This window comes from Mobula birostris, chromosome 13, assembly GCF_030028105.1.
Source record: "Mobula birostris isolate sMobBir1 chromosome 13, sMobBir1.hap1, whole genome shotgun sequence".
NCBI classification, from domain to species: domain Eukaryota; kingdom Metazoa; phylum Chordata; class Chondrichthyes; order Myliobatiformes; family Myliobatidae; genus Mobula; species Mobula birostris.
In genome coordinates, this window is record NC_092382.1 from 61893904 (window position 1) to 61965992 (window position 72089).

At 45.4% G+C, this 72089-nt stretch overlaps 1 protein-coding gene across 1 annotated transcript; it reads right to left on the reverse strand.

Annotated features, from left to right (window-relative positions):
• Window positions 1-9860: 9860 nt before the first annotated feature.
• On the reverse strand, window positions 9861-53376 carry LOC140206891 (NACHT, LRR and PYD domains-containing protein 3-like). Its single transcript, XM_072275161.1, has 12 exons — window positions 53275-53376; window positions 39286-39454; window positions 34128-34224; window positions 29984-30271; window positions 29258-29430; window positions 22048-22219; window positions 21884-21949; window positions 13015-14782; window positions 11747-11833; window positions 11427-11597; window positions 11100-11267; window positions 9861-10938 (listed from the first exon to the last, which is right to left on the reverse strand). The coding sequence occupies exons 3-12, from the start codon at window positions 34135-34137 to the stop codon at window positions 10851-10853; spliced, it is 2991 nt and encodes a 996-aa protein (XP_072131262.1). The 5' UTR covers window positions 34138-34224; window positions 39286-39454; window positions 53275-53376; the 3' UTR covers window positions 9861-10850.
• Between the last annotated feature and the right edge of the window lie 18713 nt (window positions 53377-72089).

Consider the following 72089-nt stretch of genomic DNA (forward strand, 5'->3'; position numbering starts at 1 on the left):
GCATCGAACAGAACATCCCGCCTTCCCACTTCTCCCAGAACCGACTGTCTATTCTAAAACTCTCGGGCTGTCCAGGTAATCCGTTGTCATTTCCTCACGGTTCACCACTGGCATTCGTCCTGTTGCAGCTCCATCTCCGCATTATCGGAATCGGTGAGCAAATATCTAAATTGTTTCACCTCTGTCCTTTCCTGTTGTAATTCACGTGCTTTAAAACAATCCTTCATTCGCTTTTCAAATGTCACTCTGAGGCTTTCGCAGAATTGGGTTATAATAATGATAAAGAGAAACTGCTCATTACCTGTCTTCTTCTGAGGGAAGTTACATTATGGTGAATATTCTCGACTCGCTTATTCTCTGGTAATTTCAAACAATATTCATCTGAATAACATTGTGCAGCAGAAAATGTAGTTGTCTATATGGATTGAATTCTGCAATACCGTTCGAAGTTTAGAATTCTTCCTTGAATTACATTGGCATTTTATTCAAAAAAAAGGAGAGATCTCAATTTCTACTATACTATTGTTAAAATATTCTTGCGAGTATTCGCTGTCCTCTGACTATCCTCCAAACGATGTCTCTATCAGATGTCCATACTGTTGTTGTTTTGAAATTTTCGGCCTGCTCATTTGACTGTGACCTCAGTGATTTAGAGAACTCCTTGTACAACAGATTCCATTCAAAAACGTTCTCCACTAATGCTTTTATTACCGTCGGCGTTTACATTTGGCTGTGAACGCTGTCGGTGTTCTGAAGCGAAAAAAAAATCCACAAACTGGAAAATTACGAACAGGCCATAAAATTCTGACAGCGATGCATTGCTTTGGGGATAAAAGAGGGACATTACTGCGGATAAGTAACATTTCAGCAGGAATGGAATAAATGCAAAGGAATAGAGGAAAATCTCTTTTATAAGGGCAGGAATCTGCCGCAGCAAAATCACATCTCCCGCTCAAAGTGTCCCAGAGAGTCGACCAGCTTATCCGAGTTTTATGTCAGCAGCTTCGAATCGGTTACAGGGTTGTGCGAAACTTGGACAGATTCCGCTGCTCTGAATCACTCGCACGTTGAGAGAATTCACCGGAGCTACTGCAGACAGGATGATCATTGACAGTACTTTATGTATAGCGAGGATGCCTGAGACCTTTGCACAGTACCGTAGTAATTGTGTGCATTCCACTGTACTGCTGTCGCAAGAATAACTAATTTCCTGTCATAAGATGTTGATGATAAACCTGTTTCTCATATGGGTCTCTGTTGTGGACTGAGAAATGGAAGAGGTCAGGCAGAGGGGATCATAGTTGGGAAAAGTGGGAGGGAGCGTGAAACACCGAGGAGACATTCTGTAATTGTCAATAATTCGCAAAATAGTTTTCTCCTGCCAGATTTGCAAGCTGGTTCTCCGCTCCACGTTGACAATACGATACTGTATAATATTCTTAGGCTCCCTAACTCTCTTTCTCTCTCTCTCTCTCTCTCTCTGTCTCTCTCTCTCTCTCTCTCTCTCTCTCTCTCTCTCTCTCTCTCTATATATATATATATATGTGTGTGTGTGTGTGTGTGTGTGTGTGTGTGTGTGCAAAAGTCTTTTGCATGGTAGGGTATAATGATCAGGAGAGGGAGCCTGCTGTTGATCTAAAGAGTCATTGTTGCGGAAAGTTATTTAAGTTTCTGTAGAGTTTGTGTTTGATGTTCCATTTGCATCTTCTCCCCAAAAACGCCCGAAGTTGCCAATTATCAGTGATCGTTATCTGTGCTTTTCGCTGTTGCTTTTGGGTAATATCAGTTCGGAAATATTGCGTTAGATTTTTTTTCTCTGATTTCACTTACGATTTGAATGTAATAATTGATTCCCTCGATGCTGAGGATGTTCAACGAGTCTGCGGTGGCCAGTGCTATCATGTTTGCTGTTGTGTGCTGGGGCAGCAGGCTGAGGGTAGCAGACACCAACAGAATCAACAAACTCATTCGTAAGGCCTGTGATGTTGTGGGGATGGAACTGGACTCTCTGACGGTGGTGTCTCTGAAAAGAGGATGCTATCCAAGTTGCATGCCATCTTGGACAATGTCTCCCATCCACTACATAATGTACTGGTTGGGCACAGGAGTACATTCAGCCAGAGACTCATTCCTCCGAGATGCAGCACAGAGCGTCATAGGAAGTCATTCCTGCCTGTGGCCATCAAACTTTACAACTCCTCACTTGGAGGGTAGACACCCTGAGCCAATAGGCTGGTCCTGGACTTATTTCCTGACATAATTTACACATTACTATTTAACTATTTATGGTTTTATTACTATTCATTATTTTTGGAACAACTGTAACGAAAATCTAATTTCCCCCGGGATCAGTAAAGTATGACTATGACTATGACTAGACTTACAGATGACCAATGATTTACTAACATGACAGACAACAAATCCGATAAATTGTATGTCCACTTCACAGAGAACGCTCCCTGATGTGTGTCCACTGATTTTTTTTTATGCTTCTCGCAGTGAACCTGGTGTCGATTTTAATCTTGTCCAGAGGAACGTGCGGTCTCTCCAGAGTTGTCACTCGCTACCTGGTTGCCATGGCAGCTGCAGATCTTATGGTCGTTGTCCTGGACCTGATATTGAACAAGATTCCGTTTAATTATGTGCGTGTGGAGCTTTTTCTCGGGGCCAGGGATACACCAGTGTGTAGAATCCATAGCTTCCTGCTTTACGCCGCCACCGATTGTTCGGTCTGGTTCACCGTCATTTTCACATTTGACCGGTTTGTGGCCATTTGTTGCCAGAAGTTGAAAACAAAATATTGTACTGGGAAAACTGCGGCTGTGATTCTGGGGACAGTGAATGTAATCAGCTGTTTAATAAAGACTTACTGGTATTTTCGGCTGTCAGGGCGTTATGCACTAATAATTGCTCCATTTATTTGTAGGGACACCGCATATTATGTGCCTTCATCTGTCGCAATACCAATGGATGTATTTAATTACCTTCTCACTCCTGTAATCCCATTCCTGCTGGTCCTGCTGACGAATGGATTAACTGTCCGGCATGTTATAGTCACCAGCAGAGGGCGCAGGAGACTCCGGTGTGCTGACAAGGGACAGAGTGCCAGAGACCCGCAGATGGAGAGTCGCAGGAAATCCCTCGTTTTACTGCGATCATCTCTGGCAATTTTGTCCTGCTGTGGGCACCGTTCACTGTTTATACTGCTTGGAACCGACTGTCTGCTTTGTCTGCCGTGACGCTTCCTGCTGATTCTCTGCGAGGACTGGGCTCGATGTTGCAGCTTCTGAGCTGCTGCACAAACACGGCTCTTTACACCGTCACCCAGACCAAGTTCAGGGAGCAACTGAAGGACGCGATAAAACATCCCCTGGCTCTCATTACTGAAAGGATGTCATGAATTAGTGATGTTTCCCTGCCTGGCCCAATTAATTCACCACCCATTGCAGGCAAACTCTGCACCAACTGAGCCCGGCGTTGTCCTTGTTTGTCTCATTACTCACCGCTTTATTATCGCGAATGATTTCTCACTCCGGCTCATTGACGATTATTTTAATCTTTTTTTCCTGCATTCGCAGGTTGCTATCCCCCTCCCTTCCCAGTGAAAAGACCTACATTTGTTAGTGTAGACCAGCGCCCTCCTTGTGACCCACAGCTCTGCCGTCAAAGTCCCACTGTTCGCCCGTTCCAGCCGCACTGCTCCGCTCCAGCGTGAAACCTCTCCTGTGTTCCCGAAACCTCTCCCGTTTAACAGTGACTGCGGACGGTCCGGTTCACCCAGCTCGCAGGTCGATACTGGAAATTAGCTCTTGTCCCGGGTATCGCTCTGATAAATTATAGGATTCCAGAAACATCTTGCAGTCACAATGTTAAGGACAGTTTGAAAAATCGATGTTAGTGTTGAGGAAATTCGAATGCCAATCCGCACTGTGGGCGGGGGGGGGGGGGGGGTGGCGGAATTGCTCTAGTTTTTTTTTTGCCTTATCTTCGCCGATGGGACTTAGGAGAATAGTTTAGCACGACTACACGGGCCGAACGGCCTGTTTCCGTGCTGTATTTGTCCGTGTCTTTAGAAATTTCCACCCAACTTATCAGACAACGCCGTGGGATAAGATCGTTCTTACTCCGAGAACGATTCCGGGACTAGTTCTTAGTAAACAGAGCGATCACATCGCTGATGACGCATCACTGGTGTTTTCATTGCGTAGTCAGACCGGTCATTGGCCACACAGACAAGGTCACTCCCTCAATATCGGCAATCATGTGAGAAATGTTTTTTTATCGGGTCCATGAATATCCGCATAGATCATCTCATTGCTTATTCAGAACTTCCCTCACTAAACTAACACTGTTATTACATTTTCTGTCCCAACTCGGAGACAGCAGTGACGTTCATATCTAAACTCGTCAATTAACTCAAGTTTGCTGTCAGTAATAATACCCGTCATCATTGACCATGGGCTGTGACTGAATATCCGAACACGATTAGCACGTTAATATTAGATTTAGTTCTAAATGCCCGGCCCCTAGTCTGCATATTAAATTATTAATTTTCCATCAAGAGGGAAAGGGTACAATCACGGGATTAACTTGTTACAAGAATCACCCCTTGTAAAAATGATCAGTGAGGCATAGAGAATATGTATATACCGTGAAGTAACCTTTATTATTTTAACTAAAAAAAACAGGTGGATTGACACTCTTATCTACAGGTCTGCACCCTATTTGAACCCCTGACACTCCATGAACAGTCAGTGAAGAGAAAAGGTATTACCCGGAAAAGGAGTCCACAATCTACGTGATTCCGGTCTCCACATGTCCGTGAGGTCCTCCCGAGTCGCGATGGTTGGTCTCTGGCTGCTCGAGCGTTATCGCCCCTGTCTATTTGGACTCCCGAGTCTCATACTGACCCTCACAACTTGAACTGTTGGATTCCCATCCCGTTGGCTCAAGGTCATCTGCCGTACCTGGGTCGCCCTCTTACTGCTCATTGTACAGGGCTACAGCCGACATTGCTTCATGGCTCTGCCCACCCCAGCCTTGTGCATGTGTGTTCTCACACTCTGACTGGTCCAAACCAGTTAAATGAGGCAACCCAGACAGAGTCTAATGAGGTTACCGATTGAAGGTCTGGCATTTTACATAACAAGTATCAACTCCTCTGAGAATGGTCTCAGGTCCATTGCTCTGATTAGATTCTCCCTGAGTCAGGCGTCAGTTCTGAGTCCAGGCCCTTTACATAACAAATGGCTACTTGTTTGAGAATGGTCTCAGGTCCATTGCTCTGATTAGATTCTCCCTGAGTCAGGCGTCAGTTCTGAGTCCAGGCCCTTTACATAACAAATGACTACTTGTTTGAGAATGGTCTCAGGTCCATTGCTCTGATTAGATTCTCCCTGAGTCAGGCGTCAGTTCTGAGTCCAGGCCCTTTACATAACAAATGGCTACTTGTTTGAGAATGGTCTCAGGTTTATTGCTCTGATTAGATTCTCCCTGAGTCAGGCGTCAGTTCTGAGTCCACGGCCTTTACATAACAAATGGCTACTTGTTTGAGAATGGTCTCAGGTTTAGCAGATCATTACCTGAAGCTTCCAATGTCCACATTCAGTTGCTCTGATTGGATTATCCAAGAGCAAGAAACTGTTCAGTCCACAAAATGGGGGATGGGGTGAACAAAGGCAACTGACTTGCCTGCTTCCCCTGTCCTTGATCAGACTGCAGTTTCCTCTGGCCAACATTTCCCTCCTCTTGATCCAAATATATTTATCTTCGGATCATTATCCCCTCTCATTTCAGTTGACTGGCCATAAGACTGCTATGGATCCCCAGTCGGTGTGCAACACTTATATTCTATAAAAGTATTGACATTTACCAACTAAGTTCACACACTGTATAGTGACAATGGCCCCTGCTGTTTCAAAAAAGCGTTGCCCTCGATTTTTCGCATTATTTCAGCCTTCCGGCTTTTCAGTTGACATACATTGAGCAATACAATTATTAAGGTACATAAAATTAGTATTACAGCAACATGTGATACTATTCTTACCCATGGATGTATTTAAACATTTGTCCCCCAATTCCAAAAGCCTGGGTAACTCAATAGTTCATTTGCCTTACCAGCGTGTGTTTAATAAGCTTGGTGTGTTTAGTCCATTGATGCATTATCTCCCTTGCCTCCTCAGCAACATTTATCCAGTCTGCAGTCAAGTGAGGAATTGGTGGCAATTCAGTAGCAACATAGCCCCGCAGATATTCATCTGTATCAGTGTGTTGGATCTTGAAGTTCTCCTTTATTACTCTGCCTCCTGCTGACCAATGCAAGGTTCATCCTCCAATGGTCTTATCTAAAGCCACAGTCCCAATGGCGACGTTGTGACATTCCAAAGGGCATTGTTTCCATCCCTTGGTATAACTTGTGGCTCCTGTTGCGATATAATATGTCTGTTCCACCAATGTATATTGTCAGAAGGACTGATCATTCACAGGGAAAATAGAAAAAGAACAATTGTGATAAGTAGTGAAACCACAATTTCTAAGCTTCTGCCTTGTCATTTCTTCTGGACAAGACCAGTGGTCTCCCCCTTGACAGAATCTTGATAAATCTATTCCCTTTCTCAGTACAATTCATAACAATAGCATGTACTGGTGAGTTACTTAAAGATATCTATGTATTCTCATGACATTTCCCAACATTGTGAACCCTTTTCAAAAGGTAGGTTGACTTATTTCAATGTTGGGGGATGTGGATTACTGCTCCAGCATAAAACCTTCCTTTTCCATCATCGATGCTCAGGATGTTCTACGAGACTGTGGTGGCCAGTGCGATTGTGTTTGCTGTTGTGTGCTGGGGCAGCAGGCTGACGGTAGCAGACACCAACAGAATCAACAAACTCATTCGTAAGGCCAGTGATATTGTGGGGATGGAACTGGACTCTCTGACGGTGGTGTCTGAAAAGAGGATGCTGCCCAAGTTGCATGCCATCTTGCACAATGTCTCCCATCCACTACATAATGTACTGGGTGGGCACAGGAGTGCATTCAGCCAGAGACTCATTCTACCGAGATGCAACACAGAGCGTCATAGGAAGTCATTCCTGCCTGTGGCCATCAAACTTTACAACTCCTCCCTTGGAGGGTCAGACACCCTGAGCCAATAGGCTGATCCTGGACTTATGTCCTGGCATAATTTACATATTACTATTTAACTATTTATGGTGCAACTGTAACGAAAACCAATTTCCCCCAGGATCAATAAAGTGTGACTTTGACTACTATGACTATCACAGGTACCCCGTACTCTGTCGGTTATTATAAGGCTTCTAATATGACACAATGGCACCCTTTCTCTGACCCATTCATTTAGTTGCTCATCTGAGACCAAATTTGGCAATTCATGTGCACCAAGTTGTAATAAATTAGTGCCGATCATGGTAAGCAACCAACTAGCATATGTAGCACATATCTCAGTTTTAAGCATTTCCTTAGACATGAGGTCTATGTGGCCAATAATCAGATCTGTTGTACCTTGAAGGGGCTTCAGAAATTTAACAGTATCCAGAGTTACCTGAGATGCATCTCGACCAATCAGTTTGTACCTGCTCTTGGTAATTCTCTCCAGTAATATTCTTTATTTTCTGATGGAGGGACTGTACCTGGTTTTCTCGTTCTGCTATATTTAGGGTATTGATCGTTGCTACCCCGATGCATAACCTGCTCCCACTCACTCCAATAGTTCTCTTTACGTTCTATCTTTGACTGGCTTAAACTTACTCCTGCTTTATTGTCTTCCAAGAAGGTGAGTACTTCATGGTTTTGTTGTATGTGAGCACCATTCGGCCGCCGTTATTTCAGTTCGATTAAAGATTACCTGCACCTGCTGGTACGCTGGTACCAAAGTGACAAATTCCCCTGTATCCTCTAACACTAACCCTAACCCGTTTGTATTACGCTGGGTCTCACTACATTTAGGCTCCAGTGTAGCTTCCGTTTCTTGTGGGTATGGGGTACTGATTTGTCTAACAGTATTGAAATCCTAGAAAGGGTTTGGCCCCTGACAAAGAAACTCTTCTCCGGGTCCTTTAGAACCTGTCCCATTCTACTCTCACCGTGTACTACATTCCACTGTCGACAGTTTATAATGATAAAAGCAACCTTTGAGAAACCACCCCAGTCGATATACCTCTTGTGTAGATGACTGCCCCACTCGATATACACAAGAGTGCGATCTCACATAACTGTGATCTTACCATGGCCATCATTACCTGAAGGCTGCTGAATAATTGGACCTAGATACTGACTCATATATATATCATCTGGGATACTGAATAATCTCACATCTAGAGTTTTATAGCATAGGGACTATACCTTTTGTCCAGGTATGTCTAATACAAGTTTGGGTCCTCAGTTTATTCTTTATTAGACCGTATTACCCGTGCCCGTTGAAATGATTCGTTTCTGTTCACTGTGTGTTTACCAAGCAACGAGATCACTGTTAACACATTTGTCCGCTCTACTGTCTCTGGAACAAGACGGAACTTGGCCCCAGTCATGGTTGATGCCATCGCAGTACAATACATTATTCCCTTCATGTTGAATTAAACCTGTAACGCACAAGTGTAATATCTGCTCTTAATTCCGGTTTAAATATTAAATTATTTCATGTCCATATTTTGTATCTATTCTTCGAATCCATCCAATCTAGGCTCCCAATTGTCGTTGGACTCAAGCCGCCCGTCTTTACTTACCCATTTTCGATTCAGGATATTTTACTTTTGACAAAACTGTCCTGATTCTCAGGATGAGAGGACTGAAAATTATCCCCTTGATAGTGCCTGTTCCATAGAAGCACAGAAACATAGAAAATAGGTGCAGGAGTAGGCTATTCGGCCCTTCGAGCCTGTACAGCCATTCAGTATGATCATGGCTGATCATCCAACTCAGACCCCTGTACCTGCCTTCTCTCCATATCCCCGATCCCTTTAGCCACAAGGGCCATATCTAACTCCTTCTTAAATATAGCCAATGAACTGGCCTCAACTGTTTCCTGTGGCAGAGAGTTCCACAGATTCACCACTTTCTGTGTGAAGAAGTTTTTCCTAATCTCGGTCCTAACAGGCTTCCCCTTTATCCTCATCTTCCCATCTTCTTGGAACAGTTGTTCCATTCTGAGGTCTCCCAAGTCAGGTCTGCCATGTACATCAATTGTTATGTGCCGATGGTGATAACATTCCTGTTTCTGCCCCACCGATTTCAGCTGGTTGATATGCTATCACCCACTTTTATCCGGAGAAGTCACTGACGGATTTGTTTTGTCGGAGGGAGCTTCTTTCTGAATTTGACTGTGGTAGTCTGTGATGAAACGGTGACCCTGGTTTTGTGTGTAAGGACGGTGCGTAGGGAGCTGCACTTTGTGTCTGACCACAAAGTTTTGTGATGGGACGGTGCCGAGGGAGGTTCGCTCTGTGTCTGATAACTGGTGAATTGATTCGGATTGTGTACTAACACTGTGTCTGACCCGAGATTTTTTTTTTTTTTTTTGATTGGACGGTGTGTAGGGGATTCGCTGTGTCTGACCCTGGTAATGTGTGATAGGACGGTACGGAGGGAGCTTCAGTCCGTATCTGACGCTGGGAGTGTGCGACGTGATAGTGCCTCACCACGTGTTTAATGTCGGTGTTCCACTCGCATTCCTCCCTCTTCGGGACATCTGTGGACTCGCGCCAGATATTTTATCGGTGCTTCTCATCTCTTCATTCGATTTTGTCTGCGTGGACGAGGCGTTACAGCGGTCTATACAGTTCATCATGACAAATGTAAATTAAACAGTGCGTGGCATTCGGGAATTAGTAAACTGCTCACCGTTTTATTTACAAAACCATAAAAGTTTATTTGCACAACAAATACACACGGTACAACCACTCATATTTTACAATACTGTGAGTACACTCAGTTTAAAAAAAAAAATGGTTACTAGCGTCTATTAAACAGTCGATTCCCTGTGGGGCCCAGCGCTCCCGGAAATCCCCTAATGTACCCATTGCGACGCATGCTCCCTCTCCGAGGACAGCTGGGCACGAACGCATCCTCGGAAGGGGGACAACCATTCGGACGGGCACAGCCCTCCACGTACCGCCGTCTGGATCCGTGAATAACCATTTTGGCCCGGCCCAGGAACAATCCCACCAGGAGATCCTCCTTGCGACCCGCCCTGTTCTGTATCGGGTGCCCGTATATGAGAAGCGCGGTGTTGAAATGCAGCCCGAACCTGAGCAGCAGCATCGTCAGATACTCATACAGGGGCTGCAACCTCTACCACAGTCACACACAATTACCTGACCGCCGACAACGAGTGACAGGTTGAATAATCAGTCCCGTTTCTCAGCGACACTCTGCATCGTAGAGCCTATGTTTATAAAATCACACCTCAGGGTAGTGTCCGAGATCGCTGCAGACCAGTGTCACTGCCGAGGGATTTGTCAATTTAACATCATTATATCGGCCAGACTGCCGAATGCACCGTCCTCAACTCAAAGTGAACAAAAGCATCCTCTCCCGGGATAACCCCACCCTGGGAACTGAGCCCCACCCACGGAGTCTTCCTGTCTGTGTATTTTCCCGGGGTCACACTTGGCGGAGCTCTCAACACGGACGAACGCTGGAAGGCAGCGACACTTGACGTAAGGCGGAATACGTCACTGCGGGGCCAACTCTGACGACACAGAGGGCTCGCCCAGGACCAGGGTCCATTAGATCCGTTGGAAATTAAAGAGCAGGGCGCGCATTGAAGGAGGGAAGGAAATCGGTCAAAATACCCCTATCCCGCGGGCGGGGATGTTCACACATGCAGACGTTCACAGCTCCACTTTCAGTCCGGGTCGGAGTTCCGTCAGAGACTCCAGTTCCATCTTCCCTGTCTCACTAAACTGATTCCCCGCTAGGCTGAAACAGATGGAGGAAAAAACTGAAATAAATGGATTACACTATAGTGTCGTAACAGGGAACTAGGGTTAATTTTCAACAACACACACAGATAAATATCACCAGAAAACCCGTGAGTCCGCTGATATTTTATCACATTGAACATTAACACAAACACTCACCGGATCCATTCTAGATGCGAGAGGTTCAGTACGAGGCGACGGAGAGCGGGGACAAATAGGTCTGTGAGCGAGTTTGATGCCAAGCTCAGCACCTCCATTGATCGTTTTGTACTGAGATCGGACGCGAGATCCTCGGCACCAGAATCTGTGAGCCCGACACTGTAGAGCCTGGAGATGAACGAGAGAAAGAGTAAGAGTAAAGGACGCAGAGAGACAGGAGACGGTACAAATCCCCAGAGTTTATCAGTAATACAATTACTGATCACATTAATATTTGGTCTCAGACACCCAATGACTGTAAACACAATCTCTCAGTCTGGTACTTACCACAGTTTCTGTATTTCACACTCCGGGTTCCTCAGAGCCACGGACACCAGTTTCACTCCAGAATCTCCCAGTTCATTACCACTCAGGTTCAGCTCCACCAGTGATTGGTTTGTACTGAGAGCGGAGGCGAGATGTTCGGCACCAGAATCTGTGAGACCAACGTAGTCCAGCCTGGAGATGTGAGAGAGTGGGGCGAAGGATATAGAAACAGGAGATAAAAATCCCCAGTGTTTATCAGTAGCACAATTAATGATCACATTATTGTTCAGTGTCAGACACCCAGTGACTGTAAAGACAATCTCCCACAGCCTGGTACTTACCACAGTGTCAGTACTTTACACTCCTGGTTTCTGAGAGCCGCAGCCACCACTTGCACTCCTGAATCTCCCAGTTTATTATCCCCAAGTCTAAACGCAAACAGACAAATTGATGAACAATGCGATTCAAATCGTGGGTCTCATGAAATTTCTTTCACTCGGATATTTCAGGAAACATTAAACCCTTCAGTAAATCACTGGTCGGAGTTCCCATCACTATCAAGGTCCCTCACTGCCCTGCTCCAGAGTATTCACCGAACGTCAGTAATGTAGTCCATAGGTGTGACACAGAAAAATCACCAGATTCTGTCTTATTCCACGATGGTTAGAAAAGTGTTGGTGACTTGAGAGGGTCAGAAGGGCGGGAGAAAGTTCGGCAGGAAGGAGAAAATGTCGATTGAAATGGTGGAAGGGATCCTCAAAGCGGGGAGTGGGATGAGGAAGAGAGATCCAACAGGAGACAGGGGGATGGGGAAGAGAGATCAGACAAGAGGAAAGGGGATGTGGAAGGGAGATCCCACAGTACGAAGGTGCATGTGGAAGGGAGGTCCCAAAGGATGTAGGGGAATGGAAAGAGATTCCATAGGAGGAAGTAGAATAAGGTGAAGAGATGCAATCAGGAGGAAGAGAGATCCATGATGAGGATAGCCAATGGAAAAGGTGAACCCACAAGACCAGGAGGTAGAAATAGATTGCACGGACGGGTGTGTCTAATTAGAGGCCCACAAACCGGAGAAAAGAGATGCGCCCATGAGGTGTGGGTATCTGGTAGTGAGCACAGTCACACAGGTGGACTGATGGAAATCGCAAGGCACAGCGAAGGGAAGGGAGAGGGAATCTCACAGAAGAAATGCTCTCCCACTGACTCGGACAGTCTGCTGACGGTCTCTTGTCCCTCACCGGTAAGGGGGTGTGAATCTCTGACCCACCTGCTGCAGTCAGTGTCGGTCTGGGTGTTAGAGACAGTAAGAAGGAACATTGTCAATGGACGTGCCACAGGCAGCGAGAATCACGACCATTCCTGTGATTCACTGCTATTAAACCAGTGGCCATTGTTCACTGATCTGATGACGTCTCCAACGTCCCTTTACAAGGAATCCCAGAACCCTCTCGTCCTTGAGGAATACCGACCAATCTCCTGAGCATTTTTCACAATTCTTCACAATCTGATTTACCAGAGTTTTACACAAATTCCCTTACATTGAAACAAGACAATGGAACAGTTTCGCTGTTCAGAGTAAAAGTTAAAAAAAACAACAAAAAAAAAATACCTCAAATCTTGGCACTTGTGTAGCCCGGGTCCCAGCCGCTGGATTCCTTCACACTGAATATGGCAGTACTCCAGTTTGAGCTGTTTTATTGTATCACAGAGTCCGATAGCATGAGACAGGACCGCGCAGTCAATTGGGGTCAACGTCATCCCGCGGAATGAAAGTGTCTCCACAGATCCCAGTGCAGTCCGAGCCAGTCCACGATTCTGAGACTCAAACAGGTAGTGCAATGTGTTCAGGAGGCTCTTTTTACCAATTTCAGTCTCTGTGTTTCTAATCTGACGTTCAATCTCCTCCTTCACCCAGTCAATCACCCGGCAGGTTCTTTCATTAGCAAATGGACCCAGAAACTCCTCCAGGCCCCGAGATGTCATTGGGGAGGAGAGACCAGCAACAAAACGGAGAAATACTTCAAATCGCCCATCTGTCGTGTTGTGGGCCTCAGTGAGGAAGTTCCGGATTTTCCTGGGATGTATAGTCAGGAATTGTGCGACTGCAGCTACAAACTCTTGGATGGTGAGGTGTGGGAATGTGTACACCACACACCGGGCAGAATTCTCTCTCTCCAAAAGCTCCATCAGGAACCCGGACAGGAACTGCGAAGGCTGCAGATTGTAGCTGATCAAATCGCCATCTGTAAAGACGATCTTTTTCTGGGACAGCCCTGTGAAGGCCATCTGACCAACCCTGAGTAACACATCACGGAGATTCTCAATATCACGGCCGTGGTTTTTTAAGATGTTGTAAGTATAGTAGGAATATAATTGGGTTATAGTTTTGGGAACTCGCTGGGGGTCCCTGTCTCTTTGTGTGAAGAAGGGGCCCAGTGCCAGAGCGAGGATCCAGCAGTAGGAGGGGTTGTAGCTCATGGTGTACAGGATCTCTTTCTCCTTCACGTGTTTGAAAACAGCTGCTGCCACCGTCTGATCTTCAAAATGCCTATAGAAATAATCCTTCCGTTCCTCACCAACAAATCCCAGGATTTCAGCACAGACACTGATCTCCGCCTTTTCCAATAAATCTAAGGCAGTGGGTCGGGTGGTCACCAGCACTGAACACCCTGAGAGCAGCTTGTGCTGGATTAAACTGTACACTATGTCAGACACTTCACACCACCACTCAGGATCTGGGCACTGGTGCTTTAGTTCTGTGTCTCTCCGACCGTCAGCAAAATCGATTCTGTGCTTGAATTCATCCAAACCATCGAATATAAACAACAATCCCTCTGGGTTCTTCCAGACCTCTCTCAGGAAATTCCCAAAGTAAGGATATTGATCCAGAATCAGTTCCCTCAGGTTTATTCTACAGTTAATAGTGTTTAAATCCCGGAATTTGAAACTGAAGACAAACTGGAATTGTTGGTATATTTTCCCCGTGGCCCAGTCATAAACAAACTTTTGTACCATTGTTGTTTTCCCGATCCCCGGGACTCCGGCCACGACAGCCGAACTTCCCGAAGATGATCGTGTGAAGAACCTTTTCATTCTTTCCCAGGAACTATATGAGTAACTGCTCTGAAACAGATGATCAATGCGGATTTTCTCCAGCTCTCCGCGGAGATGTTTCTCTCTCCACTCCTCGTGGTCTCTGCCTCTTGCCAGCAGCTCATGCTCCACCAGTCTCCGATCTCGAAGAGTAGAAATGACCGTGAGCTCAGCGTATCGATCAACCAGCTGGAAAACCTTCACCTTCTCCGTCATCAGGATCGTGTTCACTCTCAGTGTTTCAGTTTGTATCCGCAGAGTCTCCTTGTGTTTCTGCTGAACATCTTCCATGGGAACAGAGAACATTGTCAAAATGTTAAATGGCTCATCTGACAAGGAACTGTATAACTGCATTTCAACATTCAGTGTTTAAGATTACATGAATTAATTCAAGACTCCCTGGATATTAGGACAGAAAGTAACATTTTGTTCACAGGCACCTGAATTTACAGCGATGAATGTCCCAGAAAATGTCCAATCCTCATAATCTGGTACTGATTACTTGTGAAGGTGAGCATTCCCCTGGTATACTATTGCAATCCTGACTGCACTTCCATCAAAACAACATTTCACTATATTTAGAACACTACTTGTATCATTAACAGGCGTTGTTAATATTCATCTGGTGTGGAAATATGGAGAGCAGGACACTGTGCATTTTGGCAAATCTGCACGCTGGGTAGTTACAGGTGTCCACTGCTCTTGTATGAAAATAGGAGGGGAATATGCGTGAAGTTTTGTATCGATAACGCATTGGAATGATAAGAACGAAAATGGGTAGTTTTCAGTTTTAGAGATGGAGGAGCGGTGAAAGACGGTATCTCTGTGAGTGAGAGAGACCACAAGCGTCTGAGTGATTTAAGTCATGTTTCTGGGAGAGGGGGTGCAGTCTTAGCAAATGCTATTGATCAGTCTGGCAGTGCGGGTGTGGGGCGCTGTATTATGGGTCTTCTGTCTGTCAGAGTTGACCATGGATGCTGGGTCCCGCTGACTAGATACGCAAGCCAGGACACTACGATATGGAGAGAAAACTGCTGCCCATGTAGCTAGCTCCATCTCTCCATGCATCTGATGAACCCAGAGGAACGGCAGAGACCGATACGGTTTGGAACCAGAAGCGCTGGCGTTGCCAGTCTGCGTTGCTCCAGCTCCAGGCTTTTCCCATTGGGTTGTGACGGGGTCCTGAATTACCCTTATAAACTGTGCTCGATTACCCCCACGAACTGTGCTTTTGAAAAAAGACAGAGAGAGTTATTTAACACAAACACCTTAAACACCTTGTTTACAAGAGAGAGGGAGGGAGAGAGAGAGAGAGGGAGAGGGAGAGGGAGATGAAGACTGCTCACAGGTAATTTATACTTTCTCCAAGGACACTGCCTGTTTGACGAGAGAAGGGAGGAGTTATTTGAGAGACAGTTGGTACTCAGTACGGTGAGATAAATAGAAGGTCAGATGATAGGCCTGAAACACATGATTTTGGACACAATGAGCTTTGTTGTGCCCACCGAAAAAGTGGGTTTTGGGGTATTGATCAGGCGGATCGATGAGTGGTTCTCGTAGTGCAGAGAAGGTGTGACCGGAGGGGAGTTATTTGTGTGTCCAACCCTCGCATGGGTTGATAGCTCCACCACAGAACAGCGGTCCCCTTTGTTGTTGTCACAGTTGGTGACTTTTAAAGGATTTCGGAGGACAACGGGAAGATCGACGGCGTCAGCTCACCTGAAGATTCAAATCTCTCCCTCTCTCTCTCTCCAGCACTACTCAACTCACTACCACGACCTGAACTGAATTTTACTCATTATCGTAAGACTATCTATTTACCCCTAGACTTAAAGAAGCATGGTTTTCTTATATTTCCACATGTATATAATCATTGCAAACCTGTTTGATTTATCTGCATTTATATTACTGTATTGCGTAGTTACTAACAAATATTATTGGTTAATAGCAATACTGGACTCCAAAGTGTTTTGTATTTCTGCTGGCTCTTTAACCCATCACTGTGTACGTGACAGGGTTTACTCCCAAAGTCTTCCCAATGAGGGTAAAGTTGCAAAGCAGCGGAGGGTTGAGATCAGAATTTTCCTTCCTTTGGATGAGCGGCCGGTCATGGCCGACGAGTCGAGTCCCATCTGCCCGAAGCGACCGGTTTTAAGTCGCCAATCACTCGCCTGTGCCCTTCTCCTGTCGGAAGAGATGCTTCCACCAACGTATCCCCACGACCAACGCCAGTATAAAATCTTAGCAACCAAGGGGCTCTGTATTATTGACAACGATAAATCGGTAAATTGGTTTATTATTGTCACGCGTACCGCGGTACAATGGAAAACCTTTCTGCATGCGATCCAAACGGATAATTTAATCACATCGGTACAATGAGGTCGTACAAGGTAAAAGAGAACAGCATATTAGAGGGAAACAGTGTTGCAGTTGCCGAAATCATTGGCAGGTCAGGTTTTTTTTTGAACTGTTGCCCTAAACTGTGGAGTTCAGCACCTAACACTACAGTACTGGTGAAAAGTCTTCGACACAGTTATAACTAGGGACACTGAGACTGTAAGGGATGCAGACTCCAGTTGTTACTTTTAAACACACGCGCAAAACTTTTGTTTATTAATTGAACCTTTCTTAACAATGCCATTATTTTATCTTTTATTTTCTAATTTCCACTGTATCCCAGATTGAACAACATCGTCCGAATTAGGTGCTTTATAAAGAACTTATTATTTCTATCCTTTCACAGTTCAAACTGTTAAATCCTGAGGTACGGTCATATCCAAGCACAAACATTTCTCAATTGATAGGCAACTTCAGACTCCTGTCGTGGTGTATACTATTGTGACTTTCGGAAGATTTACATGGGTGGAGCTAATTGTACGAATGTACAGTGGTTTTGGGATGAGACCAGTTGGGGATATTACTATCGGGACAATGTACATTTTGTTCACGTTCCACATTCTTTCAATTTCCCTTAAATTCGGCATATTTCTGATGTTTTTCATGAATTGATCTCTGTCAGTTATGTGTGTTTGGAATGGCTATAGCTATTTTAAAACGTTGTTTTTGCTTGTTTATTCTGTAAAATTACAGCCAGAGAGTTATTGTGTATTCTCCTACCTGTAACAGTGGATTGGCCATAGTTGGATGTGTAGGACTCTAATACTAAAAGTGGAGCAGGCTTGTATTTATGGTAAGGTATGGTGTCTTTCATCAGTTGTAGTTTAAGCAAGATTTTTGTGAATGTTGCTGGGGGGCGGGGGTGGGAACCGAACTGAAGTGAGGGAGGAAAGGGAGGCTGGCTCACAAATAGAGAAAGCTTGGAGACAGTGCGAAAGGGAGGATAGGCAGGTGATAGGGAAGGGACGCGCTCAGTCCTATGGATTGAGATCTGTCTATTTTAATGCGAGGAGTATCATGAATAAAGCGAATGTGCTTAGAGCGTGGATCAGCACTTGGAGTTTTGATGTTGTGGCCATTACAGAGACTTGGATGGTGTAGGGGTAGGAATGACTACTTAAAGTGCCAGGCTTTAGATGTTTCTGAAAGGTCATGGAGTGGGGGGGGGGGGGGAGGGGGCGGGGGAGGTGGCGCTGTTGATAAAAGATAGTGTCATGGCTACAGAAAAGGAGGAAGTCATGGAGAGGTTGTCTACCGAGTCTTTGTGAGTGTAACTTAAGAATAGGAAGGGGTCAACAACTCTACCGGCTGTGTTTATATATATATATATATATAGACAACCCAATAGTAACAGGAACATCAAGGAGCAGAGAGGGAGACAGATTCTGGAAAGGAGTAATAGTGACAGGGTTGTTGTGGTGAGAGATTTTAATTTCTCAAATATTGATTGGCATCTCCTTAGAGTGAGGGGTTTAGATGGTGTAGAGTTTGGTAGGTGTGTTCAGGAAGGTTTCTTGACACAATACGTAGATCAGACTACAAGAGGAGAGGCTGTACTTGATCTGGTATTGGGACGTGAACCTGGTCAGGTGTCAGATCTCCCAGTGAGCAGAATTCTATCTTCTGCACCATAGTATTGGAGAGCGATAGAAACAGACAAGTTAAGGAAACGTTTAAATGGAATAAGAGGAAATACGGGGCTATCAGGCAGGAACTTGGAAGCATAAACTGGAAACAGATGTTGTCAGGAAAACGTACGGAAGAAATGTGGCAAATGTTCAGGGGATACTTGCGTGGAGTTCTGAGTAGGTATGTTCCAATGAAACATGAAAAAGATGATAAGGTACAAGATGTACAAGGTATACAAAGGCTGTTGTAAATCTAGTCAAGAAGAAAAGACGAGCCTACGAAAGGATCAAAAAAAAATCTAGGAAATGATAGGAATCTAGAAGATTACAAGGCTTGCAGGAAGGAGTTTACAAATGAAATTAGGACTGCCACAAGGGGCCATGAGAAGGCCTTGGTGGAAAGGATTAAGGAAAATCCCAAGGCATTCAACAAGTGTCGGGCAGGGACAACTCCAGGTTACTGAAATCAGTACTCTACGGAGAACTCTCTCTTGGCAAGAGATACAAAGACCATTTTAAGCAGCAGGAAAATATCGAAGTCAACGAATGTCAGCAGCCGGCTTGTGACAGAGGCCGCAGGACATTGTTGAACTAATTTTAATGATGTGCCATCTTGTTACCTCTTACTCTTCACAAGTAAAGAACCAGCCATCCATACACATACACATAGAGATAGGCACCACACACACTTTACTATAATTCTTTTTTTTTTGGTCTCTATTATGTTTATTGCATTGTGGTGCTGCCGCATTGCAACTAATTTCATAATATATGCTGGTGATATTAAACCTGATTCTGAGAAGTTTATCTGACTGTTCTGTACATTTTTATATCTGCTGTTCCTCTTCCTCATACTGTCCTAGTCCATGTTAATCTAAGTGTGCTCGAGTAAACATAGTGCTTTCTATTTTTTTTTTAATTTGAGTTCTCATTTTTCTTTACAAATCTTTCAGATCCGTTTCAGACCAAGATACTACACCAAAAAGAGTACGTCAATATGTACATAGTGAGTGTTCAGTGTCTATTCTATTTTTACTTCTCAGCTCTGTTTGGCAGATATTCTTACACCTTGATGTAAATTTACTATTTCTTTAGGTTTGAGGTTAATTCAGATTTTCTTCAACCTTGAATTAACTTTTGTTGGAAGATTTTCCTTTATCACACACTCATCCATTTTCTTATATGTTTCATATTCACCTATCGGTTGTATTGTAACCTCATGCTCTGCTTTATATTCTACTAACTCTACTGCACCTTTCTTTATGTTCAATGTTCTGTACTTTTCTGGTCTAAGTTTCATGTGCAACTCTTTGGAAATTACTTCCATTATTTGCATTATTTGTTTTAGATTTATTCATGCAAGAGCAAGTAATTTCAAATCATCCCTGTATAGCTGTCTCAAGGTATAACTCGCATGTTTGTTTGTTTTTTTTTGATTTGTTTTTCTGAAAAAATAGAGAGCGGGTTTAAAGCTAGATAAAACCATAGTGAGCTTAGTGAGTCGCTCTAGAAAATCCCCACATTTATTTTGATAACGGTGGTTGTTCCGCTGTGGTTGTTAATAGGGCAATTATTGTACACAAATGCTTTATCAAATCTTGTGGAAATTTCACAAGTATTCGATGCATTTCATAGATATTACGAATTTCTCTTAACCATGCAAGGGAGAAAATCAAATGATTTTTAATAGACAATATAACGCTGAAAGAGCACTGCGTTCCCCAGTGCTTGATATAGAATTACACAATCTATTATCAGTTGTTCCTTAAATCCGTTCATACCCAAACAGTATCTTTCTGCTCTTCTGTAAGTATATTGCGGTTATCTAAGTGAGTGGTTATTAGTTACGAGATACACAGTGTTACAATTTTATATATAAAATTGTCATATTATTATTAAGAGCGAATAATAACATAGTAGGTGACCATTCAGCAGCCTTATAAATGCAGAATTAAAGCTGCCCTTGAGGCTGGTCTTACAAACATTCTGCCTTTTTTATCTACTGCTCCACAGGAGAATGAAAGAAAGAATGTTTGAGGTGGGTTACGGTTCAAGAGCAAGGCTTTGGCTGGGGGAAGTCGAGTTTTGCTAACTTGATTGAGATCTTCCAGGAGGTGACAAAAGTGATGGATGAAGTTACACATGGATATTGTCTACTTGGATATCAGCAGGATGTTTGACAACGCCCAACACGAGAGGCATATACAGAAAATTAACATGTTTGGGAACCGTGGTGAATTGTCCTGGCTGGCGGGGACCCACACATTGGGAGAAATTTCTTTCGCTGACGTATGGTGAATCTGTGAAATTATTTTCAGAGACGGCTGAGGAGGACAAGTCGTTGGGTATAATGAAAATGGAGGTTAATACGTTCCTGATTAGGAAGAGCATCACCGTTTGCTGGAAGAAGGCAGGGTAATGGTGTAGAGAGGAACTGCTGAACAGGTTCATCAGGATGTTGCCTGGATTCCGTGGCATGTGAGACAAGTAGAGGTTTGATAAACCTAGTTTGTTTACTCTAGCGTTAGAACAGAGATCGGACAGAGGTGTAAAAGTTTGAGAGATAAAGGATTGGGTAGACAGCCTGTATTTTGTTTGTTTGTTTGTTTGTTTTTTCCACACAGGACCCATGTCTTGTACCAGAGGGAATTTGGTTAAGATGAGATGGGGTGCATTTACAGCACTTATGGGTAGTTTGTTTGTTTTTTTTTCCACAGGGTAGTGCCTGAAATTTACCGTCTAGGTCATGTCGGAGGCAACGATGTCATAGATGCTCCTAGACACACGTGACTATGCAGGAAATGCAAGAATAATATAGAAAGAGGATACTGAAGCGTTTTTTTTTCCTTCTGTTCCAGATATATAAAGAGTAAAAGCAATTGAGAGGGTCGATACCGGACCGCTGAAAAATGATGTTGTAGATGCAGTAACGGGTGAAAAGGAAAATGTCAGGGAAAAAAAAATGTGGAAGTCGCGAGAGTATTACAAAATGTAAAGAGCATCACCGGACAGATTTGAGTTTCTAGTGCCATTGCGAAGGAGAAGATGCTTCGGTATCTGAAAGGTCTGAAAATAGAGAAGTCGCCTGCACTGCACGATACAGAGTATCAGGAGACTCCTTGGGTTGTGTGGGCATTCCCAGAGCATTTGGACCTGGAGTGAAGACTTCTGCAGAACCAACAGCTGGATTAATAGAAAAAATACATTTTAGAATATTCAGGCTGCAGCGAGAGATTCTCTGAATTGTTACTGGAATTGCAGAGATCACCGAAAGATTAATGGTGAATTTTAATTCCGAGATTCTGTCAAGTCACAGCCTGACATTTGAGATGTAGTTTGAACTGTGCATTCAGCACTCACCTATCAATTGAGTGGGTAACTCAGATAACCCTTGGGCAATGTTCATGTACTTCTCTCTGTCAGGACCTGTTTAAATAAAACAAAAGTCCATGAAAACAGAGCTAAAATAATTAGAACAATTTATTTCAATGTGCATTTGTGTTCAGTGAGTGTTTTTTACGTACCGAGTTCCTGTATTTCCCTCAGTATTCTGTCCAACTTTGGTAACTCAGTCCTCCAGGTCACAAAGGATTCCCACATCGCCCGCCGGGCCTGGGAGCCTTTGCCCATCACCAGACTGAGGAATAGTCTGGAACTCTCTGTGCGGTGTCCCTTCTCTGTCAGTTCAGTGACTTTCTATAAAAGAAAAAAACAGTGAATTTATTGTAGAGCAAACAGACAGACATGGAGAATGTGCAGGAAAATATCTGTTCATGGCCCCAGTAGCTTCTGAACAGATGCACTTACTGGGCCGCTGCCTCATACTCCCCGGGTTCAGCCATTAACAGAGAAACAGTAACTGAAGGAAATTCTTCATCAAAATTGTGAACGAATAAGGATTTAGTGATACCCTACAGTATATTCAACGTGATTAATTTACTTCTCCATCAATTGGGAGCAAGAAGGCTAAGGGTGAAAGGCTAAGGATTTCCGGAGCGAGGCAGTTTTACTACTCGGAGTAAAAGAGTGGCAAGACTGCGCAGGCGCCTGACGTCAGCACGTAGAGTGAAAAAAAAATTAAAAAGAAGACCGCCATATCCAGCGGACAGCGGAGTGAGAGGTGGCAGAGTGATAGTGCTTTGGCTCAAACGGGCTGAGGAGGTAACGAACAGAGGTAGGTCTACTTGGTTAATTGCGGGAAGGGGACATATGTGGGAGGTTCTGGTGTCTCCCAGCCTCCCGAACGGCCATATCTGCACCCGGTGTGTCGAGCTGCAGCTCCTAAGGGACCGAGTTAGGGAACTGGAGATGCAGCTCGATGATCTTCGTCTGGTCAGGGAAAGCGAGGAGGTGATAGAACGGAGTTATAGGCAGGTGTTCACACGGGGGACAGGGAAGTGGGGCACAGTCAGGCGAAGGAAGGGAAAGAGTCAGGTACCAGATAGTACCCCTGTGTCTGTACCCCCTGGTAATAAGTTCTCCTGTTTGAGAACAGCCTACCTGGGAGAAGCAACAGTGGCCGTGCCTCTGGCACAGAGTCTGGCCCAGTGGCTCAGCAGGGTAGGAAAAGGAAAAGGAAGGCAGTAGTGATAGGGAACTCTATAGTTTGGGGGTCAGACAGGCGATTCTCTGGACTCAGGAAACAAACTGGGATGGTAGTCTGCCCCCTAGGTGCCAGTGTCCTGGATGTTTCAGATCGCGTCCAAGATATCCTGCAGTGGGAGGGCGAACAGCCAGAAGCCGTGGTACATATTGGTACCAATGGCATAGGTAGGAAAAGGGAAGAGGTCCTGAAAACAGATTATAAGGAGTTAGGAAGGAAGTTGAGAAGCAGGACCTCAACCGTAGTGATCTGGGGATTGCTGCCTGTGCCACGTGACAGTGAATACAAGAAGAGAATGAGGTAGAGGATAAATGCGTGGCTGAGAGATTGGAGCAGATGGTAAGGATTCAGATTTCTGGATCATTGGGACATCTTTTGGGGTAGGTGTGACCTGCACAAAAAGAACGGGTTGCACTTGAATCACAGGGGGACTAATATCCTTGCGGAGAGGTTGTTAAGGTTACTGAGGAGAGTTGAAACTAGAATTGTTGGGGGGTGGGAACAGAACTGAAGAGACTGGGGAATAAACGTTTAGCTGACAAATAGAGAAAGCTTGAAGACAGTGTGTGAAGGAGGATAGGCAGGTGATAGAGAAGAGACGCGCTCAGATGGACAGTTTGAGATGTGTCTATTTTAACGCAAGGAGTATTATGAACAAAGCGGATGAGCGTAGAGCGTGGATCAGTACTTGGGGATATGATGTGGTGTCCATTACAGAGACTTGGATAGCTCAGAGACAGGAATGGTTGCTTCAAGTGCCGGGTTTTAGATGTTTCAGAAAGGACAGGGAAGGAGGCAAAAGAGGTGGAGCGTGGCACTGTTGATCAGAGATAGTGTCACGGCTTCAGAAAAGGTGGACGTCATGGAGGGATTGTCTACGGAGTCTCAGCGGGTGGAGGTTAGGACCAGGAAGGGGTCAATAACTCTACTGGGTATTTTTTATAGGCCACCCAATAGTAACAGGGATATCGAGGAGCAGATAGGGAAACAGATCCTGGAAACTTGCAATAATAACAGAGTTGTCGTGATGGGAGATTTTAATTTCCCAAATATCGATTGGCATCTCCCTGGAACAAGGGATTTAGATGGGGTGGTGTTTGTTAGGTGTATTCAGGAAAGGTTCTCGTCACAATATGTAGATAACTCTACAAGAGGAGAGGCTGTACTTAATTTGGTATTGGGAAATAAACCTGGTCAGGTGTCAGATCTCACAGTGGGAGAGAATTTTGGAGATAGTGATCATAATTTTATCTCCTTTAAAATAGCATTGACAAGAGATAGAAACAGATAGGTTAGAAAAGCGTTTAATCGGATTTAGGTGAATTATGAGGCTATCAGGCAAGAAATTGGTAGCTTAAATTCGGAACAGATGTTCTCAAGGAAAGGTATGGAAGAATGTGTCAAATATTCAGGGGATATTTGTGTGGAGTTCTGCATAGTTACGTTCTAATGAGACAGGGAACTTATGGAAGGGTACAAAGGCTGTAATAAATCTAGTCAAAAAGAAAAGAAAAGTTTACAAAAGGTCCAGAGAGTTAAGTAATGTTAGGGATCTAGAAGATTATAAGGCTACCTGGAAGGAGCTTATAAGGGAAATTAGGAGATCCAGAAGGGGCTACGAGAAGGCTTTGGCGGGCAGGATTAAGGAAACCCCCAAGGTATTCTACAAGTATGTGAAGAACAAGAGGATAAGACGTGAAAGAATAGGACCTACCAAGTGTAACAGTAGGAAAGTATGTATGGAACCGGAGGAAATAGCAGATGTATTTAATGAATACTTTACTTCAGTATTCACGATGGAAAAAGATCTTGGTGATTGTCGTGATGACTTGCAGCAGACTAAAAAGCTTGAGCAAGTGGATATTAAGAAAGAGGATGTTCTGGAGCTTTTGGAAAGCATCAAGTTGGATAAGTCGCTGGAACCGGATGAGATGTACCGTAGGCTACTGTGGGAGGAGAGGGAGGAGATTTATGAGCCTCTGGCGATGATATTTGAATCGGCAATGGGGACGGGAGAGTTTCCGGCGGATTGGAGGGTTGCGGATGTTGTTCCTTTATTCAAGAAAGGGAGAAGAGGTAGCCCAGGAAATTACAGACCAGTGAGTCTTACTTCAATGGTTGGTATGTTGATGGCGAAGATCCCGAGAGGGAGGATTTATGAACATTTGAAGAGGTACAATATGTTTAGGAATTGTCAGCAGGGCTTTGTCAAGGGCAGGTCGTGCCTTACGAGCCTGATTGAATTTATGAAGGATGTATCTAAACACATTGTTGAAGGAAGAGCAGTAGATGTAGTGTGTATGGCTTTCAGCAAGGCATTTATAAGGTACCCCATGCAAGGCTTAATGAGCAAGGAAGGAGGCATGGGATCCAAGAGGACATTGCTTTGTGGATCCAGAACTGGCTTGCCCACAGAAGGCAAAGAGTGGTTGTAGATGGGGCATATTCTTCATGGTGGTCTGCGACCAGTGGAGTGCCTCAGGGATCTCTTCTGGGACCCTTACTCTTCATGATTTTTATAAATGACCTGGATGAGGAAGTGGAGGGATGGGTTATTAAGTTTGCTGATGACAGAAAGATTGGAGCTGTGGATACTGTGGAGGGCTGTCAGGGGTTACAGCCAGACATTGATAGGATGCAAAACTGGGCTGAGTAGTGGCAGTTGGAGTTCAACCCAGGTAAGTGTGAAGTGTTTAATTTTGATAGGTCAAATATGATGGCAGAATATAGTATTAATGGTAAGACTTTTGGCAGTGTGCAGGATCAGAGGGATCTGGGGGTCCGAATCCACTGGACGCTCAAAGACAGCTGCGCAGGTTGACGCTGTGGTTAAGAAGATATTCGGTCTATAGGCCTTCATTAATCCTGGAATTGATTTTAGGAACCGAGAGGTAATGTTGCAGCTATATACGACCCTGGTCAGACCCCACTTGCAGTACTGTGCTCAGTTCTGGTCGCCTCACTACAGGAACGATGTGGAAGTTATAGAAAGGGTGCAGAGGAAATTTGCAAGGATGTAGCCTGAATTGGCGAGCATGCCTTATGAGAATAGATTGATGGAACGCGGCCTTTTCTCCTTGGAGCGACTGAGGATGAGAGGTGACCTGATACAGGTGTATAAGACGATGAGAGGCATTGATCGTGTGGATAGTCAGAGGCTTTTCCCAGGGGAGAAATGGTTACCACAGGAGGACACAGGTTTAAGGTGCTGGGGAGAGGTACAGATGAGATATCAGGGGTAAGGTTTTTACTCAGAGGGATGAGTGAGCGTGGAATGGGCTGCCGGCAACGGTGGTAAAGGCGGATACGATAGGGTCTTTTAAGAGACTTTTGGATAGGTACATGGAGCTTGAAATATAGAGGGCTATGGGTAAGGCTAGTAATTTCTAAGGTAGGGACATGTTCGGCACAACCTGTCGGCCGGAGGGCCTGCATCGAGCTGTAGGTTTTCTATATTTCTAATGAGCAACATTACATCAAAAAGATGTGACAACAAGAAAGGAAGAGAGGGGAGAGCGAGAGAGCGAAAAAAAAATGATGGTGGTCATCACTGAATCGTGGCTGAAAGAAGATCATATTTGGGTGCTTACATCCAAGGATAAATATTTAATCGAAAGGATAGGCAGGTGGGTGAAAGGGTTGGGTTGACTCTGTTGTCATAGAAAAATAAAAAGTCCTTATAAAGAGGTGACATCTGACTGAACGATGCAGATGTTAAGAAACTGCATAGGAAAAATGACCCTGATGGAACAGTCACCAGGATGTGGGCTACAAATTCCATTGGGAGAGAGAAGAGGCATGTAAAGTGCTCAATATTAAAATAGTCATGGGAAATTTCAATATATAGGAAGCTTTGCAAGATCAGGTCAGTGCTGAATCCCAAGTGAGGGAATTTATAGAATGCCTAGGAGATGGCTTTTGACAGAAGCTTATGTTTCAGCCCACTATAGGAAAGGCATATGTGGATTCGTTGTTGTGTATTGCACCAGATTTGATTGGGGAGCTTAAGGTAAATAAAGACTTACGAGGCAGTGATCAGAAAACAGCAGAACCCACACTGCAGTTTGAGAGGGAGAAGGTGAAAGGTAGCTGTATCCGTATTATTGTGGAATAAAGGAACTACAGAGGCATGAGAGAGGAGCTGGGCAATAATAAATTGGAAGAGGACACTAGCAGAGGCAACAGCAAAGCAGAAATGGATGAAGATTCTGGGAGAGATTCGGAAGGTGCAGGTAGAGGTAGATAATCCCAAAGATGGAAATTTATACCAAAGGGAAGATGATCAACCGTGGCTGATGAGGAAGTCAATGCCAGCACAACAGCAAAGGAAAGGGCATAGAATATAGTAAAATATCGTGGAAAGCTGGAGGCCTGGGAAGCTTTTACTAACCAGCATAAAGCAACTAAAAATCCCTAAGTAGAGAAAACATGAAATATGAAGATAGGCTAGCTAATAGTGTAAAATAGCTTACCAAAACGTTCGTCTGATATATATATGTATGCTCTTTGAGGACACCTATTGATTTTTGCGGTCATAAGGTATCAGCTTTGTGCGTGGTAGTTCATGTCTAACCAATCTTAAAGTTTTTACAGGAAGGTAAAGTTGATGAATCGAAGAAGTGGGTGTTGTCTCTATGGACTTTAGCACAACATTTGGCAAGGTACCGCCAAGGAGGGTGGTCAATAAAGTTCAGTTGTTCAGCATTCAACTTAAAATGGTAAATTGGATTTGACATTGGCTTTTTGGAAGAAGACAGAGTGGATATAGACTGTTGAATCCCTGACTGGGAATTTGTAACTCGTGCGGTGCCACAGGGATCGGTGCTGGTTCTGTTGTTGTTTGTCATCGTTATCAATGATTTGAATGAAAGTGTGGTTAATTGGATCAGCAAATTTGCGGATGACACCCAGAGTGGGTTAGTGTAGTGGAGAGTGAGGAAGACTATCAAAGCTTGCAGTGGTGTCTAAATCAGCTGAGAAATGGGCTGAAAATGACCGATGCAATTTAATGCAGACAAGTGTGACGTGTTGCAATTTGGAAGGGTCGATCTTATACAGTAACTAGTAGGACACAGAGGAGTGTAGTAGAAAAAAAAACGATTTGGGAATACAGGTCCATAATTCTTTAAAAATGGCAGCAAAGGTAGATAATCGGAAAGAAAGTATTTGGCACACTAGCCTTCATTAATGAAAATCTCGACTACAGAAGGTGAGATATGATGTTGAACGTGCATAGGACATTTCTGAGGCCTAATTGTGAGTATTATGTGCAGTTCTGATCACCTACTTATATGATAGATGTAAAGAAGTTTGAAAGAGTACCGAGAAAATTTACAGCGATTTTGCCGGGACTGAAGGACCGGAGTTATAAGAAAAAATTGAACAGGTTAGGACTTTATGCCTCACTACAACAAGAGGTCATCAGTAAAAGATGAAAGGTGAAAAGTTCAAGGGGCACATGAGGGGAAACTTCTTCACTCAGAGGGTGGCGAGAGTGTGGAACGAATTTACAGCGCAAGTTGTACAAGCAGTTCAGAGAAGACTGGATAGATAGATGAATGATAAAGCGTCATGGCCCGGTGCAGGTCAATGGGAATAGGCAGTTTCAGTAGTCCGGCAAGGAATAGATGGGCCAAAGGGCCTGTTTATGTGCTCTAACTTTTTATGACTATGACCTCAGCCAGTCATTTTTCGGGATCTCAGCTGGAGACCAGACCAGCTGTGGTTAGCAGTTTTCCCTCCCTCAAGTACCGCAGCGAAGCCAGTTGGCCCAATTTACAATCTGACAGTTTAATATTCACACTGAATTAATGATCTGAGGTGAATTTGACCGACGGTCCTGATAAGATGCAAAATTAAGTTTGGACTGAATGCCTTTTCAACAGTCCAGATATGAACTACTGCACTTCTAACACACTGATAAATACAGCAGGTGTGAGAGGAAAAGGTGACGTTGATTCTGCACTTCCCAGTGCTCCCCGCCTTAACAGCTGAAACCAGATTTGCTGGAGACAATCAGAGATCAAAGTCTCTGTTGTCACGTAGAATTCCTAGAATGTGCAGGAGATTAATATTGATCACTTTTCCCTCAGATACCAGCAGTTCGGTGATAATACACGAAATACACTCACCTCATTTTCTTCTCGACTGAAATGTCCCTCCTTTGTCAACATCCAACCGAGCCTTTCAACCTTTTCTTCAATCGCTTGTTCCAGTCTGTCCCTGTAGAACTTTGTCAGTTGGTACAATTGATATTCACCTCCCTGCGCCAGGAGGTCAGAGATTGCAAACTCTGGCTCTGTGACTATAAAATGAGAACGTAGACATGAACTCAAATATTCCTTATCTTCACGGCTCTCACAGCACTCAGCAAATCAATAATGTCTTGAAACTCAATATTCAGCCGTCTTCAGCAACAAACACGGATTTTGTACCAATTTCCAACACTGACCTTAAAACCTACCCAACAATGTTTGGGCATCACATCACCAGAAGGGCAACTTTACTGGAAAACTGACCCACCTCCAGCCAACACAATCCAGTTATTTAAAATTAGGCTGGGCGATACCTGCTGAGGCTGTCAATGATGCTCTTTTCCCAGAGATGCTCTCTCCATCTTGGCGAATACAGGTCATTTAATTCATACCCCGGACAGCCGCATTTCCTCCAATATACATCCAGAAAATCCTCAGAGTAGGTATTACATTTCCTGCAGTGGGTTAACCCGTGTCTCACTAAACCACTTGACACACACCCACACATTCCCCCTCTTCTCTAACCAACCCTCCAACAAGGCCTCACATTTTCCCTCCTCCCTGTCACATTCTGTGAACACATCATGCTTATATTTCACTCACCTGCCCCTTGTTGGGGACTTGACAATTCCGTGTTCAATGAGCCTCCGAGCTGACAGACAGTCGCCTCACTTGTACCGGTTCCAGGGTCCCGATCAGTGTTCCTGACGTCACTGTCTCTGGGCTGAATTTGCTCCACTTCCGCTGCGGCCGGACCACATTCTATTGGGACATTGCTCTCAATCCGACCCTGCTTTGGTACCTTGCTTCCCGTGTCCCGATCATCTTCCCCCAATAACTTCAATGGTAAGAACCTCCTGAGTACTGTTCGAACCCGATTTAACCTCCCACCTGAAATAAATGATGAATAGCAGGTTTAGAGTGATTTGTACTCGAAGAAGGATTCACAATGGGTGTCCGCAATGGAGCCGAGACTCTGTCTCACCAGATTTGGAGTGGGACTGTGCTGGTGAATGTGAATCACACGTCCTGCTAGGGGACCATCCCGATAAGCCACAGTAATAATAATCCCCGACTACGCGTTAGCTGAACACACTGATACCCAGCTGTTATTAATGGAACGGCCTCAGGTGATACCGGGAATTATCACTGGGATTATTTCCACAAACATAAATTTCCCTGGATCATAAACTGTCCAGTCACCTGTGTCACTCACAGACAAGCCACTGGATTACTCATGGTCCGATCCTCCAGATCACACGATCTGCGTTTGTTTTGTCACACACTGTCTTGTCCCCTGGGTCACAGACTGACCATTGACTTGAGACGAAAAATGTCCAGTCCCCTGGGGTACAGACTGACCATAACCTTGAAGCCATTGATGCCTAGTTCCCTGGGTCCATCCCGTCTCCCGGATGATAATCGTCAGGTAACAACTATACAAGTCATTGGCAAAAGGACAGTCTTGTATGCAGTTCTAGTAGCTAAACGTAAAGTCTCCCTTAGAGAACTTTATGTGCACTTACAGTTGCTAATCTACAAAATGGATGTGATTCAGCTGGGAAGAGTGTAGAGGAGATTGACAAGTACGTTACTGGATGGGGCTGTTTGTTTTTTGTGTTACATGGTTCGGGTAAAATTTGTCCTGGATCATGTGAGCTTGAAGGGTAACCTTACACACCTACATAAAATAATCAGGAATGCAGATAAGGTAGATGGTCATAGTCTGTTTCCTAGGTTAGGGGAGTCTGAGACTCGAGGGCAGAAATTTAAAAAGGACCGAAAGGACATTTTTTTTTTCACGTGCCGGTTGATGGGTATAAATTACATGCAGCCAGAGGAGGCTTTAAACACAAACAAAATTACAAAGTTGTGAAGATGTGGGCGGGAAAAAGGATAGAAGAAGTCTGCAAGGGAAATTTGGGAAAAGCTGCTGGGAAATCGGGCAAGCTCAGAGACATTTAGAACAGCATGAATTAGTTGAGAAGAAGGACCCGTTTCCACACTGTAATCTCTGTTTTACTCCACCTGGAATACAGAGTTGAGCACAATGACAATGCCTACCAGAGACAGAGACAGTTGGTCATTGGTTAAAGCGGATTTCGCATCAGAGATACAGGTAATTTAAATTCAGGTAGCAGATCATCTGAAGAGGGAAGTATTGAGAATTCACGTTCACCATTTGGCCACAGACCAGACATGGACTGGGGTATTAAAACAGAATCTGAAGTCAGGAGGGTGATGGTAGCGGCCAAAAAAGCAAGAAACAGCCACTGAAGTACAAGGAGCAGGACGAAGATTATCCAGAAAGCAAGGGAAATCGGGAAGAAAGGACGCTGGAGATGGACACAGGCCCTGAACGAGACTAGGATTCAGGGCCTAGGCTAGAAACACGGGACCCGGACGTGGAACTAGGAACAAGGAGACTGGACTAGGAACTCAGAACTCCGGAACCAGAGTCTGGACAAGGACCCGGAACCTGGGTCTTGGTTGGGACTCGAACCTGGGTCTTGACTCGGAACCGGAACCCGGGTCTAGGCTAGGACTCAGGACTGGGATCTTGGCAAGGACTCGGGACTAGGATTTTGGCAAGGACTCAGGACTAGGATCTTGGCAAGGACTCGGGACTAGGATCTTGGCAAGGACTCGGGACTAGGACTTTGGCAAGGACTCGGGACTAGGATTTTGGCAAGGACTCGGGACTAGGATCTTGGCAAGGACTCGGCACTAGGATTTTGGCAAGGACTCGGGACTAGGATCTTGGCAAGGACTCGGGTCTAGGATCTTGGCAAGGACTCGGGACTAGGATCTTGGCAAGGACTCCGGACTAGGATCTTGGCAAGGACCCGGGACTAGGATCTTGGCAAGGACCCGGGACTAGGATCTTGGTAAGGACTCGGGACTAGGATCTTGGCAAGGACCCGGGACTAGGATCTTGACAAGGACCCGGGACTAGGATCTTGACAAGGACTCGGGACTAGGATCTTGGCAAGGACTCGGGACTAGGATTGTGGCAAGGACCCGGGACTAGGATCTTGGCAAGGACTCGGGACAAGGATTTTGGCAAGGACTCGGGACTAGGATCTTGGCCGGGACTCGGGACTAGGATCTTGGCCAGGACTCGGGACTAGGATCTTGGCAAGGAATCGGGACTAGGATCTTGGTAAGGACTCGGGACTAGGATCTTGGCAAGGACTCGGGACTAGGATCTTGGCAAGGACTCGGCACTAGGATCTTGACAAGGACTCGGGAGTAGGATCTTGGCAAGGACCCGGGACTAGGACCTTGGCAAGGACTCGGGACTAGGATCTTGGCAAGGACAGGATGAGGTACTCCAGTACGGGACGAGGAATCTCCAGCACCGGGCTGGGCGAGGAACTGCTGGCCTGGGCGAGGCACATGGACTGGATGAGGACACGTATCTCAGACTTGGGCAGGGCTGGAACAGGGCGCCTGGACTTCAACTTGAGTGCAGCAGCACGGAGCCTCGGACTTGAGTATGGGAACACAGAGCCTTGGACGTGAGTACAGGAACACGGAACACAGAGCCAGGACACCTCCTTGGGAACAGGACGTAGGGCCGGGACCCGTACACGGAATACAGAGCCAGTACCACGTTTGGGATCAAGGCTTAGTGCCGGGGCACTACACAGTATCAGGACACCTCCTACGGAAGCAGCAGCAGTTCAATGAAATACACAATCTAGCAGGGGAAAATATAATAATAATAAACAAACAAGTAAACAAATTACGTATACTGAATAGATTTTTTTTTAAAAAAACGTGCAAAAACAGAAAGACTATATATTAAAAAATGAAGTAAGGTAGTGTCCAAAGGTTCAACGTCCATTTAGGAATCGGATGGCAGAGGGAAAAAAGCAGTTCCTGAATCTCTGAGTATGTGCCTTCAGGCTTCTGTACCTGCTTTCTGATGGTAACAGTAAGAAAAGGACATGCCCTGGATGTTGGAGGTCCTTAATAATGGACGCTGCCTTTCTGATGCACCTCTCCCTGAAGATGTCCTGGGTAATTGGTAGGCTAGTACCCAAGATGGGGCTGACGAGATTTACAACCTTCTGCAGCTTCTTTCGATCCTGTGCAGTAGCCCCTCCATACCAGACAGTGATGCACTGAAGAGACCCCAGGATTATCTAAAATGAAGTGTCTCATGATCCTCAGCCATTTCCAAGGCTGGCAACGCTCTCGGCTCGGCTACAGAAAACAGAGTTCGGAAAATTCCCCTCATCTACTTTGCGCAGCGAGGAGGAAGTTGATAGCTTCCCCGACAAAACCTGAAATGCTGTATTATCACACAATCTCTGAAGTCCCGGAAATGTTCTTACAACCTGCCTCTGAATTTTATAAATGAAAGTTGGCGATGTCTTTTACCTCTGAACAGGCCCTAATGAGCAACAAACCGTGAACCTGGACTTTCACGTAACAAAAAACAGTTGTCACATTCCTGTTTGTGTTTAACTCTCAACCTGTTGATTCAGGTTCTCCGGCTCCTTTCACTCAGGTGAAGCTTTGCATGGTGAGTGGAGTCATTCGACCATTACTAGTGTCAGGTCCCTGTGCTGGAACTGTTGGATAGATCGATTACACAAAGCCGCTTTACCCGTGAGATCAATGACACTGCTCGATGAAAATTTTCTCTGCCCTGTTAGCGCCTGTGTAAGTTTCTTCATCTGAACTATTGTGCACCAACAGGGAAGAAGTTTAATGAAAAATATCCCAGTGAACGTACCTGTAGCCATTCTGATTCTGACTGACGATTGTTGATTGTCGTCGTCTTGTTTACACTTTTGTCGCGGTGCAGAACAGCTCCACCTGCTGGTGATGGCCTGAATTACACACAACAAGCGGACAGTGAGTCAGAGAGAGTAGAATTACTTCGCAAATGTGACAGTATCGCCATCCTCTGTACCAGAGCAGCAGTTCGCTTAGGGACCAAACATTCACTATTAACATCAACTCTCACACCATGTCTGTATGTCTGTTCAGTAATATTTGGCACATCCTACTGATAGAGTCACAGAGCAACAGAGCACAGATACATACCCTTCAGCCCATCGAGACAATGCTGACCACAGTGCCCACAGAGATGGTCTTAATTTCCTAAGTTGGACCCATTTTCCTCCTGGCCTCTTAATTCCATCTTCACATCCCATTTGCTTCTAGAATTATACAATTGTGCCTGCCTCATTCCTCTGGCAGGTCCCTCGACATCATCACCAACCTCTGCATGAAACCGTTGCTGCTCGTGTTGGTTTTACAATCTATTTACCACTCCTCTGCCCATTCAGATCCCCTATAAACTACGATAAGCTTCACATTGAATACCATCTACTAACTTTGTGTCATCCGCGGACTTACTGGTCAAGCCTTGTGCACTTGCATTCAAATCACTGCTATCAAATAGCGAATATCACATGTCCCAACTTGTGGATTTGCGGCACACAACTAGTTACCCGCCTCCATTTGGAGGAGAAACCTCCAACCACCACTCTTTTCTTGATATCTTCAATGCAATTTTTGAATCCATCTAACGTTCCCTCTCTGTACTGCATGTGACCTTATCTTCCAGACCAAGCCGTCATGAGGCATCTTGCCAAAGGCTTTACTGGAGTTCAATGTACAACATCCACTCCCCCACCCTCATGGACAATCATCTTCAAAAATCTTTAAAAAGTATTGTTGAACACAACTTTCCATGCACAATGCCATAACTCCTGATCACATCTGTCAAACCAAATGTTGGTTTGTATTCTGTGTGTGACTCGGCCATATTGTGGAAAAATAGCTCCGGCACCTCTCCTTCCATTTTTCCACTTACCCTCCAAAAGCCAAAATGGCAACCCATAGTAAAATTATGCTTCTCCAAATGCTGCCCCCAAGTATTCCTTCCAAGGGTTGGCCTACCCCCGATGTAACTCTCACTGGTCTATAATCCCCAGGATTAAACCCATTTGCTTTATTGAATTACAGAACATAATTTGACAGTCTCCAATCATGTGTTACTATGCCTGTGGCCATAGTGGATTCAATGATCATGGTCAGTGCCCCGTAACCTTCCCCCCTCACTTCCTGTAGTAACGTGGTGTATATTGGTAGATTGAACAACATCTCTTTCTCAATATTGCCATGCTGCTATGTTAACGTCGCAATCACTTTCCATCTCATTGGTAACTCTGAAGCAAAACATTCATTAAACACCTCGCCTATCACCGCATCCTCCAGGCACGTTTCCACCTTTGCTCCTGTGTAATCCTGCCCTCAATCTATTCACCCTCCTCTTCTTCACCCACATGTAGAACGCCTTAGGCTTTCTTTCATCCTACTTCCCAGCGACTTCTCAAGTTCCCTTTGACCTCTAAGTCACTTCTTAAGCTCCTTCTAGGCTTCCTTATAATTCTCTAGAGCCTTGATTGAATGTTGCTTCCTAAATCTAAAGAATGCTTCCTTTTCCCTCTTGCTGAAATGTTCCCATCACTTGTGAACCACGGTTCATTTATATAAACATTCTTTAACTGTGTGTGGAACAAATCGACCCCGAACCGCATACAAGTGTTCCTGAAGCAACCTTCACAGTTTCATTGTGCATTTCCCTTTGAAAATGTTCCCCCAATTTACACTCCTAAACTGCTCCGAATACCATTGTAATTATCCACTCACTAATTAAATACTGCCTCATATTGTCTGCTACTATCCTTGTCCACGATCATAATAAAAGTTGGGATGTTGTGGTCACTATCTCAAGAAGGTCACCCATCGTGACATCTGTCACCACACCAGCGTCATTGCCTCATACTAGATGCAGTACGGCAACTCCTCCGGTTAGCCCATCCACAAACTATGTCAAGAATCCTTCCTGGACACACAACGCACTCTGCCCCATTGACACATTTTGGAACAAGCAAGTGGAATCAACATCAGGAAAGTGGAGGTCAACAATGATAACAACCTTGTTGCTTCTGCAGCTTTCCCAAAACTGCCAAGTTATCTGCTCTCGTTATACCGGTGGCTTTGGGGGAGGCCTATAGAATAATTTCAGAATGATATCCCCCTTCCCGTTTCGGACTTTCACCCACATGGATGTCCTCTCTTTATGTACCTGTGATACCATCCCTAATTAGTAAAGACAATTCTCCCCATTTCACTCCCCCCACCCCCAAATAAAACCTGAAACATCAAGCTTCAATTCTGCCCTTGTAACAGTCAGGTCTGTGAAATGGTTATAACATGTACCATCCATGTACTGAACCATGCTCTAAGTTACTCTTATTTTTAATACTTATTTTATTGAAGTAAACACATTTCCAACCGACTACATTATGCCCTGTCCACAACCGATCCATCCACAGTCTCTCTGGACATTGCATCTGCCTTTATTTCAACTGTTCTGTCATCTGACCAAACACTCCGGTTTCCATCCCACAACTACTGAGTTTAAGGCGACCCCCGCAGCTCCAGCTGACCAGCCTCCAAGAACATTTGCTCATCTCAACTACAGATATAACCCATGCATTTGATACAGGGTCAAATGGGAACATAACTTCATTGGAAGTTATTCTGCTTAGTCACAGGTACGTAGGTTCTGACAATTTATTAGTAGAAAAGTGTTTGATGATGACAGCGTATGTAAATGCAAATTACTGAGTGAAATGCGATGCTGGGACATTTGGCTTCAAGAGTGTTTGCCCTTAACAAAGGCTTGCGTGACGATATACTGGAGGGCAAGTATATCATTGCAGCTTGCAATAGCCAGAGGAATCAATGACATACTGCTGTAGTTCACGGTAATTCCACATTTGTGCAATCACTACAGCAGGAAACAACTGTGGTGTCTTATAAAGGCAAAAATTCTCAACGCGTTTTGAGATAATTTTGATCTAACACAGAATAGCAAGGAAACAGAACTGATGAGAGTTTGAAATGAGCAAACAATATGAGGGAATGGGCGTGGTTTCGCAGAGCTGATACTGACAGCACATTAGTAGATCTGGAGTGATTGCAGCTAGGTCTGATAGAGGCATACATGTTATTTCTAGGATTATTCAGTCTCACTCCAGCTATTCACAAGGAACAAGGAAATGGCAGACAAATTGAACAAGTATTTTGGATCTGACTTCACTAGGGAAGACACAAACAATCTCCCAGATATAATAGTGGACAAAGGACCTAGGGTAATGGATGAACTGAAGGAAATTTATATTGAGCAGGAAATGGTGTTGGATAAACTGTTGGGTCTGAAGGCTGGTAAGTCCCGAGGACCTGATGGCCTGCATCCCAGGGTATTTAAGGAGGTGGGTTTAGAAATCGTGGAAGCATTGGTAATCATTTTCCAATGTTCTATAGATTCAAGATCAGTTCCGTGGATTGGAGGGAGGCTAATGTTGTCCCTCCCTTCAGGAAGGGAGGAAGAGAGAAAACAGGGAATTATCCACCGGTTAGCCTGACGTCGGTGGTGGGAAAGATGCTGGAGTCAATTATAAAAGATGAAAATACGACACATCTGGATAGCAGTAACAGGATCGGTCCGAGTCAGCATGGATTTACGAAGGGGAAATCGTGCTTGCTAATCTTCTGGAATTTTTTGAGGATGTAACTATGAAAATGGACAAGGGAGAGCCAGTGGATGTAATGTACCTGGACTTTCAGAAAGCCTTTGATAAAGTCCCACATAGGAGATTAGCGGGCAAAATTAGGGCACATGGTATTGGGGGCAGAGTACTGACATGGATTGAAAATTGGCTGGCTGACAGAAAACAAAGCGTAGCGATTAATGGGTCCCATTCGGAATGGCAGGCGGTGACCAGTGGGGTACCGCAGGGTTCAGTGCTTGGACCGCAGCTGTTTACAATATATATTAATGATTTAGATGAGGGAATTAAAAGTAACATTAGCAAATTTGCCGATGACACAAAGCTGGGTGGCAGTGTGAAATGTGAGGATGCTGTTATGAGAATGCAGGGTGAATTGGACAGGCTGGGTGAGTGGGAAGATGAATGGCAGATGCAGTTTAATGTGGATAAATGTGAGGTTATCCACTTTGGTGGTAAGAACAGGAAGGCAGATTATTATCTAAATAGAGTCAAGTTAGGAAAAGGGGAAGTACAATGAGATCGAGGTGTTCTTGTACATCAGTCATTGAAAGCAAGCATGCAAGTACAGCAGGCAGTGAAGAAAGCTAACGGCATGCTGGCCTTCATAACAAGGGGAATTGAGTATAAGAGCAAAGAGGCCCTTCTGCAGCTGTACAGGCCCTGGTGAGACCACACCTGGAGTACTGTGTGCAGTTTTGATCTCCAAATTTGAGGAAGGACATTCATGCTATTGAGGGAGTGCAGCGTAGGTTCACAAGGTTAATTCCCAGGATGGCAGAACTGTCATATGTCGAAAGATTGGAGAGACTGGGCTTGTATACTCTGGAATTTAGAAGGCTGAGAGGGGATCTTATTGAAACATATAAGATTATTAAGGGATTGGACACGCTGGAGGCAGGAAGCATGTTCCCACTGATGGGTGAGTCCAGAACCAGAGGCCACAGTTTAAGAATAAGGGGTAGGCCATTTAGAACGGAGTTGAGGAAAAACTTTTTCACCCAGAGAGTGGTGGATATATGGAATGCTCTGCCCCAAAAGGCCGTGGAGGCCAAGTCTCTGGATGCTTCCAAGAAAGAGATGGATAGAGCTCTTAAAGATAGTGGAATCAAAGGTTGTGGGGATAAGGCAGGAACTGGATACTGATTGTGGATGATCAGCCATGATCACAGGAAATGGCGTTGCTGGCTCGAAGGGCCGAATGGGCTACCCCTGCACCTATTGTCTATTGTCTATTTCCTACCAGCCTTGGTACAGAAATGTAATGTCTAAAGGACTAGAGTTTGAGTAAATAAGACTCACCAAACTTTCTCCTGAGTGAATCAATGGAAACCCTGAGTCAGAATGGTTCTCTTCAGTTGGTGCTCTCAGTCATCGAGCTGGTTCACTTGCTGCTGTTCCCTCATCTTCAGCTGAGGTTTTCTTCCAGTCGTGGGCGTTTCTTCCAATATATCTCTCAGCCCAGATCTAACTTTAAACAGAGAGATAATGAAGCATGTTACTAATGCAAAGGAGAATAAACCATTAAACTCATTGAAATTTAAATCTTGAACTCATACATAATTATCCGAGTGAAGAAATCTGTAACTGTCCCTCACATTTTATAAACCAAAATGCTGGAGGAACTCATCAGGCCAGTCAGCTTCTGTAAGTCGACTTTTCTCTCTTCCATAGCCGCTGCCTGGCCTGCTGAGTTCCTCCAGCATTTTGTGTGTGTTGCTTGGATCTCCAGAATCTGCAGACTTTCTGTTGTTTCTGATAGGATACAAATAAGTCATCGTTCAGTCATGGTATAAGATGTGTCATAATACGTAGGAGTAGATTTAGGGGATACGGTCATTCTATTCTGCTCCATAATCAATCATGGAGGATTTTTTTCTTCCAACACCGTATTCTTGCTTCCCTGCTATAACTCTCACCTATTTAGCAATCCAGAACATGAATATACCCAACGGTAGCCTCCACTACATTTTATGGCATCAAATTCCACAGATCAACCAACATTTGGCTAAATAATTGCTCTCATCTCAGTTTTAAAGTGAAGCTTCATATTCTGAGGCAGCACACTCAGATCCCAAACTCTCCGTCTAATCAAGACGTTTTCTCCATTCCCACTGCATCCATACTTGCTGTTATTCAGTTGGTGTAAATAATCACTCCCGTCTTAACTTCACCTCCCCCCAACAACACTCAATCGCCATCCCTCTAAGCGCCTCTGAACACAGGCCCAGGGCCATCAAATGCTTCTCATGCATAATGCTTATCATTCCTCAGATTATTTTTGTGAAGCTTGTTAGCAACAACTGTAGTGAATACATTTCCGGGGAAAACAGGACGATATGTACCAGGATAATGTACTGGGAAAAGCTCTGGTTTCCTTCCTCTTCTATCAACTCTCACAAACCGAGCGCAGGTGCACTGGTCCACTCGCAGGAGATTTATAATGTTCCAGGGTGAATGTAATAAAGAGTAACTGGAATCACTGGAAACGCTCAGCTGGTAAGGAACAACTGTGTGGGAGAGGAAAAATACTAGCGATTCGGTTTCCTAATCTTTCGTCAGAACGGATCAAACATCATACAGTTTTTAGTGGAAAGTCATGGGTTGTTCTCCATGTAGCGGTGTGGACTGAGGGAAGATCTGATAGAGGTTTATAAGATCATGAAAGACATAGATAGAGTAGACAGGGAGCATCATTTTTTTGTGTAGAAATGTCTAATACCAGAGGACATGCAATGAAGGTGTGAGGGAGTAGGTGCGAAGGAAATGTAAGGGTAAGTTTTACATCAGAGAGGTGTGGATGCCTGGAATGCGCTGTCTGTTATGGTGATGGAAGCAAATACACTGGAGGGTTTTAAGAGATGTTTCGATAGGCCCATGGGTGTGAGGAAGATTGAGAGGACATGGACATTGTGTAGGTAGGAGTCATTAGCTCTTTTTTTTGGGGCGGGGAGTGGGGTTTATTTACTTTTCAGCTGGTTTGGCACACCATTGTGGCCAAAGCGTCTGTTCCTGTGATGCACTGTGCTATATTCTGTTCTCTCTCCAGCATCTGGAGTTTCTCTTTGACTTCCACTGGCAGATAGACAGGTGGCAGTGAGGGGAATTTCCAAACGTGAATTGAATTCTGAAACCCCAGTCTATTTCTACTGGTGCAAACACAAAACAGCGCATTTAATCACAGCCTCTCCTTGTGAGGGATGGAATGGGAATTCATTCCCTGCTTTCCTTCCAAAGGAAATGCAGAACCAAATATCTGAACCCAGAACAGAAATACTCGCTGAACATCTCATAAACCCAGACAACTTGATCCCCTGATGCATTTTATCTGGGTCAAAACATGCGAGTCTGGCCCTGTAGCTCAGAAGGGTAGGGCAAGGAAGAGGAGGGCAGTTGTGATAGGGGACTCGATAGTAAGGGGGTCAGATAGGCGATTCTGTGGACGCAGTCCAGAGACCCGGATGGTAGTTTGCCTCCTTGGTGCCAGGGTCCGGGATATTTCTGATCGTGTCCAAGATATCCTGAAGTAGGAGGGTGAGGAGCCAGAGGTCGTGGTACATATAGGTACCAATGACATAGGTAGGAAAAGGGATGAGGTCCTGAAAGGAGAATATAGGGAGCTAGGAAGGGAGTTGAGAAAAAGGACCGCAAAGGTTGTAATCTCGGGATTACTGCCTGTGCCAGTAGGAATGCGATGAGGTGGAGGATAAATGCGTGGCTGAGGGATTGGAGCAGGAGGCAGGGATGCAAGTTTTTGGATCATTGGGACCTCTTTTGGCGCAGGCGTGACCTGTACAAAAAGGATGGGTTGCACTTGAATCCTAGGGGGACCAATATCCTGGCAGGGAGATTAGCGGGGGCTGCTGAGGTGACTTTAAACTAGAATGGTTGGGGGTGGGAATCAAATTAAAGAGGCTAGGCGTGAGGAGGTTAGTTCACTACAGGGGGATGGGAACCAGTGCAGAGAGGCAGAGGGGTGTAAAGTGAGGGTAGAAACAAAAAGTACTATGGAGAAAAGTAAAAGTGGCAGGCCGACAAATCCAGGGCAAGCATTAAAAAGGGCCACTTTTCAGCATAATTGTATAAGGGCGAAGAGAGTTGTAAAAGAGCGCCTGAAGGCTTTCTGTGTCAATGCAAGGAGCATTCGTAATAAGGTGGATGAATTGAAAGTGCAGATTGTTATTAATGATTATGATATAGTTGGGATCACAGAGACATGGCTCCAGGGTGACCAGGGATGGGAGCTCAACGTTCAGGGATATTCGATATTCAGGAGGGATAGACATGAAGGAAGGGGAGGTGGGGTGGCGTTGCTGGTCAAAGAAGAGATTAACACAATAGGACATAAGCCGGGAAGATGTGGAATCGATATGGGTGGAGCTGCGTAACACTAAGGGGCAGAAGACGCTGGTGGGAGTTGTGTACAGGCCACCTAACAGTAGTAGTGAGGTTGGAGATGGTATTAAACAGGAAATTAGAAATGTGTGCAATAAAGGAACAGCAGTTATAATGGGTGATTTCAATCTACATGTAGATTGGGTGAACCAAATTGGTAAAGGTGCTGAGGAAGAGGATTTCTTGGAATGTATGCGGGATGGTTTTTTGAACCAACATGTCGAGGAACCGCCTAGAGAGCAGGCTATTCTGGACTGGGTTTTGAGCAATGAGGAAGGGTTAATTAGCGATCTTGTTGTGAAAGGCCCCTCGGGTAAGAGTGACCATAATATGGTGGAATTCTTCATTAAGATGGAGAGTGACATAGTTAATTCAGAAACAAAGGTTCTGAACTTAAAGAGGGGTAACTTTGAAGGTATGAGAAGTGAATTAGCTAAGATAGACTGGCAAATGACACTTAAAGGATTGACGGTGGATATGCAATGGCAAGCATTTAAAGGTTGCATGGATGAACTGCAACAAATGTTCATTCCAGTTTGGCAAAAGAATAAATCAAGGAAGGTAGTGCACCCGTGGCTGACAAGAGAAATTAGGGATAGTATCAATTCCAAAGAAGAAGCATACAAATTAGCCAGAGAAAGTGGCTCACCTGAGGACTGGGAGAAATTCAGAGTTCAGCAGAGGAGGACAAAGGGCTTAATTAGGAGGGGGAAAAAATTATGAGAGAAAACTGGCAGGCAACATAAAAACGGACTGTAAAAGCTTTTATAGATATGTAAAAAGGAAAAGACTGGTAAAGACAAATGTAGGTCCCCTGCAGACAGAAACAGGTGAATTGATTATGGGGAGCAAGGACATGGCAGACCAATTGAATAATTACTTTGGTTCTGTCTTCACTAAGGAGGACATAAATAATCTTCCAGAAATAGTAGGGGACAGAGGGTCCAGTGAGATGGAGGAACTGAGCGAAATACATGTTAGTAGGGAAGTGGTTTTCGGTAAATTGAAGGGATTGAAGGCAGATAAATCCCTAGGGCCAGATGGTCTGCATCCCAGGGTGCTTAAGGAAGTAGCCCAAGAAATAGTGGATGCATTAGTGATATTTTTTCAAAACTCGTTAGATTCTGGACTAGTTCCTGAGGATTGGAGGGTGGCTAATGTAACTCCACTTTTTAAAAAAGGAGAGAGAGAGAAACCGGGGAATTATAGACTGGTTAGCCTAACGTCGGTGGTGGGGAAACTACTGGAGTCAGTTATCAAGGATGTGATAACAGCACATTTGGAAAGCAGTGAAATGATCGGACAAAGTCAGCATGGATTTGTGAAAGGAAAATCATGTCTGACGAATCTCATAGAATTTTTTGAGGAAGTAACTAGTAGAGTGGATAGGGGAGAACCAGTGGATGTGGTATATTTGGATTTTCAGAAGGCTTTTGACAAGGTCCCACACAGGAGATTAGTGTGCAAACTTAAAGCACACGACATTGGGGGTAAGGTATTGGTGTGGGTGGAGAGTTGGTTAGCAGACAGGAAGCAAAGAGCGGCAATAAACGGGACCTTTTCAGAATGGCAGGCGGTGACTAGTGGGGTACCGCAAGGCTCAGTGCTGGGACCCCAGTTGTTTACAATATATATTAATGACTTGGATGAGGGAATTAAATGCAGCATCCCCAAGTTTTCGGATGACACGAAGCTGGGCGGCAGTGTTAGCTGTGAGGAAGATGCTAAGAGGATGCAGGGTGACTTGGATATGTTGGGTGAGTGGGCAAATTCATGGCAGATGCAATTTAATGTGGATAAATGTGAAGTTATCCACTTTGGTGGCAAAAATAGGAAAACAGATTATTATCTGAATGGTGGCCGATTGGGAAAAGGAGAGGTGCAACGAGACCTGGGTGTCATTATACACCAGTCATTGAAAGTGGGCATGCAGGTACAGCAGGCGGTGAAAAAGGCGAATGGTATGCTGGCATTTATAGCAAGAGGATTTGAGTACAGGAACAGGGAGGTACTACTGCAGTTGTACAAGGCCTTGGTGAGACCACACCTGGAGTATTGTGTGCAGTTTTGGTCCCATAATCTGAGGAAAGACATCCTTGCCATAGAGGGAGTACAGAGAAGATTCACCAGATTGATTCCTGGGATGGCAGGACTTTCATATGAAGAAAGACTGGATGAACTGGGCTTGTACTCGTTGGAATTTAGAAGATTGAGAGGGGATCTGATTGAAACGTATAAGATCCTAAAGGGATTGGACAGGCTAGATGCAGGAAGATTGTTCCCGATGTTGGGGAAGTCCAGAACGAGGGGTCACAGTTTGAGGATAGAGGGGAAGCCTTTTACGACCGAGATTAGGAAAAACTTCTTCACACAGAGAGTCGTGAATCTGTGGAATTCTCTGCCACAGGAAACAGTTGAGGCCAGTTCATTGGCTATATTTAAGAGGGAGTTAGATATGGCCCTTGTGGCTACGGGGGTCAGGGGGTATGGAGGGAAGGCTGGGGCGGTGTTCTGAGTTGGATGATCAGCCATGATCATAATAAATGGCGGTGCAGGCTCGAAGGGCCGAATGGCCTACTCCTGCACCTATTTTCTATGTTTCTATGTTTCTATTCCCGAATCCAACCTCGGAGGGTCACAGCCCACACCGAGAGCCTCGCACATCTCTTCCACATCTGACGCTGGGTGTTCCCACATCTCACACCGAGAGATTCACGCTACCAATATCCAGCCCCCGGAGACGTCTGCTTCTTTGCTGAAGGAGGAACATCCCGCAGCATCAGTGAAGGCACCAACGTAGACCGAAGCACAATCACTGCCAGTTACATATTCCTATTAGCATCATCCAGTCCGTGCCATGTTCGGTCTCGTCCCATCCTCCTGCATCCGGACCATAGCCCTCTATACCTCCCTCACCTATCTACCTGCTCAAACATCTCTTAAATACTACATTGAACCTTCATCTCTCAGGTGCCTTCATCGGACTCCACAACCCTGGGAAACGAGCCCTGGTGTATGTATTTGGTCCATCGTCGTCGATGAAGACCTCGACATCATTAGTCATTTTGAGACTGGATTCCGTGTGTCTGAAGGTGACTGATCAGGCCAAGTCGGGAACGGAATGTCCTGGCACATGTAGTTTCGCTAGTAGCTCTGGACTTGCGCAGCTCCCGCTTATGTTGTCCTTCAGCAATGCGCCTTGCTTCGTAAGCTTGACAGCCCTTGTTGACGCGGCCGCGCTAGGTAGGGCGGTTTTGTGCCAGCATTTTCCAGGAGGTCGTGTCTATGTCAAGCCACTTCAAGGAGGCCTTCAGTGTGTCTTTGTAACGTTTCTTCTGCCCTCCATGAGAGCGTCATCCAGCAGCGAGTTCCCAAAAGGAGCTCGTCCGGCTCGTCCGGCCTACGGATGAATGACCTGCCCACCGGGTCTATACTCTCATCAGCAGTGTTTACACTGATGGTAGACTTGCACTAAAGAGAACTTCAGTGTCTGGTACATTGTCTTGCCATCTAATGCGTAATATTCTGCAAAGACAGGTCATGTGGAAATGGATGAGCTGTCTTGCGTTCCTTCGATACACAGTCCATGTTTCACGGGTATACAGGAGGGTAGTGAGTACCACTGCTCTGTAGACCTTCAGTTTTATTGCTGGACTGATTCCTCGACGTCCCCATAGAGTGGAGCGCAGTCTACCGAAAGCAGAACTTGCCTTCGCTATTCTGCAGTTAACTTCTGTATCAATAGTCACTGGTCGGGAGAGGGTGCTGCCAAGGTCAGTAAACTGGTGCACTGCCTGTAGTTTCTGTCCTTTGACTATGATTTTCGGTTCTGGTCACGGTGCATGAGGGGCAGGCTGGTGCATGATTTCGGCCTTTTTGATATTGATGGTGAGTCCAAAGTTGTCACAAGCCGTGGAGAATTTGTACATATTGACTTGCATCTCTGGCTCCGAGCCGGCATACAGGGCGCAGTCATTGACAAAGAGGAAGTCTCTCAGAACAGTCTACTTCACTTTGATAATAGCTTGAAGTCTCCTTAGGTTGAAGAGCTTCCCATCCACTCTGTACTTGAGGCTGATTCCAGCATCACTGTCCTGGAAGACATCATTCAGCATGGCAGTAAACATCATGCTGAACAGTGTTGGTGCGAGCACACAGCCCTGTTTGACGACACTGGTGACTGGGAACGCCTTAGTGGATTCTCCGCCGTCCAGCCTGGTGTATGAGGCTGGGCATCAAGGGCTTGACAGACTACGTGAGGGAGAAAATAGGCTTGACTGTACCAGTGACGTTGTCCTCCCTGGCGCTCTGAACACTGCTTCGAGACATGTAATACAAGCCAGCCACAAAAACTAACTCCCCCCGCACCCCCCCCCCCACCCCCGACAGCTGAGCAATCAATGTCTGTAACACCAGACGTAATAAGGAATCTGCAGAGGTGTTGGGACAGAAACCATCCAGGCTGAGCTCGCATACAGTGTGCACATCAGCGCATTCATGTCTTCATCGTCAACAATTCACTCGTCCAGGCTGCTGTTCCCACATGCTTCAAATCAGCCACCATCCTCCCTGTACCAACGAACTCTACACATTCAGAACAAAACGACTCCTGCCCGGTGGACCTGCATGGCGTGCTTTGAACGGCTGATAACGGCACACATCAGAAACTCCAATCCTTGCTCACTGGGCGCTCACCAATAAATTGACCTACCGAATCACTGCAGGGCAGATGCCGCAGCATCTGTCATTCCCCTTGGCCTGACACACATAGAAAATAGGGACACTTGTGTCAGAACGTTGTTTCTGAGTTTCAGTTATGCAGGTAACACTATTGTCCCACAGACATTGGTGAACAAATCCCTTGTCAGCCATCTAAACACACCTTGGGCTTCCTGGACAACAGACCGCAGCAAGTCAGGTTGCACCGCTCGCCCATTCCCATTACCGTGAACTCGGCTGCGTGTTGTACACTCTGCTCACACACGTCTGAATGGCCAAACACACAATAACCACATTGAAAAATTTCCCCGAAGGCAGATTGTGGTGCGGCTCATCAGTGAGAATAATGATATGTCAGACAGAGAAAACAGCTTAAGGCCTGGAGCCAGTCAAATAACCACTTTCCCAATGTCAACAAGACAAAGGGGATGGTTATCGACTTCTTTCTCCTTCTTGATTTTATAAACCTATAGTGTCACCCAAATTCTCCCGTGCTTCTCTGGAATAAAGATCCAGCTCGGCCAACCTCTCCCTATGACACGGCCCTCTAGTCCAGGCAGCATCGTCATCAATCTCTTCTGCGTCCTCTCCAGCTCGATAATATCTTTCATACAATAGGGTGATCACAACTGTACAGAATACTCGTTGTAGCCTCACCAGCTATTTGTATAACTACAATGTAATGTCTGTAATCCAAAACTCAATGCCTGACTGATGAAGGCCATCATGATTAAAGCCTGCTTTTCCACCCTCTATATCTGTAGATCTGCTTTCAGCGAACTTTACCCTTGTAATCCCATTTCGCTCTGTTCCACCACACTTGGTGATCCGCCATTCAGCATATCAGGCCCACCATGTTTACTGTCCAAAATGCACCATCTTTCACTTGTCCAAGTTGCAAACCATTTACTTTTTCTCGGTTCTATCTCCATAACTGACAAACATCTCTTTCAAATACATTCCAACATATCGCAATATCCACAAGACTCCGTCGTTTAGCCTCACAACTTGCTAACCAGGCTATGTACATTAATATACAAATCAAAGTCATCACTAATGTAACACACTTAAAAGTTGCTGGTGAACGCAGCAGGCCAGGCAGCATCTCTAGGAAGAGGTACAGTCGACGTTTCAGGCCGAGACCCTTCGTCAGGACTAACTGAAGGAAGAGTGAGTAAGGGATTTGAAAGTTGGAGGGGGAGGGGGAGATCTAAAATGACAGGAGAAGACAGGAGGGGGAGGGATGGAGCCAAGAGCTGGACAGTTGATTGGAAAAAGGGATATGAGAGGATCATGGGACGGGAGACCAAGGGAGAAAGAAAGGGGGAGGGGTGAAGCCCAGGGGATGGGCAAGGAGTATAGTGAGAGGGACAGAGGGAGAAAAAGGAGAGAGAGAAAAAGAATATAACTATATAATAATGAATAAATAAACAACGAATGGGGTACGAGGGGGAGGAGGGATCTTAACGGAAGTTTGAGAAGTCAGTGTTCATGCCATCAGGTTGGAGGTTACCCAGACGGATATAAGGTGTTGTTTCTCCAACCTGAGTGTGGCTTCATCTTTACAGTACAGGAGGCCGTGCATAGACATATGAGAATGGGAATGGGACGTGGAATTAAAATGCATGTCCACTGGGAGATCTTGCTTTCTCTGGCGGACAGAGCGTAGGTGTTCAGCGAAACGGTCTCCCAGTCTGCACCTTGTCTCGCCAATATATGGAACGTCGCATCGGGAGCACCAGGCGCAGTATATCACCCCAGCCGACTCACAGCTGAAGTGTCGCCTCACCTGGAAGGACTGCCTGGAGCCCTGAATGGTGGTAAGGGAGGAAGTGTAAGGGCACTTGTTCCGCTTACAAGGATAAGTGCCAGGAAGGAGATCGGTGGGGAGGGAGGGGAGGGACGATTGGCCAAGGGAGTCGCCTAGGGAGCGATCCCTGCGGAAAGCAGAAAGGGTGGGTGGAGGGAAAGATGTGTTTAGAGGTGGGATCCCGTTAGAGGAGGCGGAAGTTACGGAGAATTATATGTTGGACCCGGAGGCTGGTGGGGTGGCAGGTGAGGACTAGGGGAACCCTATTCCTAGTGGGGTGGCGGGAGGATGGGGCGGGAGCAGATGTGAATGAAATGGGAGAGATGCGCTTGAGAGCAGAGTTGATGGTGGAGGAAGGGAAGCCCCTTTGTTTAAAAAAGGAGGACATCTCCCTCGTCCTGGAATGAAAATCATCCGTCTTCCCGTGCTCTATGTTTTGCGTTTCTGTCGTCCCAAGTCCAGGGTTCAGAGGTTCCTGTTGTCCCAGGTCCAAGGCTCGGCTGTTCCTGAGTACCAAGTCAAGGCTTCGTGTTCTCGTCTTGTCCATGTGCCTCGTCCTCCCCATGTTCCTCGTCCTGTGCTGGAGTCTCCTCGTCCTGTACTGGAGTTCCCTCGTCTTGAAAGGAGTCTCTCTTTCCGTCCTGTAGCCTAGCTTAGTTCCAGAGTCCGAGCCCAAGTCAAGGCACAGGTTCTTGGTCCTTGCCCAGCCCCTGGCTCGGAGTCCGAGCCGAAGCCTCGTCATGTCCTCGCCTCGAAGAAGCCAAGCCATGAAGAAGCCAAGCCATGTCCATTCCTGTAGCCACGTCATGTCCTCGCCTAGTTACGGAGTCCGAACCCGAGTCAAGACCAGGTTCTCTGTCCTTGTCCACTCTCCGGCATTGAGTCCAAGCCCAGGCTCCTAGTTCCCATTTCCTTGTCCTAGTCCCGCTTGCCTAGCCAATGTCCCAGCCCAAGTCTGTGTTCTTCCCCAGCTCTCTAGTCAAGTCCTGTTCCTAGTCCTTCATTGTCTGTGTCTTGCATTTGGGTCGGCCCCCAGCGCCCTCCTTATCATAGGGACGTTTTGCAGCCGGCGATTTGCCGTGGTTTTCCTGCCATTTCTGATTCTTAAACTAAGGAGGAACTGGAAGCTAACAAAGCTCTGCCTGGGTCGGGGCTCAGGCTGGCTCACCGGTCTGTAGATTGTGAGAGGATGCAGATAAACCTGCTTGTCTCCAGCAGCTAAACGGATCTCATTTCTTCACTATCTTATTGGTCAGCGAGAATTTGCTCAGCACTGTTGGCTGCCATTTTTTCCTCAGGGTGGCTGGGACGAAATGCTTTTAATGTAAAATTGTAAAATACTGTATAAGATATTGGGAGCTCAGTAATTCAGTCTACATCTGTGAAAAGAGAAATGGTGGAACACCCAGTTTCAGATATGGGGCTGTCCAAGATGCTGCAGATCTGCTGAGCGATTCCAGCATTTTCTTCTTCTTGCTTTACATTTCCGGCAACAGTGGTATTTTTTTGTCTATTTTAATGCAGAGATATTAAAATTGCAAAATGTTTGGGACACCCAAAAGCCGTTCAACATATCTGTGGAGATGCAATCACCACCCCTACCAATTTGCTGGTTAACAGTTCATTCCGACCCTGGTGTAATACAGACCAAGTTTGGTCTGGCCATTCACTGCAACAGAACTTCCCCCAGGCGTCTTGGACCCCACTGTGCCGCAGGATCCGGGAGGGGATGTCGACAGGGTGGGTCTGGACCTGTGCAACCCTCTACTGACCTAAAACTCATTCACGCAGACGCTATTCCTTTCTGAGGAGTGGAATATAAACGCCACTAACTGACTAAAAGGAACCATCATCATCCTATGGGATGGATATCCGAAGAAGAAGAAGAAGAAGAAGAAGAAGAAGAAGAAGAAGAAGAAGAAGAAGAAGAAGAAGAAGAAGAAGAAGAAGAAGAAGAAGAAGAAGAAGAAGGAGAATAAGAAGAAGAAGAAGGAGAAGAAGAAGGAGAAGAAGAAGAAGGAGAAGAAGAAGAAGAAGAAGAAGAAGAAGAAGGAGAAGAAGAAGAAGGAGAAGGAGAATAATAATAATAATAATAATAATAAGAAGAAGAAGAAGAAGAAGAAGAAGAAGAAGAAGAAGAAGAAGAAGAAGAAGAAGAAGAAGGAGAAGAAGGTGGTGTAATACTTTCCATGCCGTCAATGCTCACAGCGTTCTTTCCTCCCACTATCATTACTGACACGCACATCACACTCGTCACAGGCCTCTATTTACTAAATCCATCTTCAATCATCACCCTTCGCTTGCTGTCATTGAGTTCGGTCAAAATAGTTATGTTCTGGTAAAACTACAAATTGTTTGACAGACAATCGCCACGATCTTCAGCATCACTGCAGACTGTGGACATTTTAATCCCAGCTATAGAATTACCGATATACTGCCCGTTCCATATTCTCCAAGACTCCATCCGAATATTACAACCTACACAATGACTGCCCTGTGACGCTTTGGCATCAGCGATTGCCGTGGTGTTCCTAGCATTTCCGATTCACAAACTGAGGAGAAACGAACCTAACGATCGTCTATCCATCTTAATGTAAAATTCCTGCAAAATTACATTGTCTTTTTTCTCTCTTTGTTTTACTGCACAGATGATATCTGACTGCAAAATATTTGGGGCGGCCAAAGCTGTTTAACAGGTTTGTGTAATGCCAGCTGCACCACACCAATTTATTAGTTTTCAGTTCACTCCGAACCTGGTGTAGTACATTCCATACCGTCAATACTCACAGCATCCTTTCGTCCATCTATCACTCTGTTGCAGTTGCTCCTGAGGTCACCGTCTCTACGCTAAGTAACGGTGATCACAGAGCGAGAAACATGTGCAACACTTCTTGCAGCTCCGGGGGGCTGTTGCCCTGGAAACGGAGGAAGTAGCTCACCGCAAATAATTGCGAAAGGAAATAACAAACTCAATATAATATGCTACGTGTTTCATAATGACAAAAAAAAGCACTGCAGCCATTTTGTAACGGTGAAATTAAAATGTAATGGTTTAATGGCTGCTGCATTTATCCTGCCTCGTGCTGTATTCAAGTAAAGATCAATTAATCGAACAAAAAAAAAACACAGCTCCTGGAAGGCTCAGTGATGTAAAAGTGCAGTACAATACTTCAGAATGAGGCAAAGGTTAGAAGAAAGATGGTAGATATACATCATTGACGTGGTGAGATACAGGCTGGAAGGAGGTTTAACAAGATGGCACGGAATGATCAGATAGAACCAGCTGGGAGAAGGGATCGAGAACAATCACTGATGGCTCTTCAGCATTACACAGATACTGAATTAATAGTACATACTACTATATGCAGTATATATATGAACCTGAAATGTCAAAGCTACAACAAACAATAAGAACGTTTGAATGTAACCTTAGCCCCTGAACGTACCATAGAAAGCATCCCATCCGGATTCTTTACAACTTCCTACGGCTATTATTCTTCGTTTGACTGCAGGAAATAGCATAGATCTATGGACACAGCTGAGCACATCATAGAAACTCCACTGTCTATATGCTTCCCGCTGCCTCAGTGAATCAGGAAATATAATCGAAGATTCCCAGAACCCTGGACATTCTCAATTCTCAACCACCCATCGGGTCGAAGATAAAAAAAACAACAACAGTAAACATACCACTAGGCTCAAAGACGGCTCCCATTCTACTGTTATAAGCAAACTGAAAATTCCTCATCATGATACAATGGACTCCTGACCTCACAATGTAACCGGATGTGACTTTGCATCATGTCTACCTGCATTGAAATTTCTCTGTAACCATAAGCCTTTGTTACACTCTGTTAATGTTTTACCTAATATACTTTTTGCCCACACAAAAAAGAGGGGGCGTCACAAATCTGGATCTCACTGCTTTGTCTGAACTGACGAACGATGAAACCGCTCATACATCGGAGCAGCGTCCCGCAGATGCGATTGATTCGTTTAACTACAGGCTGCAAGAACACAACAGGCCAAATAGCCGCTTCCCGTGTCCTGGTATTACCTCAAACAGTTATCGGACCCAGGCATCTAACCAGGTGAAGTTTGGATCCGATACCGCGCGAGGTGATGGAGGCAATTTTTCCCAGGTACAACTCAACGGATGAGTGCAGTCCCGGCATCACCACCTCACCTATTCCTAGGACTAAAGCAACAGGGGCTGAGCGGCGGCTCATCGCAGGAGGTTCGGTGTGAAGGCCCCACAACCCGGATCGACCCCGGCAGCTTCGCTCCATCAACCCGGACCGACCCGCCAGTTCGGGTGAGTTAACGGGATTCAAACATGCCCGCTCGGAACGGCCTCAAATACTCACCGATGGGAACTTGATGTATTTGCCTCGCAGACAGTAATCCTTCCCCCGTCTCCCCGCGACGATCCGCTTCAACACAGAACGGAAAGAAAATCAACGAACATCGGAGGCTGAGCATGCGTAATTTGAGCTCCAAATCTTCAGAGCCGGGGCTGGGGTTTTGGCGCAGAACAAAGAGGTTAGAAAGGAACGATAGACTATAGAGCATAAAGTTGTTCAAAATTTAAAAAATAATAGTAATAATAATAATATAAATAATAATAAACCGATTCTCCATTTTAATTTTATGAAAATATTAGACAACCTTGTTTGCTGCTTTGAATCTTCTGGAAGAGGGTTTAACTGAAGTGTATACATTTTCGAGACACACTGATAAATGGAAAAGGCTTAACTCTCTCATAAATACTGTCGTACATGGGGAAACATTAGATGCACCGCAGCTCGTAGCAGTGAAATGAGTCAAGAAAAATAAATGCCCACCCACAATGCGAGGACGTGACAGATCTGGATCTCACTCCCTTGTCTGAACGGAAGGAAGATTAAACTGCACAACCACGAGAAACAAACCCACAGATGCTGCAGATCTGCGGTAAAATAGGAAAATAGAGCGGGATCAAGTGACGGGCTGAAGGTCTCCCTCCTAAACTGGTGACTCTACTCTTCGCCCCTCACACGCTGCATGACCCACCTGCCGCATTTTCCACATTATTTCATATTTACACCAGCTACATTTTTAATTATTCCTCCGTATATTTTCCCTTTCTCCTCCGTTGGGTCAACGATTTACGGGTTCGGTCCCCATACCAGTCCACCATATAGTTTACACTCAGAACGGAAATGTGCAGGCTCCATTCAGATCGGTTCTATGTTTACAAACACTAACTTCTATTCGCATTTCCCCACCCTCACTGGAGAGTGAAGAAATAACATCACCAAGTGAGAAACAGCAGGAGGTGGCCATTCAGCCCATCGAACGATCAACAAGATGACGTCTGCGCTCGCATCTCAGCCACATGTTTCTCCCTGATCATTATTTCCTCGATCCCTTCGGTCTCCACACTTCTGCCGAACTCTGTTTTATGTGTAGACAATCATGAATCTTTACTCCCTTCTGTGGTGGGGATTTACAAACTTTCACCACCCTCGGAGACATTTCCACTCATATCAGTCCCCAGGAATCCACACCATTTTTCATTGGTTCCACCGCTAATGACGTTGTGCATTTCAATGTATTCACTTCTTCGTCCTCGTTTCTCTAAATTAAAAGCTTATCGCGCTTGATATTTCTTCACATGATGATCCGACCAGGGAGTGGGAGCGCAAAGGCCTTCTGGAAGGAGATAAGGGAAGCCAGGTGGGTGGGACAGTGCTGGAGAAGAAATATTCTTATAGGAGAGGAGAATGGACAATTGGAGAAAGTGACAGAGGAGGGGCCCAGGGGGTAGTAATAAGAGGTGAGAAGAAGTAAAAGGTCAGAGTGTGGAATAGGGAAAGGGGGAGAGGTGCAAATTTTGATCACCGGAAGGAGAAATCGGCATTTCTCCTGTTGGGGTCATCTACTGCACCCGGTGTTTCCGGTGTGGCCTCCTTTGTATCAGTGAAACCGACGTAGACTGGAGACAGCTTCGCCAGAAAAAGAGGGATCACGCCCATTTTAATTACACTCCCCATGCCTATTCCGATATATCAGTCCATGCCCTTCTCTACTGCCGCAACATGGGTAGACTCAGGTTGGAGGAACAACAGCTTATATTCCGTTTGAGCAGCCTTCAAGCTGTCGCCATGAACATGAGTTTCTCGAATTTCTGGTAATTTCCCACCCCCTCTCTCACCTTTCCCAGTTATCTGCTTACCTGCCCATAACTTCCCCCTGGTGCTCCTGCCCATTAGTTTTTATCCATGGTTTCTACCCTCTCATATCAGGTTCCCCATTCCCCAGACCTTTATCTCGTTCACCAATCTACTTTCCAGATCTTTACTCCAGAAATTGCCTGCGTCCTTGGGCTGCTTCCTCCACACCCCCACCATTTTGTATTCTGACTTCTCTCCTTCCATTGCAGTCCTGAAGAATGGTCTGGGCCTGAAACGTCAACGGTTTACTCTTGCCCAGAGATGCCGCCTGACCTGCTCAGTTTCTCCAACACGCTGTGTGTGTTACTTTAAAAAAAATACTAATCAAACATGCAACTGAACTAATCTTTTTTGCCTACACAGTGTCTATATTCTTCCATTTACTTCCCATCAACCTGCCAATGTAAATGGCTCTTAAAGGCCCCTGATGTATCTGCATCTGCCATCACCCAATCAGCACTTTCCAGCTACTCACCGTTCTCTGTGTGGAAGAGCTTGCCCCTCACATCGCTTTTAAAATTACCCTTTCCACCTCAAATGCATGGTCTTTTGTATAAGACATTTCAAACCTGGGAAAAAGACATCGTCTGTCTACTCTATCTACGAGTATCGTAATCCTATAATCCTTCTGCAAGTATCGCAGCAGCCGGCGGGGCTCCAGAGAAAACAACCCAGGTTTGTCAAAATCTCGCTATAGCTCATGACCTCTAATCCAGATAATATCCTGGCAAAGCTCTTCTGTACCCTCTTCTAAGCCCGGACATCCTTCCTAGAAAGAGGCGACCAGAAATGCATGAAATACTCCAGTTGAGGCCTAATAGCTGTTTTATAAAGCTGCAACATAACTGCCTGACTTTGGAACTCAATGCTTTGACTAATAAAGGTAAGCATACAATTTGCCTTCTTAGCCACTCTATCAATCTGTGTGGCCACTGTCAGGGAGCGATGAACTTGGATTCCAAGATGCTCCTGCTCATTGACATTATCCAGGCTCTGCATGGAACAGTGTCCCGTCTCTTTAATTTCGACCTGCTGAGCTGCCAAGACGATCATCACTAATCAAATCTCTCTGAGCTTTCTCAAGTGCTGTTGAGTTTATTGCCAAGTACACAAGTTCGGGAAGATACAAGTACAGAGAAACACTCACTTGCAGCAGCGTCACAGGGCAGTATATTCAGATAACACACGGAACATCAATTATACAATTTCCTGTCATTAATAATATAGAAATATAGGTTTTATGTCATTGAGAATAAATAAATATAAATTTTTATGTCATTAGCAGTGTATAAATACACATTTTATGTCATGATTAATATATAAATATACATTTTGTGTCAACAACGGACTTGGAAATGTTGAAATTTGTCCCTCAGCCAAATTGCTGACACAGTTTGGGAACACCTGGTCTCCAAGCATCGGTCCTTACAACACCGACTGGGACATCCTGTCGGCTCAAGAAGGGTCTGATTAATCCTTGTATTTAAACACACAGACAGAAGGAACAGGAGCAGGCCACTCGGCCACTCCAGTCCGTCCTGTCATTCAATAAAACCCCGGGCCGATCCATCCGTGTCCTCCAACACCACTCCTATCCCCACTTTGCCCAGATCTTTGGCCCCACTTGCAAGTCAACAGTCTGCCGGTGTTTGCCCCCCAATGTGGTGAATCCCTCTGCTCGCCACCACCGCTCAGACATTTCCACAGATGAACCCTTCCTGACAAACATCCTGTCCACCCGCTGTCACACCATATTCATCCCCCCCCACCCCCCCACCCCGCTTCTCGTGTCGGGATCTCTCCCTCCCAGGGAACCGTCATGAAGGCGATGCTCCGAGCGTCTCCTCCTATCTCTCAGCGAAACTTCAGACTTTGGCCGCAGGAGATGATATATAATCGCCCCTATCTACCCTCGGAGGGAAATCGAAATAAAATTTAAAAAGCGACATTTACTTTAAGGTTTGCTCCGCTTTGATGGCGAGTTCTAAGCGGGAGCTGGTGGTGGATCAGCAGTGGTAATGTCCTCTCGACTGATCCGCCTCCGCTATTCGGTCTAATTAGTAAGTGACATCGGTTACTTCTCGTATTTTGATAAACAACTGTTTTACTAAAGTGATCCAGAAACGTCCGCGGACCAGATACACATCGTATTAGTCAACAGAAGACCTCTCGTCCATGCAATCTTCGTCCACTGGAAAGCTAAAACGCTCTGACAATGTAGACCATAGATGCCCCTTCCTCTAAAAGACAGTGAAGCATTCAGAAAGCTGATCGCTGAGAGGAATTATGTTTGTTTATCATCAAAGTTCGCACACAGTTGGCTGGTTGGAGCTGATGTGGATGTCGAGCGTCTCCCAGTGAAAGGCCGAACTGCTGAACACCCCGCGTTGTCCGCCTCCAGCCACCGGTGGCGCTGTAGTAACCTCCGGCAACGCGCAGGGGCACTGCGGGATCCTCCGGCCGCTTGTGGCGCTGTGGTAACCTCCGGCGAAAAGTAGGAGCGCTGCGGGAAACTTCGGCCACTGCTGGCGCAGTGCCGATCCCCGGATTTGCCGCTGGTTCTCCTTTTCGGGCGGCGGTGAGGAACAGAATGACTCCGGGTTTGTGTAAGTCGGGGACCGGCTGCAGTGGGAAAGGGCCGGGACCGAGCACTGCCGGATGGTCGGAGTCTCAGGGCTCTCCGATCCCGCTGCTCTGGTTTGAGCGTTCCGCCCGTGCCTTCTCTGTGGCATCGTTAAATTGAGGTTCCCAAAACTGGGAGGGGGTCTGGAGTGAAGGGAATCTCTCTGTCTGTGCTGGGAGAGGTTATGGTGGACATGTAAGTGATGCGAAAGATGTGGTGGCGTGGGGGGATGTTGTTGGGAGAAAGTGGGATGATTGAACATTCCGCCACCCGAGGATTATGAACACGGGACACGGGATAGACAAGGGAGGATCTGGTCCATTGTGTCAGACAGCTCGGTTGTCCTTTCAGGAAGAAACCATTCTCTCTTCATATTAATTATTGTCTAATTTTGCTGTTAACACTGTGTTTCTTAGAAAGCCCCAGAGTCTGGGATATCTGTCACCGTCATGGGCTGTAGGTGCAAATTGGGAAGTGGTGTGGGGTGTCAGTGACCTCTGCATCAGAGACGGACACGGGTTTGCATAGTCTCTTTAGAAATATAATTGTCCTTACAATGGATGCGGATCTGATTGTATATTCAAAGAAGGGGCTGAGCAGACAGAGTTTTTACTGGTCAGCAGTGGAGGGGTACACGGACTGTCTAATGGATCGTTTGGTTGTTCTGTTATGATCTCACAGATGGTGACTGAGGAAAGAGGCTTGCTGAAGAGTAGAGTGAACCGGGAGTATACCCAGGGATTAGCAACTCAGACAAGGCATCGGGAAAGTGGCAGTGATGTGGTTTCCTGTGTCAGGAGTATAGGCGATCTTTGCAGGTGAGGGGTTTGTGTGCAGATGCAGCATCCCTGGAGGTGGAGGAAGGAAGACACACCAAGAGGTGGAGCAGGTGGAACCAGCTGTGGGAAGACATGGTCTGTCAGGTCTGACAACGAGCTGAATGTACCATAGCCTTCAGACTGAATCAGAAAACCATTCTGAGGGTATTTGAAATGTCAGAATCAGGGGAGCTGTGATCACATGTGCAGAGGGCAGGGGTTGTGTCTCCATCAGACCCTCAGTGAGATGGTTCAAGTTACAATGTGCAGAGATGAAAGCACAATGTTTGGGGCCGGATTTAATCACTGATTCTGACACAGTGAGGGTTAGTTTTGGCGTAAGGAAGCAACATTAATTAAAGAATACAAAAGGACCTTCATCAATTGCCACTTGCTTAGCAGAACTGACCAAGTTATAAAATTAATAATTAATTCATAATATTCTGATTTGTAATTTCCACAGTCAGTACCTTTCTGCTAATGACCGAACCCAGAAATTTACAGAATGGGTGAAGAGGTTGTCCAGTTACAGTTCCTGTGTTCAATGTCATTGGGACGTCCCAACACTGAGCAGATATTGTCTTCTCCATTCTCTCTCACTCAGTCGGTCACTCACCAAGTTCATTGTTTAAAGAAAATCACATAACTCACAGAGAAGCGAGGCCCGACAGAGTATTCACCACTCTTCTTCAGCCTGGTGATGGGGAAAGGCTCCCAGTTTCAGGGAATGATGTGGGAATCTCTTGTGGAAATGAGGTATGGGTTGGCAAAGTTGGACAAAATGCTGAAAGAAGTTTTGGAGCTCGTTATGATAAAACAACACACTAAATTGAAAATCACATTGAAACATTGTAACTTAACAACGTTATAGAGCATAGACATAGAGCATAGAACAGTACAGCACGGGAAAAGACTCTCCGGCCCAAAATGTTCTGCTGAACCAAATAGATTAGTATCCAAATGGCTACTAAACTGATCCCTGTGCCTACATAATATCCATATCCCTCGAGTCTCTTCACATTCAACTGTCTATCTAAGCTTTTCTTAAAAATCTCTGATGTATCTGTCTCCACCACCGCAGCCACCCAACACACTCTGTGAACGAACTTGCCTCGCAAATCTCCTTTGAGCTGATCCCCTCTCACAGTAAATGTATGTCTTCTGGTATTAGATACAGTATTTCAACACTAGGAAAAAAATACTGTTTGCCCAATCTATCTGTGCCTCTCATAATCTCATAAACCTGTATCAGATCTACCCTCTGCCTCCGCCGCTGCAAAGTAAATAACAAGCTTGGCCAACCTCTCATTATAGCACGTGCCCTCTAATCCAGGCGATGTCCTTGTGATCCTCTTCTGCACCCTCTCCAAATCCTTACCGTCCATCTATAATTGGGTTAACACAACTGTATATAATTCTCCAGATGTGGTCTCACTGGTATTTTATGAAGCTGCAACATCACCTCCTGACTTTTGGATTCAGTGCTTCAACTAATAAGACCAAATATGCCATTTGCCATCTGAACCACCTAATAATCCCGCAGAACCACCTTCAGGGAGCTATGAACTTCGACCCTAAGATCTTTATGCTCATTAACACTGTTCAGTGTTTTGCATTTAGCAGTGTGCTGCCTCTCTACATTTGACCCACCAAGTTGCCACACCTCACATTTGGCAGCGTTAAACTCTATCTGTCATTTCTCTGCCCTCATCTGCAAATGATTGACAGGATATCACACTGTATTCGTTGCCAGTCGTCGGTGTTGTACTCTCCACCAATATTAATCCAACCACGTTCATCTTCACCGCGTCATTTATATATAAGACAAACTGCGGAGACCCCAGTAGAGATCCCTGTGGAATACCACTAATCTCAGACCTCCACTTAGAAGATGACAGCATAGGGCAGACCCTTATAGACTGTAAGACGATACCATGAGAAGAATGAGTCCATTCGGCCTACAGAGTCGTTCCTTCGCCCTCCAGCTTTCTTCTTCCTCTTCCTCCTTTCGAATTGTACCCATCTGCAACCCATCTTCACTGATTCTTCCTTTCCCAGTGAAGAACAGCTTAGAGATTTCCTTTGGCGTTTCATTGGCTCTGTTTTAAACGGGATGGCGTTGATGTCTTCGTACCCAACCCTCCTGTGCAACTCTCCTGTGAAAGGGTGTTGAGGAGATTTACAAGAATGTTGCCTGGGTTGGGGAGTATGCCTTACGAAAGCAGGTTGAGTCAACACGGCTGTTCCTCCTTGGAGCGACGGAGGATGGGAGTTGACCTGATAGAGGTGTATAAGACGATGAGAGGCATTGTGTGGATAGACAGGGGCTTTTTTACCAGGACTGAAATGTTTGCACAAGAGGACACAGGTTTGAGTGGGGAGTAGGTACAGAGAGATGCCAGGGGTAAGTTTTTTACTCAGAGAGTAGTGAGTGTGTGGAATGGGCTGCCGGCAATGGTAGTGGAGGCGGATACGATAGGGTCTTTTAAGAGACTTTTGGATAGGCACATGCAGCTTAGAAAAATAGAGGGCTATAGGTAAGCCTAGTAATTTCTAGGTAAGGATATGTTCGGCATAACTTTATGGGCCGAAGGGCCTGTATTGTGCTGTAGTTTTTCTATGTTTCTATGGCGGACTTCCCTTCAATCATGGCTGATCTAAATATGCGTCTCCATCTCATTTACATGTCTTACCCCTGTAACCATTAACCCAATCACTAATCCGGCACATGTCAACCACCGCTTTCAATGTACCCAAAGAGTTGGGTCCCACAGCCGTCTCTGGCAATGGATTTCACAAATTCTAATAACACTCTTCCTCATTTCTATCCTAAAGAACGTCCTTGAACTCTGAGCATGCGCCCTCTGGTCCTCCAGGGCAACTATAGAAACGTGCTCCACGTCCACTCCATGTAGGCCTTTCAGTAGCCGATATGTTTCATTGAGATTACTCACCCCCCCCCCCCCCCCGTATACTGTATTAAACTCAAACGAGTACAGTCCTAGAGCCATAAAACGCTCCTCGTATGGTAACCTTTTCAGTCCCGGGATCACTCCTGGTACAGCTCCTTCAAACCTCATCCAATGCCAGCAGATCATTTCTCATATAAGAGCCCGAGAATAGCTCACAATGATTCGAGCATATAACTTATCTTATATAAAACTGCTATGCATCAGAACGGTGGAGGGGCCGAATGGCCTTCTTCCGCGCTGCACCTTTGCCACGCTTCAGTTGATTAGAATCTGGCCTGTGTAGGGGAAGAGAAGCTGAAGGAACATTTTATGAAGATTTTGGTTGTCATTGCCGAGTGTGCTGTCATTCACTTTCAGAGCTCAGATTCTAACTTTCAAAGACTGTGGGGAAGCAGACGGAAGCGCCCCTGCACAAAGGCAGCCGGTGGAATGTGCTGATCAACGTTACACTCGCTGGGATGTTTGCAACCCTGTTATCAGAGCCAGTGACTATCTCTACACATGGGGATTTCAACCATGTTCAGAGCATCGCTGTGATGAGGTCTGAAGCCGAGTGGTCCCGGTTTTATCCACACATGGGAAGTTTGCCATCCTCTGTTGCTGATAACACAGCTGAAGATGCCGCAAACCTGTCGCTGCCCATTCAAATCGGCGATTCTTTGTTTTTCATCAGTCAAATTATTTTGCTCATGTTCGTTCCACTAGGGCAATTTATATATTATTGACAAGAAACTGTTACTGGGTTGGGATAGGTTGGATGGAAGAACTTTTTGTCCACACCCGCTTTACGTTTCGTTACCATTAACTTTATTCTGCTAGTGTCCAGAGTCCTTTCTTGACATCACGTGGTTTAAATGCGAATGAATGAAGGCTGGATGGTTGTGTGGTTAAATGGATCAGCAGATTTCCAAATGATGCAAGCAGTAATGGTGCAGCGAACAACGAGGAAGGACATCCTGGCTTTCAGGGGGATCTGGATCAATTGGAAAATGGGTTGAAAAGGAGAAGACGGAATTTAATGCAGACAAAAGCGACGCGTTTCACCTCGGTAGGAGCAAGTAGGTTATCTCTTACACAGTCAGCAGTCGGGTGCTGAGAAGTTTGGTAGAACAAAGAGATCGGGGGATACAGGTGCATAATTCATCAAAGTTTGTCACAGGTAAATGGAGTCAGAAATACCAATTTTTGGAACATTTTCCTCCCTCATTCAAAATACTGAGTGCAAGAGATCGGATATTATGTTTGAAAAAGGACAGAACAAATTAGAAGGATAATACAGGCTCCGGAGGCCCGAGTAACAAGGAAAGATTGAATAGGTTAGGACTGTCGTGCTTCGAGTGTGCAAGATTGAGAGGAGATTTGGTGGAGCCATACTTGACTATGAGGCGTCTAGATAGGGTGAATTCAAGCTGGCGTTTTCCACTGAGGTTTGGTGGGACCACAACCAGAGGTCATGGGTTAAGGGTGAAAGTTTCAGGGGAACATCGGGGAAAACCTCTTCACTCGGAGGGTCGTAAGAGTGTGGCCGAGCTGTCAGCAAAAGTATTGCATTTGCACTCGTTTTCAATGAGGTTGGATAAGTACATAGTTGACGAAGTTATGGAGGGTTTTGGTCACGATGCAGGTCGGTGGGAGTAGGCAATTGAGTGCGAGAGGTCCTGTTCCGAGTCATGGCCATGTAACACTGAGAGCGCTATCTTCCCCAAATACAGACACTCGTAAACGCAGCCCATCTTCCGCCAACATTGCTCATTGGTTGGTCGTAACTTCAAATAAATCTTCGGTGTGATATTCTCATCTTTCGGAAAATAATTTGCCAGACATGAGTGGGAGGATTCCGGACAGTCGGCCCTATTAACACCTGAGGCTGTTTTACGTGGGGCGGAGCTGGAGGTAGACCCGGCAGCAAAGCACTCTGGGCCATCTGGCACAGTTACAGGCTACCGTTCTCCATTTGCACCGAAAGGCAGCTCGCCATCTCACACCGGAACAGAGGTTTAACAGGATGCTGCCTGGATAAGGAGTGTGGACAATCAAGGGATATTTTCTCTGCAGCAGCAGAGGCCGCGCGAGGCCTGATACAAGTCTATAGGAATATGAGAGGTCGGCACGGAGCGGAGAGCCGGGATTTCCCATAAGGAGGGAATGTCTAAATCCAGAGGGCAAGCGCTTATGGTGATATGGTGAACGCTACTCCAGATTACAACTTAAATAAATGGTGCAAAGAGGGACTATCGTTTCCAAACACTTATTTAAAAGTAATCATCTTATCTAAGACAATCATGTTAAACCTGACTCAGAATGCTTGAAGGAGTTATGCGTTTCAAGATTTTGTTCACACTGATAGTGGTAGGTGGCTGGAATGAATGCCGGTGTACTGGTGGAGGCAGATGCGAACGGGACTATGAGATACTCCATGAATGTGTGGACAATGGAGGGATGTGAACCCTGTGTATGCGGCAGGGATTGGACTAGTAAGGTATGTCGAGAAGTTCAGTTGATTCGGTACAACATGGTGAGTAGACTGGCCATCTCCCGTGCTGTACTCTTCCGCGTTGGTGAGACCACAGCTGGAGTAGTGTGTGTATCTGCGGTAGGCCGCCTCAGAAAGTACGTAATTATCCTAGAAGGGCGCGGTAAGGATTCACGACTTTTGCTGCCGAGACTGGACGACTCGAGTCAGAAGGAGACTGGATTTAGAGTGTGCTCTGATCCCAAAACTGAGGGTGACGCAACACTGATTCTCCCCTCCGTCACCACAGGCCCCACTGTCACGATGCCACTGCAGGGTAATATCAAGTGTGGAAAATAACACCATCTGCTGATAAGGTTAACTGTTTGACTAATTGACGAACACTGTCATTGAGTTCGTTTATTCACTTTAAGAGATGGAGCTTGACGTAATGACGTCTGTGGACCGCGACTGCTTTTGGTTTGTTCACGATGGACGTAAATGTCTGCAAGTTCTGTTAAGCCATAAAACAACTCGGACGTGTTTTATTCACACAATCCTTCCAGCTCACTGTGACTGTGCACTGATCCCAGAAATGGGACCCAATCACTACAGCCCCGTAGTGCACTGCGGACTGACCGCAAAACTGCATGTGAATTCCCTCCCCTTCTACAACGCCAGCCCAACACTGACTGTGGGTCGAACTTAAAAGCAAGATGTGTCTCTCCAGTGGGGCTGTATTATAGACCCATTCGTCAGCGGGATTTTGTACTGTCGCCGGCCGGCTGATCTGAAACTCTGCCAATTTTAATCGTTAACGTTTGGTTTTCTCTCACTTCCCTAAGTTCTAAGCAATAAATGCCCATCCTGGCCAAACTCTTCCATAGCTCAGGCCCCCTAGTCCCGGCCGCAAACGCTTTCCACACACTCTCCAGTTTGTAACCACATCTCTCTCTCTCTCTCTCTCTCTCTCTCTCTCTCTCTCTCTCTCTCTTCTGTCTATCTATCTCTATCTCCACCTTTCTCTCTCTCTGTATCTCTCTCTCTCTCTCACTCACACACACACACAGACACACACACACATACACACACACACACACACACACACACACACATACACACAGACACACACACGCAAACACACATGCATACACTCCATCCTCTATCCTCCATCGTCTACCGTCTTGCTGTCCACGTCCCTGTTGTTTCTAAAGTCCCGGAGATGCCGGTCCATAGGACAATCGACCAGGGAATAACAGCCGGGAGATCCGGCGGTGAATGTAGGCAGCTGGAGCCCAGAATGACGACACTATGGCCGCTTCCGGTTTGTGCTCAGGTCGCGGCTTTATTAATGAACTGAAACACCGAGGTCACCGGATATTTCATCACGCTGACCACCTGCTCCCTGAATTCCGACTGAGTCACTGAGTATATAAATGTCTTCGTGCAGTTATCCGACGTAGTGAAAGATCCATTCTGAATCATTGAAATCGTATACTCCTCCTGTGACCTGATAATATATGACATTCACAACCAGTGTTATCCACAGGAGGATGAAGCTGCCGGAGAGGGTGAAGAGTAAAACCACAGACCTCCCCCTGCTCTCCATCTCCGGGTCACTGCGGTTCTCCGACTTGTTCTGACCCCGCAGCTCCTTACGGTCCCGACTGGCCACTAAAATGTGCCTGACTGTCAGAGCGTTGAGCAGCAGGATCCCAGCGAAAGGGAGGAACGGAGTTAAAATGGTATCGAGCCAGTCATATCCTACCCACCCGGGGTCAGTGAAATAATTGTCTATAGGTTTGCAGAGCCACGGTACATTGTCGATGATCACTAAGGGTTCTTGTGTGAAGTAGCGGGCAATGTTTTTCAGACACGAGAGTACACAGGTTGTTGTCAGAACCACAGCCGCAGTTTCCCCGGTGCAATATTTCGTTTTCAGCTTCTGGCAGCAAATGGAAGAAAAACGGATCGAAGGTGAAAGTGACGGTGAACCAGACAGAACAGTCTGTGGCTGTGTACCTCAGAACCTCGATAGCCTTACATGCGGGGGTAACACTCACAAAGCTCCAGAGAAAGTAATAGAATTTAATTGCAACAAAGATCAGCTCGGTGACAATGGTCAGTAGATCCGCCGCTGCCATGGCTACCAGGTAGCTAGTGGTGCAGGTAGAGAGGCCGCACTTCCCCCGGGACAGGATCACAATCGCCAGTAAATTCACTGGAGAGAAATAGAGAGAGCAGAACAGACACTGGCCATTGCTGAACGTACCTTCAGCGAATTAACTGTTCACCGGGTTTCAGCTAAAGATCAGCAGTGCTGTGTGTTGTTGAACGGCTGCTAATGCAGCATCGGACACAGGTCACACTGTCACTGACCTGTCTTTTTCAGTGTGGGGATAAACTGATGTGTGGAGGATGATCGGGAATAAAAATAATCTGCATGAACAACAATAATCTGTGCTAATCCCGATTCCAGTCACTGGTGGAACCGGTTTCACTGATTTAACCGTGACTGACCAGGCCTCTGGAAACTCAGCATGTGATGGGGCCGAGGAGCGATCCAGATCCAGAGGGAAGCTGGAACAACTGGGCAGATCAGGCAGCATCCATGCAGATTAACAGAACGTTTCGGACCGAGACCGTTCTCCAGGTCGGAGCTGTGTCCCATTTTACGACGGATCTCAAAGGGAAAGCGGGGACAATTCAATAAGCAAAGGCTGAGCTGGTTAATTCCTCAGCGGAGTTCATTTCAACAACACACAATCCGTGGACACTGCTTCAGGCGATCAGACACAATTAATTAAACGACGGGCAGTAGAATCCGACTGTGACAGACTCCACAGGGAGACGCGACACGTACGACCAGAGGTTCACTCTGAACCAGAACTCAGGAACAGTGAACTTCACAATGTATTACCCTCAGAGTCGCCCTTCACTGTCCATAGCATTGGGTCACCTCTGGAGAAGGGCACATTAAAACGTCCAAATTACAGCTTCTCGGAAAGCGTTCTGTCCCCAGCCCTGGAACAACTCTGCACAACTCTGTCATTAATACCCTCCCAGTCACACATTCCCGGAGAGATGCCTATCCCCGGCACTGGTACCGCTCTGGACAAGGTGCCATTAAAGGATCAGAAATTCGCTCAGACCAGTACCTCAGAAAGAGTCAACACCACAATGTATAATTCTCCAGTCACACCTTTCAGAGAACTACCTGTCGCCAACACTAGTACACTCTGGACAAGGTGACATTAAAGGCAAAAACAACGTTCGAGACTATCCCGTGTATCAGAGGAGAGACAGAGGGTTGTCATTAAAATGCATAATTATAATATCCAATTGACAGGATCAATATCACTGATGGATATTTGTGGAATGATCATCAAGTTGGAAGCTTGTCAAATGATCATAAACGGATTCACACCGTTTAACACGCAGAGATACCAAACATGAGTTGTTCTGCTCACTCACCGGGAACTCCAATGACGGCAATGCACACGTACAATATTCTCTCCACACCCCAGTAGCTTTCCAACATTGCCAACATATTCTCCATCCGGTGATTTGTTTCCGTATGCTGCAGGCGATCCCTCCCAATGAAATGTTGAGGCAGCACATGCTTTGTGTTTTAATACATTTCAGCGCTCCGCAGGGGCAGATTTCAACCTACTTAAAAATATTTTCAGATCAATTACAATGTGATTACACTAGGCAAGAGCAATCCCAGAGGCGCACTATTCTGGTTAATTTAGCGAATTAATTGTGAAACTGTAAACAATGGAAATGGTGAGGGTGTTAAGGGGTTGCGATTGTCATTCATCCAGCAAAGGGGGTATTTTTAAACACCATCAGACAGAACTCTGCTCCTCATGATGTGTCAGTGCTCATTTTGTCCATCGCATAAGGAGACCCGCTGAGAGTAATGCGGCCGTCCCACTCTGATTTTCCACCAATTGTAATCACGGCTCATCCCACTGTAACCTTATCTCCCACTCCCGATTACCAGCAAACATCCTCAGCTTGTTGGTGTGAAGGGTACCAAACTTTGTCCTGGTTCAGAAACATGTTTGTCACCACTGTGAGAAAAGCGCACTCTGAAAATAAACGTTGGGGTCGTCTGTTGTCTTACTCCTACATAGGACAGAGAAAGGTCAAGCACAGAAACCGACCCTTCGGCACGCAGAACCTGTGCCAACCGTGACGTCATGTTAATCGGATCCCGTGATCGTCTCCCTACATTCTCTACCTGTCAAACTTCACAGCAGGTGTCTTGGGCTTCTGGGTTTTCTGTTCTCGGAAGGTTTTTAACCATATGTGTGATTTACTTGGATCCAACAAAAGTGTCTGAACCTTCAAAGTGTCTTATAACTTACAAGGTGCTTCTACTGGAAATATGTACGTCAAAGGACCATTTTGTCAGTGCGACGGGAACCTGAATTATCCTTATGAACTGAGAGAGAGAGAGAGAGCGGGGTGTACAAGACAAACACCTTGTTATTAAGAGAGAGAGGCTGGTAGACAGACAGACACATGATTTTGGAGACTGGATGAGCTTTGTTGTGCCCACAGAAAAGTGTTTTTTTTTTTTAGAGGATCGATAAGGAGAATCGATCAGTGTCTCTTGCAGTGTGGAAAAGGTGTGACCGCTGGGAAGTTATTAGTGGGGCCACTCCTCGCCTGGGTTGATAACTCCACCACAGAAAGCGGTCCCCTTTTTGTGCTCACATTCAGTGAATTCAAAAGGATTTCGGAGGACAACGGGAAGAATCGACGGCATCCGATTACTCGAACAACAACACCTCTCTCTCTCCATCACTACTCAACTCAATACCACCAACTGAACTGAACTGAACTTTACTCATCACCATTTACCCCGAGGCTTGATGAAATTTGTTCTTTTCTATTTCCACAATTATATACATATAATCTTTGCTATCCTGTTCGATGTATCTGATTTTTATTACTGCATTACATTGTTAGTAATAAATAGTATTAGTTAATAGCAATACAAGACTCCAAAGTGATTTCTATGTCTGCTGGTTCTTTAACTCGTCACGGAGTACGTGATATCAGACACAACATATTGAAGTAAATTGTGCCAGAACTGCTTGTGAACTTGTATTAAATCGGCTACTGTTAACATTGTCTGCCAGAGTATAAACTCGACGTAGTTTCAGTTTGAGAGCCTCTGCGGGGAGTGGGTCAGGAAAAGGTTTATTTATGTTGATGAATAAACACTTTCATATCCACCAATCTCCAATTTCTTCAGTGACTTGGTCACAACGTCTATTGTTGAGTGAGTGCGTGCTTTTCTGTGTGTATGTCTGTAGTGGCTGAGTGTTCCTGTAGCTGAGTGAGTGTGTGTGTGTGTGTGTGTGTGTGTGTGTGTGTGTGTGTGTCTGTGTGTGTGTGTGTGTGTGTGTGTGTGTTTGTTTACATACCTGTACGTGCCCGTGTGTGATGTGTGTGTTGTGTGTGTCTGTCTCTGTCTTTATGTGTTTCTGTAAGAGATCAGCAAGCACACAACACTCAATCTGTGTCGGTACAGCGTGGATACAGAGAACACTTGGGCTCATGTGGAAGAAAGTATTCAGTCCTCCAGAGGGATATGTATATACTGGTTCGGGGAGCTAAACAGCATGACATTGTTCGTAAGGGAAACAGGAAAATTATGGGCTTATATCTGAAGTGGGTAGAGCTCGGACAGTCTCTACTCAATACATTTTAGGGAAGGTGAGAGTTAATGTATGAGTACCGCGTGATGGCTCTGGGACCGTACTCGCTGAGTTCAGAAAAAGTAGGAGGAAATCACTTTGAAATCTGACGAATACTGAAAGAACACAGAGCACAGCGGAGAGCTGGAGATGGAGATGAGAAACTGTAGTTGTCTTTGTGTGGGTGTGTTTCTATCAGTGTTTCTATGTGGGTGGGTGTGTCTAAATGCTGCTGTGCATGTTTGTGACTTTATGTGTTTGTACGCTCTTGTGTTTGGGTTTGTGTTTCTCTATTTCTTTGAGTCTGTCTCTGCGCGTTAATGTGTTTCGGTGTCTGCATCCGTGTTTGTGTGAAGATAATAGTGTGATAGTGTGCGGCTCTGCGTGTTGGTGTGTGTGTGCATTTGCGTGTGTCTTTGCATTTGCGTGTGTGTCGATCTGTGTCTACGTGAGCTTGTTTGCTTGTTTCATGTAATTGTGTGCGCCAGTGTGTGTATGTATGTGTGTGTGTCTGTCTGTGTCGGCATACTTAAATCTGTGTTCGTACGTGTCTGAGTGTGTTTGTGTCTGTGTGTGTGCTGCGTGTGTGTCCACTCTATGTGTTTGCGTTTGCGCGTGAGTGTGTTACTATAGATTGGAAGAATGGGCAAAGAAATGGCAAATGAATACAATGTTGGAAAGTGTATGGTTATGCACTTTGGCAGAAGAAATAAACGAGCAGACTATTATTTAAATGGGGAGTATTAAAAGTTCTGAGATGCAACGGGACTTGGGAGTCGTCGTGCAGGATACCCTTAAGGTTAGATTATGAGAACACTCAGTCCTCTTCTATTGTCATTTAGAAATGCATACATGCATTAAAAATGATACAATGTTTCTCCGGAATGATATCACAGGAAACAGGACAAACCAAAGACTAACACTGACAGAACCACATGATTATAACATATAGTTACAGCAGTGCAAAACAATACCATAATTTGATGAAGAACAAACCATGGGCTGGGTAAAAATAGTCTCAAAGTCCCCAGTCCCCGATAGCAGGCGGGAAAAGGGAGAAACTTCTTGCCGTAAACCTCCAAGCACCGTCAACTTGCCTATGCCTTGGAAGCAGCCGACCACAGCCGACACTAAGTCCGTCCGTCCGATAACTTCGAGCCTCCGACCAACCGTCCGAAACAGTCTCCCGAGCGCCTGCGGCATCGCTCCCGCCGCAGAAACACGCAAAGCCGAGAATTTCGGGACCTTCTGCTCCGGAGATTCTGGTTACCACACAGTAGCAGCGGCAGCGAAGCGGGCATTTCAGAAGTTTTCCAGATGTTCCTCATTAATCTCATGTCTGTCTCCAGGTTGAGTCGGTGATGAAGAAGACGAATGCAATGTTGTCACTCATTTCTAGAGGAATAGAGTATAAGAGCAGGGATGTGATGTTGCGGCTCCATAAGGCGCTGGTGAGACCTTACTTGGAGTATTGTGGGCAGTTTTGGTCTCCCTATTTAAGAAAGGATGTGCTGACGTTGGAGAGAGTACAGAGAAGATTCACTACAATGATTCCGGGAATGAGAGGGTTAACACATGAGCAACATATGAGGCTTTTCCAGTGGTACTTAGCATTGTGGCTTTCTGAAGATTTACATAGATATTACAGTGTAGACCTATTTTTGAATACTATTCTGTATAGTGATTCCTGTTGCAGATATTATCAGCGGGATAATGTATACCCTGGTCATGTCCCAAAGACATTCAAATTCCTCTTTTAATTCAGCATATTTATTGTGTTTTAAACTCGTTGATTGTCTGTAGGTAACGCTGTTTGTAATGGCTATATCTATTTAAAAAAGATGCTCTTGTTTCTTTATCCTGCATTATTATATCTGAACGATTATTATGAATTGCCCTACCCGTAATAAATAATCGGTCATAGTATAATTCGTGGTATTCTAACTCAAAAACTGGATCAAGCTTGCATTTATAATAAGGTGTGATTATATTAATTAGTGTAATTTTATTTATGTGTGTTTTCATGACGAATGATGTTTGTCACTGAGTGTGCCTGTGTAAGTAATCAGATTCTGTTAATCTGCAACAAGATCCTGTAATACGTTGGACTGCCTCCGCCCCCCCCCCCCCAGCAATCTCTACATTTATCTTCTCGAATATGTCGGTCTTTTATTATGTATTTTTGATCTTATTTTGTGTGTTAACCACCTGCAGCTGTATTGCCAAAGGAATCCTTCACAGAACTCTGAGCCAGGCGGTCTACGCATCCTTGTTGCATTTATTCTGCGCAGATCGTGGTGGTGTTGTCCACTGGTTAACATTTTCCTCAGTAGTGATAATGTCTTCATTTTTTTTTCTGGGTTGTGGTCTCATTTTAGTTGTGTG

Excerpts from the sequence above, each read along its gene's own strand:
- LOC140206891 (XM_072275161.1), bottom strand. Across the intron at positions 14,783-21,883 it reads GTTACCCACTCAATTGATAG|ATGTTCAGCAGAAACACAAG; the intron begins GTGAGTGCTGAA and ends TTCCCATGGAAG. Across the intron at positions 11,268-11,426 it reads TGTGAAATACAGAAACTGTG|GCTCTACAGTGTCGGGCTCA; the intron begins GTAAGTACCAGA and ends GTTCATCTCCAG.